General features: G+C 38.8%; 1 protein-coding gene across 1 annotated transcript; it reads right to left on the reverse strand.

Annotated features, from left to right (window-relative positions):
• Positions 1-8,960: 8,960 nt before the first annotated feature.
• Positions 8,961-30,439, reverse strand: LOC127455173 (cell division cycle 5-like protein). Its single transcript, XM_051722825.1, has 16 exons — positions 30,237-30,439; positions 28,931-29,034; positions 28,558-28,719; positions 25,873-26,000; positions 25,659-25,758; positions 25,200-25,418; positions 24,970-25,114; positions 20,127-20,315; positions 19,843-19,991; positions 19,602-19,764; positions 19,255-19,419; positions 19,049-19,129; positions 15,908-16,150; positions 13,272-13,469; positions 10,533-10,745; positions 8,961-10,344 (listed from the first exon to the last, which is right to left on the reverse strand). Exons 1-16 carry the CDS (start codon positions 30,279-30,281, stop codon positions 10,240-10,242), a joined length of 2,409 nt encoding a protein of 802 aa, XP_051578785.1. The 5' UTR covers positions 30,282-30,439; the 3' UTR covers positions 8,961-10,239.
• Between the last annotated feature and the right edge of the window lie 41,650 nt (positions 30,440-72,089).

Genomic DNA, 72,089 nt, shown 5'->3' on the forward strand with positions numbered 1-72,089 from the left:
TAAGTTAAGTTAAGTTAAGCTAGGTTAGGTTAGGTTAGGATTGGTCTGGTCTATTTTAGTTTAATGCATTATCATTTGACTATTACAATGTTCTGAAATACTTTAAACATTAAGTTATAACATGAAATCATGTTAAATCATTGAAATAATCTTTAGGTCACCTATAAGAGTCACTGCATTTAGTACTGTTGTTTAAGTACTGACTTTAAAGTCCATGTCAAAGCTACTTTAATTTGTTTTTATGAGTTTAAAATGAAACTTTCAACAAGCCGCACAACTGTCTTGAGAGAAATTAAGAATTTGACTTCAAAAACAACCTCACTGCTTGCTGAAACTTTCATTTTATACCCATAAAAAGCGCTTTGAATTTTTGCCCATCAGTTTAATCTTTTGTTCAGAATTAACATAAAGCTTTGCTGACACTTTGAAATAATATTTTCATGAGATATTTTACACACTGATACAGTTTAAGAGTTTGGCTGAGCCCATGTATAACATTCAGTATGAAAGCCAACATCAGATGTTCAGATTAGGACAAGAGCGCTACCTTCTGGAGACATACTACTATTTTAGTGAGCTAAACTTCATATACGGTGCTTTGTTATTGGTGTTGGCCAAGGCTAGCATCACTATTACTACTGCTCATACTTTAAAACATATCTTCAGAAAAAGTAAAAAAATCTAGTAGATTTGGACCCCATCAAAGCATCTCTTCTGATGATAAGATCCAGATCTTATTTACTGGCAGCAGTTTGAGGTGTGGTAGGCCAATTTCTGGTGCTCATGAGAGGCCAGTATGTAAGTAAACCTGATAGTTCTGGAACAGCTCCACAAACCACAGATACCACAAATGAGAGATGTTTACAGTCCCCAGACACCCTAGGGCCAGTGCTGCTCGCTGACCCCTTCTGACATTTTTCCCAGGTAGAGCAGAGAGAGGCCGACCTGTCACTGCAGAACAGCACAACTGGGAGATCTGGGTTCACTCACCGGACACGCTATTTACAGCCAAGTTTTCGTTAAATGACTATGCATGAGCCGACCCATGAGGCAATGATTACAGGATATGATTCAGGATACACTAATATCTCTGTCCCAAACGTGCAGCCCGGAGGTGAGAATGAATCAAGATATTATGAGTTATTTTCAGCACTGCTCAATAAATGTAGTTTGAAAGGACATTATAATGTTAACCAATAGCCAAACATGTTCTCTCCTCAAACTAGTCATATAAAGACATTCCGGTATATGTTTTGAGAAAATATTTTAACATAAAAAACAAACTTAGCAATCATGTCACTCTTTGTTGGGCCTGCATCATCAACAAAGCACTAAAAGCTCTCAGGAAAGCTCAATGGACAGTTAGAGGTGAAATAGTTCTGACATAACCCTAAAATGGCTTGTTCAGCCAGACAGAAGTCTCTAGCAATATTGGACACGAAGGATCCAGTGAAATAATTGACCATTACATTCAACAAACCCTTCATCAGAACATGCTTGAAATATTTACCAGATTTACCATCTGGCAGCCCGAAATTACACTGAAATTACACTATATTTAACTGTACACATGCAAAACAGAGTCAAAATCAGATGTCTGGCTTTTATGAAATTCTGGATCTGATAAAAAATGTTGCCTTCAGGTCATCGCATGCTGGCACAGAGGGGGAGCTGGCAGCAGCCCTGCCCGAGTAACTGCCATCCCAGAAAAAGGCCAGTTCTCATTCAGCTGTGACATATTTGGAAGTGGAGCAGCAAAAACAGGGCCTTTAAATCTATCTCACTCTCCTGTAAATTACTTCTCTGCATTTTTAAATTCCTACGCATCATACAGTGCTATTCACTGGCCTCCAAATCAAACACGGGCATCACTGGTTGAACCGTATGGGGGAACAAACTGCTTTTTTCACTGTAGCTATAAACCTGTGAAGTGTAAAACAGATCTTTCTGTGTAGTGACAATGAGGAGATGTAATGTTTGAATCAAAGCACATAAATAATTAAAAAGGTACATCATTTAATTTCCTTACATAGTATTCCTATGGTTATATGTCTAAAAACATGGTAAAATGTGGTATTACCATAGTACATTTGTGTAAATATGGTATTACCATGGTATGTATCTAAAAACATGGTAATATCATGGTATATGTTTTTAAAAAATGGTAAAGAGTGGTATTACCATGGTATATGTTTAAAAAAAATGGTAAAACATGGTATTACCATGGCCAATGCTTAAAACGTGGTATTACCGTAGTGCATGTGTGAAAACATGGTATTCCCATGGTATATGTCTAAAAAAAAAAAAAATGTGGTATTACCATGTCACTTATCTAAAATAACATGGTATTACCATGATGCATGTCTACAATAACATGGTATTACATGGTACATGTCTGAAAACATGGTATTACCATGGTATATTTCTATAAAGAATATGGGAAAATGTGATATTACCATGGCATATATCTAAAATAACATGGTATTTCCATGGTACACGTCTAAATTTTTTTTAAAAACTTTGTATTATCATGGCCAATGTCTAAAACATGGTATTACCATAGTACATGTGTAAAAACATGCTTATTACCATGATGTATGTCTAAAAATAAATTAAAATATGGTATTACCATGGTATATATCTAAAATAATGTGATATTACCATGGTACATGTCTAAAATAACATGACATTACATGGCAAATGTCTAAAAACATGGTATTAAATAGTACATGTGTGAAAACATGGTAAAACATTGAATTACCATAATACATGTCTGAAAACATGGTATTACCATGGTATATGTCTAAAAACATGGGAAAATGTGGTATTACCATTGCATATATCTAAAATAACATGGTATTACCATGGTACACGCCTAAAAAAATGTTTTTACATTTTGTATTATCATGGCCAATGTCTAAAACATGGTATTACCATGGTACATGTGTAAAAACATGCTTAGTGCCATGATATATGTCTAAAAATAAATTAAAATGTGGTATTACCATGGGATATATCTAATATAATGTGATATTACCATGGTACATGTCTAAATTTACATGGCATTACATGGCGCATGTCTGAAAACATGGTAAAAAATGGTATTACCATGGCAAATGTCTAAAAACATGGTATTAAATAGTACATGTCTGAAAACATGGTATTACCATGATGCATGTCTACAATAACATGGTATTACATGGTACATGTCTGAAAACATGGTATTACCATGGTATATTTCTATAAAGAATATGGGAAAATGTGATATTACCATTGCATATATCTAAAATAACATGGTATTACCATGGTACATGTCTGAAAACATGGTATTACCATGGTACATGTCTACAATAACATGGTATTACCATGGTACATGTCTGAAAACATGGTATTACCATGGTATATGTCTAAAAACATGGGTAAATGTGGTATTACCATTGCATATATCTAAAATAACATGGTATTACCATGATGCATGTCTACAGTAACATGGTATTACATGGTACATGTCTGAAAACATGGTATTACCATGGTATATTTCTATAAAGAATATGGGAAAATGTGATATTACCATGGCATATATCTAAAATAACATGGTATTTCCATGGTACACGTCTAAATTTTTTTTTTAAAACTTTGTATTATCATAGCCAATGTCTAAAACATGGTATTACCATAGTACATGTGTAAAAATATGGTATTACCATGGTACATGTGTGAAAACATGCTTATTACCATGATGTATGTCTAAAAATAAATTAAAATATGGTATTACCATGGTATATATCTAAAATAATGTGATATTACCATGGTACATGTCTAAAAAAACATGACATTACATGGCAAATGTCTAAAAACATGGTATTAAATAGTACATGTGTGAAAACATGGTAAAACATTGAATTACCATAGTACATGTCTGAAAACATGGTATTACCATGGTATATGTCCAAAAACATGGGAAAATGTGGTATTACCATTGCATATATCTAAAATAACATGGTATTACCATGGTACACGTCTAAAAAAATTTTTTTACATTTTGTATTATCATGGCCAATGTCTAAAACATGGTATTACCATGGTACATGTGTGAAAACATGCTTATTACCATGATATATGTCTAAAAATAAATTAAAATGTGGTATTACCATGGGATATATCTAATATAATGTGATATTACCATGGTACATGTCTAAATTTACATGGCATTAAATGGCACATGTCTGAAAACATGGTAAAAAATGGTGTTACCATGGCAAATGTCTAAAAACATGGTATTAAATAGTACATGTCTGAAAACATGGTATTACCATGGTACATGTCTACAGTAACATGGTATTACCATGGTACATGTCTGAAAACATGGGAAAATGTGGTATTACCATTGCATATATCTAAAATAACATGGTATTACCATGGTACATGTCTGAAAACATGGTATTACCATGGTACATTTCTACAATAACATGGTATTACCATGGTACATGTCTGAAAACATGGTATTACCATGGTACATGTCTACAATAACATGGTATTACCATGGTATATGTCTAAAAACATGGGTAAATGTGGTATTACCATTGCATATATCTAAAATAACATGGTATTACCTTGATGCATGTCTACAATAACATGGTATTACATAGTACATATCTGAAAACATGGTATTACCATGGTATATGTCTAAAAAAATGTGGGAAAATGTGATATTACCATGGCATATATCTAAAATAACATGGTATTTCCATGGTATACGTCTAAAAAAAAATTGTAAAATATTGTATTATGATGGACAACGTCTAAAACATGGTATTACCATAGTACATGTGTAAAAACATGGTATTACCATGGTACATGTGTGAAAACGTGCTTATTACCATGATGTATGTCTAAAAATAAATTATAATGTGGTATTACCATGGTATATGTCTAAAAAAACATGGCATTACATGGCACATGTCTGAAAACATGGTAAAACATGGTATTACCATGGCAAATGTCTAAAACATGGTATTAAATAGTACATGTGTGAAAACATGGTATTACCATGGTATATGTCTAAAAACATGGGAAAATGTGGTATTACCATTGCATATATCTGAACTAACATGGTATTACCATGGTACATGTCTGAAAACATGGTATTACCATGGTACATGTCTACAATAACATGGTATTAAATAGTACATGTGTGAAAACATGGTATTACCATGGTATATGTCTAAAAACTTGGGTAAATGTAGTATTAGCATTGAATATATCTAAAATAACATGGTATTACCATGGTACACGTCTAAAAAAAATATGGTATTACATGGTACATGTCTGATTAACTTTACATTGTAACATGGAATTAATCTTTTAACACTGATGGAATAGTAACCATCTTAAAGTCACAGTAAGGTCAGACTGACATCATTAAAAACATCTTCTATAAATCACCATGACTCCGTTTGCAATTACTGTTGCTCAGATATGATTCCAGCAGACGAGTTTGAATTTGACAAACGTTTTCCATCCCGTTCAGCTGAAGTGCAAATAAAATGGAAGTTCAAGTGTTTGATTTGTTACTGGATCTTTTTTCCCTCGGGGGTGAGTGTTAAGAACAGGCCTGTAAGACCTCCCATTGCCCTCGCCTTCATAACGGCCACAGAGTCACTCACACATGTAAACAGTTCCAGAAGAGACAATCTGAGGACATGAGAAAACATCTCGGATCTATCTTCATGTGATGGCATGATGGCATTTTCAATGTAGCTGTACGCAGTCTGTTTTTATATTTAGACCTGGAGGACAGTGTATCTATTTATGATGCACGGCAGAGCATTTCACTATAGATTGTTATTATGGTGAAAGATGTTTTGGATTTGATTTTGGTGTGACCTTTACTTTAAAGTCTGTTCAATTGGGAGCCAGACTTGGCCAGACAAAAAGAGCTTTCCAAGCAAAATACATTCTCTCACGTTATTTACTTTCAATTAATTGCCGGCATACACAACGTTAAAGCAAACAAACATGGGCTATCGAATACTATGAAATACTAGCTTTCTACTTGCCCAATAAATACCAGTGTTGGGAAGTAAATAAAAGTTGTGCTACCAACTTAATTTTTCAGTGTAGCAGCACAAAATGCTTTTTTTCGTGTATAGCGGACATCTTGAAGTCCATAAGATTAAAGTGAATCGGTTCGTTCAGACATTAACCGTTTAATATAAAAGGTTCACGCATATGTAGCATTGGGCAGTCCAGTTTATTTTAGTGAATCGTTTTGTTCAAATGGTTCATGTAAATGAACCAGTTCAGCCCAACTGACAATTTTTGGCTCCCAGAACGAAGGTTAGTTTATGGTTATAAAAATAAAACCTAAAAATAACCATTAGAGAACATTCTGTATACGTTATTTTAAGGTTGTCACACAAAAACCTCCCTGCAACGTTCTGGAAACGTTAGTTTGTGGTTTAAAAATTATAACCTAAAGAGAACGTTCCTAGAATGTTGGGAATTGGTTCCCAAAAATAACCAAAAGTTAGGGGAGCGTTCTGTGTTTGCTGGGAGGTAAACGGTTCATCAATTCGCTTGAACCCCTGCACAGAAATCAATCGGGCTTTGGAATTACATACTAGCATACTACTATAGATATGGCAGTTATCCATTTTTGATGGGTGTTTAAAAAAAAAGAAAAGGATGACGCCATTTAATAGGTCATTAAGTTAGCTTTTATTTTTGTTTTTGTACATTGTAACATACTAAAATATGTGGTTACAATGAAACACAATATGCCGCAAGGGGCGCTATACAGCATCGGTCTGTTTATACATTTGTGCTCAAAAGTTTGCATACTCTGTCAGAAATTGTGAAATTTTGGCATTGATTTTGAAAATAGGACTGATCATGCAAAAAAAAAAAAAAACTGTCTTTTATTTAAGGATAGTGATCATATGAAGCCATTTATTATTACATAGTTGTTTGGCTCCTTTTTAAATCATAATGATAACAGAAATCACCCAAATGGCCCTGATCAAAAGTTTACATACCCTTGAATGTTTGGCCTTGTTACAGACACACAAGGTGACACACACAGGTTTAAATGGCAATTAAAGTTTAATTTCCCACACCTGTGGCTATTTAAATTGCAATTAGTGTCTGTGTATAAATAGTCAGTGAGTTTGTTAGCTCTCACGTGGATGCACTGAGCAGGCTAGATACTGAGCCATGGGGAGCAGAAAAGAACTGTCAAAAGACCTGCGTAACAAGGTAATGGAACTTTATAAAGATGGAAAAGGATATAAAAAGATATCCAAAGCCTTGAAAATGCCAGTCAGTACTGTTCAATCACTTATTAAGAAGTGGAAAATTCGGGGATCACTTGATACCAAGCCAAGGTCAGGTAGACCAAGAAAGATTTCAGCCACAACTGCCAGAAGAATTGTTTGGGATACAAAGAAAAACCCACAGGTAACCTCAGGAGAAATACAGGCTGCTCTGGAAAAAGACGGTGTGGTTGTTTCAAGGAGCACAATACGACGATACTTGAACAAAAATGAGCTGCATGGTCGAGTTTGGAGAGGGGTCAACAAGGCCTATAGTGAAAAGAATACCATCCCCACTGTGAAGCATGGTGGTGGCTCACTGATGTTTTGGGGGGGGGGGGGGGGTGAGCTCTAAAGGCACGGGGAATCTTGTGAAAATTGATGGCAAGATGAATGCAGCATGTTATCAGAAAATACTGGCAGACAATTTGCATTCTTCTGCACAAAAGCTGCGCATGGGACGCTCTTGGACTTTCCAACACGACAATGACACTAAGCACAAGGCCAAGTTGACCCTCCAGTGGTTACAGCAGAAAAAGGTGAAGGTTCTGGAGTGGCCATCACAGTCTCCTGATCTTAATATCATCAAGCCACTCAGGGGAGATCTTAAACGTGCAGTTCATGCAAGATGACCAAAGACTTTGCATGACCTGGAGGCATTTTGCCAAGACGAATGGGCAGCTATACCACCTGCAAGAATTTGGGGCCTCATAGACAACTATTTCAAAAGACTGCACGCTGTCATTGATGCTAAAGGGGGCAATACACAGTATTAAGAACTAAGGGTATGCAGACTTTTGAACAGGGGTCATTTCATTTTTGTCTTTGTTGCCATGTTTTGTTTTATGATTGTGCCATTCTGTTATAACCTACAGTTGAATATGAATCCCATAAGAAATAAAAGAAATGTGTTTTGCCTGCTCACTCATGTTTTCTTTAAAAATGGTACATATATTACCAATTCTCCAAGGGTATGCAAACTTTTGAGCACATCTGTATGTGAATGATATATAGTATAACGGAACGATACCTGAATGTTGTAATAGGACCGTTAACTCTATCACTTCCTTGAGTTCTGAGGCAAAAGTAATGCCACAGTAATGCAAAAATGCATGTTAAGTATATACAATGTTACAATGTTGTAAAGCCCACTTATATGGTTATTTGTTGGCCAAGCATTCATGTTTGAGATTGCGTACTTAAGCATACTTCTGGCCGAATGCTTGGTCAATGCATTTCAGGCATGCAGTTCCATTCAGTTGCAATTTCTTTGTCGGCTTCCCCTAAATTTGTTAAAATATAGCCAAGGTGAAAAATGTATTTTTTTTAACAAAATATGAACAGCTTTCTAAAAAAACTTTCCAGTAGACAAAAAAAAAAAAAAAAAAAAAAAAACACCAGATGAGATCTAGCTTTATATAGTTTCTCCACACAAAATAAAATCTCTCTTTTGTCTGCAAAAAAAAAAAAAAAAAAAACTAAAAAAATAAAATAAAAAAGAATGTATATTTTATTTAAAAAATGTGACAAAATATGACCAACTTTAAAAAAAATAAATAAAAAATATTCCAGTAGACAAAACAAACAAAAAACACAAAAATAAAAATCCAGAAAACACATTAGATGTGATATAGCTTTATATAGGTTCTCCACACACACAAAATAATAATACTAATAATAATCTGGTGGGAGAAAAATCTCCCACAAATTTTTTTCTCTACAAAAAAAATAAAATAAAACTTATATTTTCTCTGTTAAAAATGTGATGGAATACTGTATAAACCATCTTTCCAAAAAAATATTTCAGCAGACAAAAAACTCCAGAAAACAGAGTTGTGAAATGCGATCTAGGAGTTTTATATAGTGCATGCCAAGTCTATCCCTCATACCCTCAATTTAATTCTGGTCAAAATGAAATATTGCATGACTCTAAGGTCTATAGAGCCCTTTGCATCAATGTTAAGAATGCACGCATATTAACACAAAAGGAGAAAAATTAATAATATAAAAGAACATAAATACCAGCACATTTGATCCAGTTATGAAGTTAATGCGGTGTTGAAAAAATGTTCATGTTGCACTGAACCAGTAAAACAATCCTCTCTGCCCTCGACTTTGCTCTACATTTATTAAAGTGTTTTCATCCAAGATTGAAAACAAATGGCATTCAGACAATACTTCAATACTTCCGAGACATTTAATGGTGTTGTGCCATTTCCAGGGAGACCTGTTTTTAATCACATAACTCTCAAATGTAGCAGTTCTTCTCCACTGTGTCTGTCAATCTTGTTGAATTATAGAATTTACGATCCAAAATGTCTTGTAGAAATAATCAAACACCCTCTTAGTAAAGAAAAGCAGATAATTGATCCCATTGGATAGATTTTTCATAACTATAATTTCCGGGCGAACTGTTCCTTAAATGACAGGGCCCTAAGTTGATGATAGCACTGTCACACAGAACACAAACTCTGAAGATTTTGTAAATTAAATTTATTCTCAATGCCAGCAATTATTCCAATTATACCTGAAAATGCACAAGACCTTATCTTCTGTGCAAACCTAAAAATGGCTTGACATGCAACCCATACTGCAAAACAGACTATATTTACACTGAAGAGGTTTTATCTCCACAAAGTAATATGAAAAGCATTTTTTTTCAAACAAAGCACAATAAGACATCCCTGTGGTTTTAATGAACAGTAAGTGAAACTCAACAACATGAAGAAGCTTTGCAAAGCTCCAAGCAGTTCATTAGAGCTGAAACACAAATATATTCACACAGTAAAGTTGCACAACATGCATGCTGAAGTACATACTGCAGTTGGACAGTAAAGCTAAATTAGTTGTTTTTCTAGGAGTAGCGCTTAGACAATTATTGTACCGACTACAGGAAATGCAAAGACGTTTTGGATGAATGTTTCATTTAAAACTTCTGTGAAAGTGTTTGTTTCTCCAGAAGCAGGTCTGCAAATCTCTGCTGGAGCTCCTTCTCTCTTTCCTGTTGTCTCTGAACGTCCTCCCTGAGCGCCTGGATATTAAACACAAACACATAATGACAGTATTAGTGATACTGTAGTTATAAAGCTAAGGTTGTTAGAAGGGTTCCAGAAGCAAAACTTACAAAGAGAAAGTTGCAAGGTGAAATGGTATGTTAATAAAGTTAATGCAGTGTAATGGGTCACAGCAAAGAGTGTAAAGCCATGTACTGTTACTCACCTCCTGTCTGCGTGGAATGGCGTGATCTTCCTGTTTCTTGAGCTCCTGGAAGGTGTGGAGCTCCACATTAGCCTGTTCCACCTGATCCCAGAGTTCACCCAGCTGTTTGAGTAGACCCATGGCCCGAGACTGGTACCCGCCCAGCAGAATCTTCATCTTCTTCTCCATCTTCGCTGCACGCTTGGCCTCTGTGGTCATGTGACCTCGGTTGATCTGTCACGACACACAAAAACAAGGGAACTTTATTTTAAATCAACATAAAATAGCATTCACTACCCATTTCACTTACATCTGAGTTAAATAAGTTATTCCATAAGAAAAAAAAAAAAAAACAAAAAAGGATGGGACTTGAACCCTTGTCACCTGCATGAGCACCATGGCTCAATATAACATGTTCAAAAACCGCTAAGCCACAACCCAGGTTAAACGTCTTTGAGATACTAGAGTTAAATGCGTTTTCTTGTCAAGTAAGAATGGGAGATCTGAGTAAGCCCAGGATTCAATTCTGCCTTCAGACACCACGAAAAATGTAAACCATCGGTAACAAACTATTTTCAGACATTCGATTTCGCAATAACTTGGGATATGTAAAAAAGCAGGGAATTCTACGGACACTTATGAAATGGAAACAAAAACAATAAACCTCCAGCGTCAACACAGCCCTCAGAAACACACGCCATCTCTTTGATCTTTAACAAACCATTATGTAATTAGAATGGATCTGTTTTCATTCTACTAACGTGTGTTTTCCAGTAAGTGTCCTGCTGTATTGTGCCAGCTGAAAGCTCTGACCGGGCATCTCTGGACAGAACATCCACCAGATGAGCCGAAACAATGAGAGATCACTAAAAACAGGACTGAACTTACAGACAACAGCAGTCACACAGTTCAACCATTTGGACACTGGAAAATATATCTATTATAATATATAAAATAATAAAATGAATCTATATTTACACAATTGAACAGTTGAAAAAAAAAATTATATTTTACTTAATTGTAATGATGAATTATGAAAACAAATCACATTATAAATTTGACTTATTTTATTATTTTTAATCTTCTTAATCATACAAATGAATGATTATTATAAATTTGCCTCTAAAATTTTACTTGATTTTATTTACTTTTTTAATTGACTAAATTATCATTATTATAGCTAAAACAACTGTACAATTAAAATGATTACATTTTAATAATTAATGCATATTTATTACAATAATTAAATATACATGTAATTGTAATGTATAAAAGACATCAATTTAAAATTAAAAAAATGTAAAAATTTTAAAAAGTATATATTAATCAAATCTTAATTATTATACTTTATTATTATTGAAGCACAATTGAAAAAGATTAAAAATAATATATATGTTTCTATTTTTATTTTTATAACGTATATACCGGTAAAGTCAAATTTAATTGATTATTATAAATTTGACTTATTTAATTTACTTCATTGTTTTTAATCTTCTAAACCTTCAAAATTTGAATTGATTTTATTTACTTTTTTAATTGACTAAATTATTATTATTATTATTATTATAGCATAAACATTAAAAATATTTTATTGTAATAAATACATATAACGATAATTGTATTTAAATGTAATTGTAATTTTTACATTTTTGTATGTAATTTTTTTTGTTATTATACAGACTTCAATGAAAAATTAAAACATTTTAATCAAATCTTAATCATAAATTTGACTTATTTTATTAGTATACAAACACTATTGAAACATTTTTATAATTTAATTATACAGACAACACAATCGATTTTTAAAATAACATTTTATATAATTATTAAAATTACAATATTTTAAATCAATAAGTTAAACTTTTCTTAAAAAAAAATCAATTGGGTCGTCTAAGAATTTAATTATAATGATTAAATTCTTATTATATATTTTACTTATTTTATTGACTTATCTGTTGACAGCCCTAACAATAAATCAATTAGCAGATACTTTTATCCAAAGTGAATTGCAGACCACTTTTAATAGGTTCAAACTCATTGGTTCAGCGCTTTCAGCATTTAAACATACAAACTTTTGGTTACCAACGCAAATCTTTAACCAGTAGGCTACACCACCCCTCTCTATTGCCTGCTGATGAGGGTGTTATACAGTTTATGGTCTCACTCTGAAACCCTGCAGTGGTGTAGAACTACAGCGGAGGTCTCCAATCATAAATGTGCTCTACAGATGCTGCCTGCATAAATCCCGCTGATTCTCTGAATGAGAGCGGTGCGGCACAGTTTCTCTCTTCCTGCAGGAACACAGACTCCCCCACGTCTCCAATCCAAGTTTCCAACTCACGTTCTCAGCCAAGACATATGAAACAAACGCAGTCTTTGTGAGATTTGGGGGGGGTTGTTTTGATCAGCTAAAGCACTGCACATTTGCCAGTCCTGCAGGCAACGAGTGCTTACCGTGCTTTTACCACATTCTGATTGGCTTTTTGATTTCAAAAATAGGGAAAAAGCAATACAATAAAAGACACCAATGTTTAATAAATACAAGTCCAAAGAAAAGTAATAGCACACCTCTTCTGGCTTATCCATTATATACTTTTTTTTTTTTACCATTAAGTTCTAAACGCAAGTCTTTCTTCAGTATCACCTGCCCATAAATATTTTTTAGTACAAGTATCTTGAAAGTGCTTTACGCAACTAGTAGTCAGACAGCACCATCTGCTGGAATGAAACAGAATACATCATGATGTAGCTGAAGTTTACCTCCAGTTTCTTCTCCAGGGATTCGATCCTGTCCTTCTTGCTGGCCAGATTGGCACGAGTGTAGCGGCTCTGACCGGGCAGGAACAGGACCTGACTGTAACACTCCTCCCACACCTGGTTATAGGCCTCCATAGAAAGATCTCCATGTCCCATTCCATGTTTCACAACCTCCATCTCCTGCCCCAAAAGCTCTCCAGCCTGTCAGAGACACAGTGTCAATTAGGTAAACCGTAAGAGGTGCACCTCTTTTAAATTTAAAGAAATCTTTTCACCCAAAAAATGTACTCACTTTTTCACATTAACACTTTTTTTTCACCAAAAATGTCCTCTCTCATGTTGTTTCAAAACCTCTATGACTTTCTTTTGTGGACCACAAACAAATAAGTTAAGCAGAATTTTAATCTCAGTCACCATTCACATTTATTGAATCTTTTATATATATATATATATATATATATATATATATATATATATATATATATATATATATATATATATATACACACACAATCAATAAAAGTGTATGATGACTGAGGCTGTAATTCTGCCTAACAGGTCCTTTAGTGTTGCACCGAGGAAAGAAAGTAATACGGGTTTGGAACAAAACGAGGGTGAGTAAATATAAATAAATATATATATATATATATATATATATATATATATATATATATATATATATATTACTCAGTGCATTCAGAACGTATTCTGACCCCTTCATTTTTTTTCACATTTTGTTGTTGATGCCTTATGCTAAAATGCTTTCAATTATTTTTTTTTCTTCACATCAATCTACACTCCGTACCCCATAATGACATAGCAGATACCTTTGAAAATGTATTAAAAAGAAAAAACTGAAATATCACATTGACAAAAGTATTCAGACCCTTAACTCAGTACTTAGTTGAAGCACCTTTGGCAGCGATTACAGCCTCAAGTCTTTTTGGGTATGATGCCACAAGCTTTGCACACCTGGATTTTGGGATTTTCTGCCATTCTTCTCTGCAGATCCTCTCAAGCTCTGTCAGGTTGGATGGGGACTGTCGGTGGACAGCCATTTTCAGGTCTCTCCAGAGATGTTTGATTGGGTTCAAGTTCGGGCTCTGGCTGGGCCACTCAAGGACATTCACAGAGTTGTCCCTAAGCCACTCTTGCGTTATCTTGGCTGTGTGCTTGGGGTCATTGTCCTGATGGAAGGTGAACCTTCGGCCCAGTCTGAGGTCCTGAGCACTCTGGACCAGGTTTTCATTTATGATATCTCTGTAATTTGCTGCATTCAACTTTCCTTCAACCCTGACCAGTCCCCCAGTCCCTGCCGCTGAAAAACACCTCCATAGCATGATGCTACCACCACCATGCTTTACTGTTGGGATGGTATTGCACAGTTGATGAGCGGTGCCTGGTTTCCTCCAGACATGATGCTTGGAATTGAGGCCAAACAGTTCAATCTTTGTTTCATCAGACCAGAGAATCTTGTTCTCACAGTCTGAGAGTCTTTTAGGTGTTTCTTTAGGTGTGTCTTGCGCTGAGGAGAGGCTTCCATTTGGCCCCTCTTCCATAAAGCCCAGATTGGTGGAGTGTTGCAGTGATGGTTGTCCTACAGCAAGTTTCTCCCATCTCCACAAATGATCTCTGGAGCTCAACCAGAGTGACCATCGGGTTCTTGGTCACATCGCTTACCAAGGCCCTTCTCCCCTGATTGCTCAGTTTGGCCGGGCGGCCAGCTCTAGGAAGAGTCCTGATTGTTCCAAACTTCTTCCATTTAAGAATTATGGAGGCCACTGTGCTCATGGGAACCTTCAATGCAGCCGAACTTTTTTGTAGCCTTCCCCAGATCGGTGCCTCGACACAATCCAGTCTCTGAGCTCTGCAGGTAGTTCCTTTGACCTCATGACTTGGTTTTTGCTCTGATATGCATTTTCAGCTGTGAGACCTTATATAGACAGGTGTGTGCCTTTCCAAATCATGTCCAATCAATTGAATTTGCCACAGGTTAACCAAAAATCTGGGTTTTTCTTTGTCATTATGGGGTATGGAGTGTAGATTGATGTGAAATAATTAATGTAAAGCATTTTAGCATAAGGCTGCAACATAACAAAATAAAAAAAATGAAGGGGTCGGAATATATATATGTATATATACATTTTTATTAAAAATATACAAGTATATTTTTTTAATAGAAATGTGTTTGTGTGTGTGTGTGTGTGTGTGTGTGTATATATATATATATATATATAGACTTCCAAACTATATTCAACATCAAGATTTTAGGTTGTTACAGGTTGTATAAGGGAAAGTGTATATCTCAGGTAAAATACAGTACCTGGGCCACTATTTATTTCAGGATTTTCACCAATTTAATGATTAGCTTTTTAACAGTTCACTTTAACAGCATTTTCTGCTGTGTGAAATGTGAAATTATTTATTTTTTTAAGTATAAAAATGTCATGTTTCAATAATTACGATCTCATAAAATTTTACTGAATAAAAGCGAAAAAAATAATTGGGGAAAACATTTTTGAAAATATAATAAATTGTAAGCAGATGTCACTGCTTGACATGTCAACTTTCCTTAAATAAGCACAGAAAGCATTAAATGAGAGTGTCTAAACTATAGCCAACCACATGAGTGAGCAGACCTTTTTAAGCTCCTCCTCTGAAATCTTGTCATAGGTGGTTTTCTCCAGGTATGCGATGTGCTCAGCGTTGTTGGAGCTGGATCCCACTCCTTTACCCTTCTTGGCTTGAGCATCAGTGATGGGGTGATGCAGACAGTCGTAATGGATCATGGTGATCATCTCTTTTTTTATCATCTCCTCGGCCTGCTGCAGTTCTGTCAAAGGAGGCTCCACATTATGAGGCCGCAGGATCGTCTCATTCACCTGAACACAGAGACACATCAGCGCAGAGAACAACCTAACAGCATCAGAACACAAAACTCATTACTATGTAGATAAACAACAGATCTTAATGGAATAGTTCTCCCAAAAAAGACTATTCTCTCATCATTTACTAACCTTTCTTCTGCGGAACACAAACGAAGATATTTTGATGGCCCTATGAGGTGTTTTGGTCTGTTTTCACCCAAAACTGATCGCATCGCTTCAAAAGACACGCATCAAACAACTCAAGTCGTGTGGATAACCTTTATGGATCCTGAAATTGTCGGACTCCATTGACTTACATTGTATGGCCAAAAACACCTCATATCGCAATCAAAATATCTTTGTGTTCATTTTTCGCCCCCATCAATTTTGCCTGTGCATTATTTGAGATAACCTCTATTATTGTGCACTACAAATTACAATCACATTTTAATGCCCAAATAAGGGGATTTTAAGCGAATATATGAATGCCATGAAAGGCTCATTTATGTGTCATTCAGCTGAACTCCAAGCATCACTGAGCTGCACCACGGATGTCAACCAGAACAGCTCCTGAACCAAAGAGCGCACGTGCCCAGCAGATGCTCATGCCAAACTCCCGCAAAAATATAAACTTTGATAGTGAACGCAAAGCGCTCCAGTTTCACTTAAATTTAGCAACTGTGTAACGGCAATTGTTCCTGGTCAAGGCGGGTTCATACACAATGTTAATGACACACAGAGACACACGCTGTGACAAAGTGTGACGAGTGACAAAATGATGAAATCTCAAAGGCTTCATGAAAAATAACAGCTCATGGGTTAAATAAAAGAGCATTAAAACAATGCGTGAAAGTGAAGAAATTAGGACACAAATATGTCAATATTGCATAATATAATACAAATTGTATTATATAAATATATTTTCTATTTTTTATATATATTTTAATAAATAAAATATAATTTTTATGAGTTCCAGAAAAAAGAAAAACAGTGTAAATGTAAAATTGACTGAAACTAAAGTAGACATATTTAAAGTATATAGAAATATTTTGATATTTAAAACATTATTTTTCCTTAAGGAAACCATATGTCCCTGTTTTATAATTTTATTTATACAGTATATTAGAAGTAAAAAATATAAATCTGACTTCTTAAGGTGTATGACGCACTCATGCACCTTTAGAAATATGACAATTTATATGCCAATTAATCGTCATGATCTCAATTATTTGTTAGACAATTAATCTTCAGCCAGATTTCATCATCGTGACAGCCCTATTAGCTTTCATAATTTTTTTAGTAGCTTTGAAATAGCTTTTTTAATAAAAATGTGTATACAATAATTTATATATATATACACACACACACACACACACACACACACACACACACACACTGTGTGTGTGTGTATGTATATATATATATATATATATATATATATATATATATATATATATATATATATATATATATATATACATACATATATACACACACACACATCCATACATTCATATATATACACACACACACACACATATATACACACCGATGAGCCAAAACATTATGACCACCTGCAGGCTGTTGGTCCTCCAAAACACAGCCGACCCGCTGTGGCATGGACTCTACAAGACCTCTGAAGGTGTCCTGTGGTATCTGGCACCAAGACATTAGCAGCAGATCCTTCAAGTCCTGTAAGTTGCGAGGTGGATCTGCCGTGGATCGGACTTACTGGTCCAGCACATCCCACAGATGCTCAATCGGATTGAGATCTGGGGAATTTGGAGGCAAAGTCAAGACCTTGAACTCTTCATCATGTTCCTCAAACCATTCCTGAACAATGTGTGCAGTGTGGCAGGGCTCATTATCCCGCTGAAAGAGGCCACTGCCATCAGGGAAAACCATTGCCATGAAAGGGTGTACCTGGTCTGCAACGATGTTTAGGTAGGTGTCACGTGTCAAATTGACGTCCTCATGAATGGACGGACCCAGGGTTTCCCAGCAGAACATTGCCCAGAGCATCACACTTCCTCCACCGGCTTGTCGTCTTCCCACAGTACATCATGGTGCCATCTCTTCCTCAGGTAAACGGCGCATTTCAGAGATGCTCTGACTCAGTCGTCTGGGCATAACAATTTGTCACTTTTCAAAGTCACTCAGGTCTTTACTCCTGCATTCAACATGTTGACTACGAGAACTGATTGTTCGCTCACCATCTAATTTACCCAGACCTTGACATGGGGCCTTGTTAGGAGATGATCAACATTATTCGCTTCACCTGTCATAATGTTTTGGCTCATCGGTGTATATATATATATATTTTTTTCTCTCTTTTTTCTTTTTTTGTTATCAACCACATTTTTTAGTATATCATATACAATTTTGCTTACATGGCACATCCTTATTTCCCTCATAATAATACATTATTTAATATAAATACAGTTTGTGTTGTCTTTAAAGGGAAATATTTAAATATTTTAAATATTTATAACTATAATGAATTATATGTAATTGTAATATAATGTAATTAGACAACAATTCTAAATAATATATATATATATATTAATATTCTAATAAATAATATTTTAATAAAATTTTATTTATGATTAGATTCGACTAATTTATATATATATTTACTTTCTTATTTTACAGAAGTTAATGTGCATATCATGATATATACAGTATGGGCATAACCATTTTTTTTTTTTTTGAATATCATGATATACAAATTTGCTTAGACTGCACGTCCCTATTTTCCTCTATATATTCTGCATCATTTGAAAACACAATCACATAATGTAAAATAAATACGGTTTGTGCTGTCTTTAAAGAGAAACGGTAGTAGCTGGAAAACAGCATGTGTGAGACAGTTTTACAGTGCTGTGATTGGGATAGACTGATGTATGTTCTCACCTCTGAAGGTCTTGGTAAATCTCTCTGAACTGCTGTGTGCCTCTGACGCAGCTCTTTTTCTCTCTCTGCCTCTCTGATAGCCTGTAAAAATATCACACAACAATAATAGTACACCGAAGACAAAATACAACACTCTCTGGATCTCAGTGTATGAGTTTCATTAACCATCGTTGCATCTGACAGGCCAGGGTGTTTCATTATCCGACCTGTTTTTGTAGTTCTATCTCGGCTGCGTCTTCCACAAAACTCTCGTCCACTTCGGCTTCCTCCAGTTCTTTCTCAGCGTTTTCAGGAAGAACGATCTCAAAATCATTCTTGGGCAACGGCAAAGATATCAGCCCCAGTCTGAGCTGCTCACGGGACTCTCTTTGCTGAAAAACACTTTGAAGATTAGAATTCAAAAACCTTACACACAATGATATTGCAATATAGCAAGTCTTGCTTGGCCTTAGAAATACAGAAACGGAAATAATGTGGTCATTTAGTAGATGCTATGAGACGATTTACGTTTATCAGAAATAAATGGAAGCCCATTACTATGGGCGTAACGCACCAAGTGTTTAGCATATGATGGGTCACTGTAGTCCACGCCACCCTCCTCTGTGTTGATGTTGAGTTTGTCCCGCAGTGGAGTCCTGCCAGGGGTCACACCCACTGAGGGTTTGGGGGTCATTCCACTGTGAGGGGTCATACCATCTGCTCCATGACTGGGAGTCCTGGAAAAACCATATTCATTATGTCATTATTCACACAGCAGATGCAGAGAGTGCATTAGAAGTATGTGTTGTGGGTACCTGAAGGGTGTAGAGAGCACAGTGTTTGGGGTCTGCACCACCTGTCTCTGTGGTGTGACACCTGAGAAGTCGCTCTCGTGTAGGGGGGTGTTCAGTCCTCCTTTCAGAGGGGTGTCCACGTTCGTAAGTGCCATCAGGTTCTGAGCTTCCTGTGCGGTGAATCAACCAAATTACCATTTTAAGAAAAATCTTAGTGACGGATGATTACTTGTAGAGCAACATTTGAGGATACACAAATGTTTTTTTTTTTTTATAATGAAAATACATGAAATTGTAAATCAAACCTGCAGGATCTTGTCCTGTGCGGCGGGTGTTTTGGGTGTGCGCAGGGCCATGGCGTTATTGGTCACATTGTACTCCGACAGAAGAGCGCTGGAGGCGGAGTTTGTGATTCCAGACTCCTCAGCGGTCTGACGGGCGACTTCACTGGCCTGACCCAGTTTCACCACCTCCTCCAGTTCAGCGTCAGAGATCTGAGATAAAGACAAATAACTAGGGATATTATACGATTCGATTACGATTCTTTACCCCATGATTACGATGCACTGTGAAATCTGAAATTTGGTCATAGTTCAATTCGATTATTTTGGAACGATTCATAATTATTTTCAAAAATATGCCGAAAACGTTTTTACTAAGCATTCCTAATTTAGACAGCACAGAAATGCACTAGACTTGAGCACCAGAGTCACAGATGCATTTAGGACCAAGGAGCTTTGGCTTATATGTGTGGCTGCATTTATTAACAAAAAATGTCATGATATGCATTATTGATGCAAATATATTACAGTTGAAGTCAGAAGTTTACATACACCTTAGCCAAATACATTTAAACTCAGTTTTCCTGACATTTAATCGTAGAAAGCATTCCCTGTCTTAGGTCAGTTAGGATCACTACTTTATTTTAAGAATGTGAAATGTCAGAATAATAGTAGAGAGAATGATTTATTTCAGCTTTTATTTCTTGCATCACATTGCCAGTGGGTCAGAAGTTTACATAAACTTTGCTAGTATTTGGTAGCATTGCCTTGAAATTGTTTAACTTGGGTCAAATGTTTTGGGTATCCTTCCACAAGCTTCTCACAATAAGTTGCTGGAATTTTGGCCCATTCCTCCAGACAGAACTGCTGTAACTGAGTCAGGTTTGTAGGTCTTATTGCTCTCACAAACTTTTTGAGTTCTGCCCACACATTTTCTATCAGACTTAGGTCAGGGCTTTGTGATGGCCACTCCAATACTTTGACTTTGTTGTCCTTAAGCCATTTTGCCACAACTTTGGAGGTATGCTTGGGGTCATTGTCCATTTGGAAGACCCATTTGCGACTGAGCTTTAACTTCCTGTCTGATGTCTTGAGATGTTGCTTCAATATATCCACATAAATTTCCTTCCTCATGATGCCATCTATTTTATGAAGTGCACCAGTCCCTCCTGCAGCAAAGCACCCCCACAACATGATGCTGCCACCCCCATGCTTCACGGTTGGGATGGTGTCCTTCGGCTTGCAAGCCTCACCCTTTTTCCTCCAAACATAATGACGGTCATTATAGCCAAACTGTTACATTTTTGTTTCATCAGAACAGAGTACATTTCTCCAAAAAGTAAGATCTTTGTCCCCATGTGCACTTGCAAACTGTCGTCTGGCTTTTTTATGGCGGTTTTGGCGCAGTGGGTTCTTCCTTGCTGAGCAGCCTTTCAGGTTATGTCAATATAGGACTTGTTTTACTGTGGATATAGATACTTGTCTACCTGTTTCCTCCAGCATCTTCACAAGGTACTTTGCTGTTGTTCTGGGACTGATTTGCACTTTTCGCACCAAACTACGCTTACCTCTAGGAGACAGAATGCGTCTCTTTCCTGAGCGTTATGATGGCTGCGTGGTCCCATGATGTTTATACTTGCGTAATATCGTTTGTACAGATGAACGTGGTCCTTCAGGCATTTGGAAATTGCTACCAAGGATGAACCAGACTTGTGGAGGTCCACAATTTTTTTCTGAGGTCTTTCTTTTGATTTTCCCATGATGTTAAGCAATGAGGCACTGAGTCTGAAGGTAGGCCTTAAACTACATCCATAGGTACACCTCCAATTACCATCAGAAGCTAATTGGCTAATTGCCTAAAGGCTTGACATAATTTTCTGAAATTTTCCAAGCTGCTTAAAGGCACAGTTAACTTGTATGTAAACTTCTGACCCACTGGAATTGTGATATAGTCAATTAAAAGAGAAACAATCCGTCTGTAAACAATTTTTGGAAAAATTATGCACAAAGTTGATGTCCTGAACAACTTGCCAAAACTATAGTTTGCTAATATGAAATCTGCGGAGTGGTTAAAAAATGTGTTTTAATGACTTCAACCTAAGTGTATGTAAACTTCTGACTTGTACATATAGATATGTTATACGCATAATGGACATCCAGTCTGAATAAAGGATAACAATGTCTGGTGCAACATAATGACTTGATGCAAACGCACAAAATTAGATGATAAACCGTGAAATAAGCGCAATAGATTTGCATATCTTGTAATGTTAAGATTTACTGCACCAATAACTGAAGTAGAAATGTCATTTGCAGGCAAATAAGATCCATGTTTAAATCGAGCAGGGTCACAGAATGAAAAACTATCTATTAGTAGCGTGTAAAGGCGGTTATACACGGGATGTAGGAACCGCGAGTTCCCTGTTCATTTTGGGATAAGGAAAGAGGTGCCAGGCGGCTAAACGGTAGCACCTCTGCCTGTTTGCAGCACACACCGCAAAAGATAAACATGTTTTATATTTTCGCAGCTGCCGCGTTTCATTGACCAATCACGGGTGACTGTAATCAACTGGTTAGTTCCCTTCAGAACTGCTGCATATCCTGCCTGCATGCATGCATTGGAAAATAGAGCTTTTAAGCTTTCAAACGATACCTATTTTGTGTTGGTCAAGGCTGTAGTTATTAATATTTTGAATTTATTTTTCACCATCCAAGCTTAATAGGTTAATATAGTAATGATAATCAATTCTTAAACTCCGTAATCCATAGAAATTTCTTTGATAGCTGCATAGATGCAATTTTACATCCCTACAAATAACTAGACTAGAGTCTCTTTTAATGTTTACAGCATACAAGAAACAGCTACAAAGTTTATAAGACCATTCTGGCTCTAAAATCTGATTGGATGAGCCATGTTTGAAGCCACTGAAAATGCTAGCTGGTAAATGGTATATTGATATATGCGCTTCTGGTCAATCAGTGTGGAAACATAAACACATGGTTGCGCATCAATGGTAATGTCCAGATTAATATCAGCAACCATCCTGGTCAACGGACATATGCACCGTTTATATAATGATCTTTTATCGTTGTTACTTGGAAACTGTATAGATTACAGGCTTCTATCCAGAGAGTATTTTTTGTTTTTGTTTTACAAGTTTATATGCACTAGATGAACGTTTCTGACCGATGCAAAACGGCGAATAACATAGATGAAAAACATCGAGCCAGAATGATCTTACGAGTTTCGAGGACCTCAAAATGCATCTCAAGGCATCTGTATTATGTTCAATTCATTGAACTGCATCTGGCTTTTTTTAATGCAAGCTCACATTTGGTTTGAACAGACATAATGAACTATAATAATTTCCTTTTTTTATTTTTTTATTAATACGTTTATTTATGGAACATTGGTGTCTTATATTGCTGTTGCTGCCATCAAAAAAAAAAGCAACTAAATTCTTAAATTTTCCGAAGAAAACGTGAGTAGTGCTTAAGGTTGGGAACAAGAACTTGTTCATTTTTTTTTTTTTTTTTTAAACACTGGAACAAACTGATCCGTTAACGGTTCTCAAATGTGTGTTCATCCTCCAGTACAGACAAAACACTGTACTAAAATAAACACCAAAGTATGAACAATAATAATAGTGTTAGTGATGCATGCTCTGGCAAGCACCACTAATACGTAGGGTTGGGAACTGGTTCCATTTTTAAAAAATTACCCGGGGGGCCAGGGTAGCTCAGTGGTAAAAGACGCTGGCTATCACCAATGGAGTTCGCTAGTTCGAATCCCAGGGCGTGCTGAGTGACTCCAGCCAGGTCTCCTAAGCAACCAAATTGGCCCGGTTGCTAGGGAGGGTAGAGTCACATGGGGTAACCTCCACATTTGAGTTGAGTGCGGATGTCGCGGTGGATGGCGTGAAGCCTCCACACGCGCTATGCCTCTGTGGCAACGCGCTCAACAAGCCACGTGATAAGATGCACGGGCTGATGGTCTCAGACACGGAGGCAACTGAGATTCGTCCTCCGCCACCCGGATTGAGGTGAATCACTACGTGACCACGAGGACTTAAAAGCGCACTGGGAATTGGGCATTCCAAATTGGGTGAAAAAGGGGAAGAAAAAAAAAATTTACCCGAACCGAATTATGTTCATGACTTTCGGTTCTGTTAATGGTTCTTGAACCTGCATTCTTTCACCCTGCTAAAATACTGACATTGTTTCCAGCGCTACCAATCTGATTCCCAAACGAATTAATCTTACGAGTCGGTTCTTTAATCTACACAGCAAAGCATCCTGCTCTACCTCCCGAATGAGTGACTCTTATCAGTCGGCTCTTTAAATGGCTTTTCATTTATCTTACTAAACCACAAGTCATTCATTTCCTCATACCCGACTCAAATTGAACCAAGAATTGTTATTGTGTTATGTGTACTTAAATCACACATAACTTTAAGTGAGACTTAATTCATAGTAATTACTGGATGGTTGTTCAAGTGACAATCTGTTATTAAAGATACACATTATGAGTTTTGATGTAATTAGTGATATTTTAAAACAAATGAATGAATAAATAAAATTAATTAGATCTCTTGCAAGAATCTGTTCTGATAAAATATAAAAAGATAATTACAAATGATATAATCTTGAAACGCGCTGGTAAGGCCAGTAAATTAAATCTTATTTGCATTTATTAATATCAAATAATTCTTCCTTATAAGTACTAAAAGAATCGTTAAGCAACCGGAATAGTTCATAGGAACTGGAATCATTGAATTCTTTACGATTCCCATCCCTACTAACAATAAGCAACAATATGCCATGGGTTACATTGAGTTTACTATGGTTAAGATGTCAAAGGTCTGACCTGTGGCGCCGGCAGCACCAGTTTGCTTCTCTTCTTTGTAAACTCAGACACTCCGCTGGTCTGTAGAATCGCTGAGGGCAGATCTGATTCCTTCTTCTTCTTGATCTTCTGTCGGTCCTTCTTACGCTCACGATCCTCCTTCTCACTGAATAGGACAAGAAGATGAAAGATCAAAAGACGCCCATTCAGGACAGCTCACAAGTTTGAATGAAAGGCCCTCACAAACTCACTTTCTGAGTTCTCCATCCAGATGCTGCTGGCGTAGTCGTTTGAAGTCGGGTTCCAGAGGATCATACTGCTCCATGGATGTATCGTAGAAGCCCTGTGCGGGTTTCTTCTGAAAGGGGATCTCAGCATTGTAGTCGACACCTCTTTTCTTCTTGCGCTTCTTCTGGATGTCGATGCCTGCAGCTCGCAGCTCCCTGCGCTTCTGAAGCGCCGCCAGACGGCTGTAGAACACAGCACAGGGGAAATGGTAATTGACACCTATGATAAAACCTCAAAGAGTGTTTTCCTTGGTCAACACTGTAAGAACTCATTAAAACACAGCTGATGGCACTTTCTGAGATCACAAAATTAACTTCAAAACATTGGAAGGCATTTTTAATTTCTGGCAGGCTGCTGCAAATATTTATGTCCTGAAAAGGCCATCAGTGATTTCATGAAGCACAGTTAATATCGTGTCTTACCGAGCTTCCTCCAGCTGTTTCTCTCGGGCTTTTCGCTTTGCCTTCTTGCCTTGCGTGTTGGCCAGTCGAGCCCTGGCTTCAGACAGCATCTCTAACTCATCTGTACATGGAAGTTGATCATTAATTACAAGCATTTTTCCAATCCACTGTAATGCAATTATAAGAAAACAGCGTTTTGTAATTCATGCAACTGAAGTTGATCAGAAACACTCACCTTCATCCATATCCACAGGGTCAGGTCTGGCTGGTTTGGTCTCAGGGTTTGGGTCGATCTCCCCTGGTTTTAGCTTGCGAGGGTCATCACCCGCGTCATCTTCGTTCTCTCTCTGGGCGGCTTTATCACTGCGGTCATAAAGTAGAAAAAGTTAGGCTTGAATTTATCCTTTATGTGCTCACAGGCACATGCATTAATGTTCCATAAAAAACAAGATGAAACAACATTTGCAACTTAATTAACTGCCATAATGTGGTTTATTTCTTAGTATATTTTTAAGTGTACTAAGTTTCTTTTATCCATCAGAAATCAATTGGATCATGGATGTTAGGCTATGATATTATCGGTTAATATTTTCCAGACTGTGCAGCCTTGGTTACATCAGCAAAAAATTACTTTCAAAAAAAGATTACGACAAGTAATTTTTTCTTTAAACTGATGTGCACAAATCGACCACACACATTTTTTTAAGAGAGTAAATAGCTATTTTTATTTCATGTTTTAACCTTGTGTGACTCCGTGATGTTGTATTTTGGATTCGCAATATACATTGCATAATTTCAATACATTTAAACTGACTGAATACTGTTCAAAATACTCTAGACTGTCATTTAAGGGTTAAACTTCTGGTGCACCAAGTAACGCGACAACAGCATGGCGATGATTTCCTTCCAGCGCTTCTACTGGTGCAGAGACAACAAAACTGCATTTCATTGAAACTTGTTTGGGTGTAAAGAGTAGAGTCTCTAGTTTCATTTTATATACCGCTTTAAAAAATTCATTCATTTTTCGCACGTCAGCGCGCTGATAAACATGATGTCCACATATGTGGATTTTGGGACATTATTCCCTCAAAAGTAGATAAAACAATTTCAAAATGTACACACATCTGTGGGTCATTTCACTTCATTTTAATATAAATGTTGTTATATATATTTTTTTTTTATCATTGTACAATATACAATGTGCGTTGAATACCTGGGTAGCTATTCATTAACATTAGTGAATGCATTCCTGGTATGGTAATCAGTGGTAATCAGTACATAGATTCAGAATTGATCATGTATGAAGGTAAAATTGTGCCTAAATGATTTGCATGCACAGATTAAGATTTGTGAAAGCGTAAATCAAATTGCATTCGCACAGAACGTTTTGTAAAGGTGTAAATCAAGTTGCGAGATTAAGAAAAAAAAGTATTAGCAATACTTTAATGCTATGCATAAGAGTAATTAATGTGTTGTGAATCAGTAATTTTGTATTAACACAAAGTAAATTTGGTGTGTATTCTTCCTTTTTTCTTACACTTACACTTTTGGCACTGTTTATGTGCCTAAACATGGCCAAAAACATTGCAAACCTGAAATCAGCGATATGCAAGCAAAGAAAGGGTGTCATGAACAGCTAAACAGACTGACCGTGTAGAATCAGTCTGTATGTGTAAAATAAATTACTGCGTGTAAATGACTTGTGTTTGTTGCATAAATATTTTCCAGAAATAATCCGATATACACTGTTCCATCTTCTCTTTAGTTGAGCTCACACTTTTGGCACGAATTTCTCACTGAAAAGAGTTTTGCAAGCGCAAGGGGAAAGGCTGGTCTACCTGCTTCTAGTAACCAATCAAATTAGATTTTCCTTGACCTGATTGGTTTAATAATGTGACAGACAGCTCAGCGTCGTTCCTCTGGGTATCTCTCCTCTCTTAAATATTAAACTGGGGGCCTGGGTATCTCAGCGAGTATTGACGCTGACTATCACCCCTGGAGTCGCGAGTTCGAATCCAGGGCGTGCTGAGTGACTCCAGTCAGGTCTCCTAAGCAACCAAATTGGCCCGGTTGCTAGGGAGGGTAGAGTCACATGGGGTAACCTCCTCGTGGTCGCGATTAGTGGTTCTCGCTCTCAACATGGCGTGTGGTAAATTGTGCGTGGATCGCGGAGAGTAGCATGTTATCACGTCAAGACGACCCTGCTTCTGTATTTACTTATTTTGTACTTTTGTACTATAATTCCCTCATACTTTGTGACCCACATCACCTTTTTAGAGTGTGTCTGGACTGTTAGCTGCGTTTTCTTCCTCTCTGCTGCTCTCGCATCTTCATTAGTGTTTCAAATGATCTCGTGTTGTGTTAAATGAGATCAAACGACTATTCGACAACAAACTTTGTTGACAGTTTCTTTTTTATTGACGTTGTCAATAACGGCGACTAATCGCTTCAGCCCTAATTTGCTCTTGAGAAATTTTTTTTTTTTTTTTTGCTTGTTTATTATATAATGGGGGCCTGGGTAGCTCAGCAAGTAAAGACGTTGACTACCACACCTGGAGTTGCGAGTTCGAATCCAGGGCTAGGGTGCTGTGTGACGCCAGTCAGGCTTCCAAAGCAACCAATTGGCCGGTTGCTAGGGAGGGTTGAGTCACATAGGGTAACCTCCTCGTGGTCGCAATAATGTGTGGTTCTCGCTCTCGGTGGGACGCGTGGTGATTTGCGCGTTGATGCCATGGAGAATAGCATGAAGCCTCCACATGGGCTAGGTCTCCGCGGTAATGCGCTCACCAAGCCACGTGGCGGCAACTGAGATTCGTCCTCCGCCACCTGGATTGAGGCGAGTCAGTACGCCGCCACGAGGACTTTGAGCGCATTGGGAATTCCATATTGGGGAGAAAATCTAAAAATAAAGCCAACTTACAGCAGATATTCATAATGCTCCAGGCACTGAGCGGCCGTTCGTCCGATGATGGGGGCAATTGTTCTCCATTGAGTGGGCATCAGCTTGGCCAAATGAAGAAGCTTCTCCTCTTCCTCACGAGACCATTCTGTTTTCTTAATGCTGGGGTCCAGCCACTCGTACCTGCATTAGACACATCATAAACAACATGAGTCAGACCCGGGAAATCTGTTCAGTAAAATTAACAAGAAAGAACAGGTCAATAAGGTTGTGTTTTAAAAACTATCTGGGCATTGCAAACATATCTGAATATTCTATGATGCCCAAAGATGCTGTCTAGCTAGACATCTTACTAGGTTCCGAGAGACAATCTGACTCAAAGACAAAAACTCACCATCTGGCTTTACACTGTTTGGCTGATTTGCGGTGCAGCAGAGAGGCGATTCGAGACCACTGATTTTTGCCATATTTCATCACAGCTGCTTTGAGAATCTCATCCTGTTAAAATAATAAAATCACAAAAGACATGAATTATTAAAGAGATTTAATCACTCAAATAATACGAGCTTAAAAACTGCATGCATGAATTATTATATAAAGATGCATTTTAAAGCAAAATGCTGTTTAAAACAGAGCATGTCACACTGCCTGCATTTCCTGTCCATTCATAAATAGTCAATATGCTATACGATGTAAACGCAAACAAATTAAATGCCACTTTTACTATAGCCAAACATATATGTAATCTGGCGAATATTCTAATTTTTGCCAATATTTAAATTTCATAAAAGAGCATTAACATATGAAAAAAATAATTGTTTACAATTTAAAATGTCTATGTTGCCTTGCTGTCATGTTCTGAGCAATTGATAATCCCAAGTAATATAAATTGTGTGAATTTAAGCGTGTAATGTCGTAGAAAATACTATACTTTCAAAGCTGTTTATAATCACTTGTTCAATAATATTTTTTTCAGATTAATAAAAATATATTATTTTTAAACATACTAAAATGTGGCAGTAGCGCAAGCTAAAAAAACAAATACAACAGCACAACATAGTAAACAGTGTTGGGTGTAATGCATTACTAAGTAATTTATTATTGTAATTAAATTACTTTTTCATTGAAAAAAGTAAGGGATTACTCTTTTCAGTAATTTAATTACAGTTACTTCTGATGTAATTGCGTTAAATACTGTATAGACTGTAGAACAACTCTATATAAAACAACAGTGAATTTAAAAACGAAATTTAATGTCTAATGTTAAAATATATGTTTTTTAATTGAATGCCGCCCCTTTAAATTCTTTGGCCAGCTCATGAATCATTTATCTGATTTATCTGAAAGAATTAAAAGAACAGATTCATGTCTAACCTAGTATTTTTCATCTGATCGAGGTTGATCAGGGTTTTAGAAAGTAATTAGTAATAAGTAATGCAATTACTTTTCAGACAGAGTAATTAGTGCAGTAATCTAACTACACTGTAGATGTAATTAATAGTTAGTAATTAATTACTTTTTTATTTTATTTTTTTAAAGTAACTTACCCAACACTGATAGTAAATAAAAATTTAAAAGACTGCAGAAATAGGTGTTATTTATATAAATTTTCATTTAGTGCGTTTAAATGCATTTAAGTGATTAAAACAGATCTTTCACGCAGTTTTAATGTTGTAATCGTGCATGTTTCATAAACAAACCTCCGTGTTCCGCCACACGCCTCCTTTGATCATAATCCGCGGCATGATGGCGATTTAAAGTCTTCAAACACGCAAGAGATGTAAAGTCTTCTTCTGGAGTCTCAAATAAAATGAAATATTACAATTGAAGTTTGTTTTTGAGCTGCAGTGCGATTAACACATGCGGAAGAGCAATGGCTGCAGAGCGGTGCAGTGTGGGAAAACACTGTTCCTCGAGTCGTTCACGTGGGGCGCGTTCATGTCACTTTAACTCAACAGCGCCTCCTAGAAAGAGAAAATGGCATGATCACAGCGTCTGTTGTAAATAAAATGACTATTTTACAAGATTTGAGATTCAGATCTCTATTAATGCTAGATCTTAGGTATCTTGGCCACCATGGTGAACTTTTTCACCTTTTTGAATCACCTTTTGCCGTCACTAGTGCATTTTAAATGGTCCTGCGGTGTGATAATAGAATTTGTGCAAAATGTGGTTTCAGATAGCTAGTTGTAGATGGAGTATAGCATGTCAGGACACCACAGAACATAGAAATATGCTTTGGTCAAGCTAAGGCAGTGTAACTTTATTAAAGGAATATTTTGGGTTCAATACAAGTTAACCATTGTGTTACCTTCATTTTCGTTTTTTCGATCTTTGCAACGGCAAAAATTTTGGCAAAGGTGTGTATTTTGCGGAGAATTTTGATATTTCAACCTCAGTTCCTATAACTGATATGTGTATAATACACTGTACACAAAATAGTTACACTAAGGGCCTCCAGGACAAAAATGTCCCCATCGAAACCCGTTAAAACTGCGATATTTGATCCCAGTGCCACTAAAGCATAACATTTTCCACCAGAAAGCACCATTTTTCTCATGTTTAGCCTATGGAGCAAATACATGCTTTTTTACTATTTTCTGTTTGCTGTATTATAGAGCACTGCAGGCCAACTGAATAAATGATGCAGATAAAATTGTGTGGGTGTGTTGGTATGGATGTCAGAGTGTGTTTTGTACGTGTGTATTGAGAAATGTGTGTGTGTGAGTGTGTGTGTGTGTGTGTGTGTGTGTGTGTGTGTGTGTGTGTGTGTGTGTGTGTGTAAAAAAACAACAGTGGCAGTATGTAAACAAACTGGCATTTAAAGGGTTAAAATCCTGAAAATGAATGTATATTTGGTAATTATGATCAGGACTGATGTTGGTTAAAAAATCTAAGTCAGTGAAAGTGGAAAATAATATTCATATATAATATTTTTATGGCAGTTTTTTGACAGACATTTTTGTCCTCTAAGGACCTCTGAGTAACTTTTTTTAAATTGACGCACAAGGGTTATGTTATAACAAAGGACAATGCATCTCTAAGACTTTAGTCATTAATCTTAAAGATTCAATGTTTTTGTTTAAACATTGACCCCTAACACTTACTTTATTTACTAATTTTAAACCATGGCTTGCACTGCACATAAATAACTAACACTGGCATTATATTCATGATGTTTAGCCAGAGAGGAACTGGCCCCCACAGTGAGCCTGGTTTCTTAAAGTTATTTTTCTCCATTAACCAACATTTTACGGCATTTTGTGTTCCTTGCCACAGTCGCCTTTAGCCTGCTTAAGAAAAGGAAGGACGAGCAAACATTATTTTTTGTTGTAATCAGCATTATGCAACAAATGCTGTTGATTGTGCTTAACTTGTATTGAACCCGGAATATTCCTTTAATTAAAACATAGATTATTTACACAGTAGCAAGAAAATGAATAGGGTGGAAAAAGTTAGCCATTGCTCAGTGAGGGATTGAATGTTACAGATTAGGGTGTCATCGTCAACTTGAACCACATTATTTCTAATATTCATGTGGTTGATGCCAAAAACTATTTTGTTTACTATTAGAAAAATGAGGAAAAAGATTACTATGATTGCATGTTACTATGACAAAACCAATATAAGGGTAAACAATGAAATACTGATAAAGATTGTGAAAGAATAGAGACAGATAGTCCTCTGTTAGACTTGAGACTCAAGAAATGTACAGCAAAGATGGCAAAAGTGTGCTGGGCATTTCTGAACAAACTAAAACATGTCCAAAAAGAAGACTGTCTAGAGATGGGCCATTGGGAATCATCAAACAATGCCAGGTGATGGCCGACAGACACGACAAAAGTTCTCAGGAAAATTCTGAAGTAAATCCTCTGAGTCTGAGCAGGTCATCCTTTCTGGCTGCTAATGAAGAAAATGAATTCACCTCCAGAAATGGTTTCTTGCCCTTGAGTTGGAGAGGATAGAAAAGCATCTGAAGAACAGAGATAGTGTGACAGACAGAGATAGCAGGATTGATCTGTGGGCACTGGATTTGAAGAGGCTTCTCTCCAGGTACAAAGTGGATCTGGAGTGAATTCAGAACTTTGGGCAAAAATGCAAAGAAAGCAAATTTCCCTATGCGCTCTGAGTCTCATCAACAGAACTGCAAGCTAATGCTATATGCACTGTGGAAATGGTAATTTCACATAGCAAGACACATTTATAATGCAGGATGTTTCTTCAATGGTATTTTACATATAGCATCTAGACATTTGCCATTTAAAAATAGACTTTAACATTTTTCTTAGAAAAAAAGGCCCTTTCAAGGCCATATTGGAAATGCTCCCAGGCAGCTATTTTCTATGGATACAAGCAGCATATAAGTACTGCTCCTGTCCACTTGAATGGGGAAAGACAGAAATCTCCAAAACGGTTGGTCAAGATTATCCTACAATCAAAGAACATAAAAAAAAAAAAAAAAAAAAAAAACTGACAACAATGGTATCATAAATTGTGCTTCTTTAGCTTGGATCACGCTATAAAAAGATGAGTTATCTGACAGGAGATGTCTCTATCTTAAAGATGATTGGCTCTTTTACATGTAAAGCGGGACTTCATTTTCTACATCCGCTACATTGGGCGTTCCAGTTTCTCCCATTCATTTTAATAGAAGTGCTACATCTCGGGCTAAATGGTCTCTGGTGGTTCTTGCCAATTCATAACTTTTGATTACCTATTTATGACTTGGTAAGTCTGATTAACCTTGAAAAGTAATAGCACACCTTTCCTCAGCAAGCCGTTTTATTTGAGGTATCGTTCATGTCTGTAGCAAAAATGCAACACTGATTTTGTCAACGATAACGAAGACAAAACCAAGAAGTTAATTCATGACTGTAATCAAACGGTTTTTATTAAAATATACTGTTGACGAAAATATGACTCGAAGATAATAATATTGCAAGATATTAACAATGGAATGTTTTTTTTTATAAAGAAAGAAAAATTCAAATAATCCCACCATTTGGGGATTTCCCCGCTGTGTGAGCTGAAAGAGCTGAACACCTGTACAATGAACTTTACTAACAGGTAAATTAACTCACTCAAACACATCCTAGCCACCTTTTTCCTGCACACGAAAGTGTTCCACAATTCATAACGTAACCCTGTTTTCGTTTTCAGGTCTCCAGTGTTTTCACTCGCATCAGCGTATTTAGTGGATAGTATGATGTTTAGAGTATTGAATTGCCAAATAAAAAAACATGTGGTTTCATATTGCCAATACTTTTCGCAGTGCCTCACCCAAGTGGGTAGACGATGACCCGAGGTTGGTTACATTGATATCATCAAACATGCTGTAAGTGGGGGCCTGGGTAGCTCAGCAGGTATAGACGCTGACTACCACCCCTAGAGTCACAAGTTCGAATCCAGGGTGTGCTGAGTGACTCCAGCCAGGTCTCCTAAGCATCCAAATTGGCCTTGTTGCTAGGGAGGGTAGAGTCACATGGGGTAACCTCCTGGTGGTCACAATTAGGGGTTATTGCTCTCAGTGGGGTGCATGATGAGTTGTGTGTTGATCACGGAGAGTAGCATGAGCCTCCTATGCTGTGAGTCTCCGCATTGTCATGCACAACAAGCCACGTGATAAAATGCGCAGATTGATTGTCTCAGAAGTGGAGGAAACTGAGACTTGTCCTCCAACACCTGGATTGAGGTGAGTAACCACACCACCACGAGGACCTAGTAAGTAGTGGGAATTGGGCATACCAAACTGGGAGAAAAGTGGATAAAAAAAAAAACATGCTGTAAGTGATTTTAGCTGTTCTTGAATTTCCACAAACTGAGCTGTTGGATTAGCCATGCCCCCTTTCCAAAAGCCCACACTCCAAAGATACCAAATTAGCTTTATTGAGCTGTTTTGAAATGGTTGTCAAAAACAACAGCAGAAAAACAGCACCCTCAACTGACAACTGTTATAAGCAACATGGCATAAAAATAGCATTAAGCCTCAATAATTCGCTGCAACTACAATACTATGAGAACTCAAAAAATGATTGACAGGCAGAAAACGTCAGAGACCGCGGTCCACAGACACATTTTTGTTTGCTGTTTACAGAGTTTAGTGCAGAGTCTAGTGCTAATCTGGTGAGATCACGACACTTATTCCATTAATATCTTTCAGAGAGTAGGAATTGTTTTTGCATACCTTTCCATGAAAAAAATCACTTACAGCACCTTAAACTACTTTGAGTTATTATATCAGCTATTAACTGCGCAAGTTGAGCCTGAACTCATTTTTATGCCAACAAACACATAAAATGGTTGTTGTTCTCCATCTGGATCCCTCACTTCAGCAGTTTTTACATTGCTTCTTATTGAGACCGAAACCACAAAAAGTCCAGCGGCAATCAGAATCATCATGGCGCTAGACAGTTATCTTCCCTTGTGGCTTGACCAGAAGCACACTGCATCAACAGTGTGGGAGACCCAGGTTCAGATCCCACACTGAAACCAGAAAGAGAGTATTTCAATATTCCTTTAAGGTTTGGACTGTTACAGTTTGATACATGTTTTTATCATTTTGCTAAAATTACATGCCATTTTAGTCAGAGTGAAATTAAATAAAAATGAAATATTGCCTAAATTTAAAGAACATATTTGTCATATGACAAAAATAGTGAGTAAAAAAACTTTGAAAAATAACACTGCTTTCGCCAAAGTTCTGAAATGCTCTGCAAAAACGACAAAAAATTTAAATACCTCAGTAAAACTTCTTCAGTGTATTCTCTGGGAATTGAATCTATGACCATGGCATTGCTAACACCATGCTATCTGTTGAACTAAGAATATATTTTCATGATAATGAAGTCTCAGACTTTTAATTCCTCTGTGCTTGAAGGTTTTATTCTCGGTGTGTAGGGAAGCGCTGTAGTGAACTGGGATTGAAGATGACGATCGGATTTAGAGCTTTGGATTTATTGCTTTGAGATATAATCTTCTTATAGTCATATTGTGCCACTGAGTCTAGCTCATTAAAACCAATAAACTCTGTGAGCTGAAAGTGAAATTCAGCAACACAGGAGGAGAAATTAATCTGCTTGACAAAACAGCATGAATAATCACACCCTCATCATATTCATTAGCATATCAGATTATTATCATAAAAATTGGGAGATTTTATAGGCTTCACAAATGTTAAACTGTGACAAGGCACCAGCTGTAGAATTGCTTATAGCAATTCAATTGCCAAAATTAACAGAATTTTTGTGTTTTAAAAAAAAAAAAAAAAAATCTATTGTGTGGGGGGTGCTACTGAGTTGCGCATGGAGTATACATGTTTCATCGATCTCCTCTGCACCAGGATGCTAACTAGTGAAATAATTAACCGTCTTTCATTTTGTTTTGAGCATTTGCGTTGACAACTTTGACTTAACTTGTGTCTTGCACTTTGATCATATTTTGGTGTGCGAAAATGCCTCCAAAAGCCGTAAAAGCTTTGAAAGATTCTGGGCCTCAGATGCAGATTAGCGACAATGTTGCTAATCAACCTGTTAGTCGAATCTACAGATGATGATATGCCAATCAGATTCTGGCAACCATTAACGAAAGATTTGACAAATCTGAAGAAAACTTCCGGTCTTTGCAGATGTTGCTGCACGAGTTTTCAGAAAGAATGGGAACAATCGAAGGTCAGCATATGCTCTCTTAAATCATCTCTCATGGCTCTGCAGCTGATGAATAAAGCCCTTAAATTGAAAGTCAACGACTTAGAGCAGAGATTTCATCACGACAATATCAAAATACTTGGCATCCCAGAGGGAGAGGAGAAGGGGAAACCGACTGAATTTGTTGCTGCAATGATCCCAAAACTACTGGGCGAAGCTCACTTCCAGGGACTGCTAATCATTGATCAAGCTCACCGTGTGCTGAACCCAAAGCCAGCGGAGGGAGAAAAGCCTTGCATGATCATTGCTCGCATACACTTCTATCAGAAAAATGAACTAATTCTCCATCTTCGTCGAGAACGAAACTTGGATTACAATGGTCGTTAGGTGCACATCTTTCTGGACTATACTGTATTACATTGGCTTCATGGATTGTGCGAGGGCTTGGTCATGTTGTAAAAAGGAGTCAGGTTTTCGGGCACTTGAAATCACTCAAAGCAGACATAATATTTCTTCAGGAAACACATATAAGTGCAACCTACCCACGCAGAATGAGAGCCAGCTGGATATCTCAGGTTTATCAAGCCCCATTTAATGCCAAAGATTGAGCTGTAGCTATTCTTTTTCACAATAATATTCAATTTCGCCTCTCTTCCATGGCTGCAGATGATCCCCAGGGTATATTATATATATATTATGGTATCAGGGCATATAAATTCACTCCCCGTAGCTATGCTTAATGTATACGGCCCCAATTTTGATGACCAAGATTTTTTTTTGCAAAGTTTTTAATATAATTTGAGATGTCAATGCAACAAATGTCATAGTTTGTGGAGATTTCAACTTTTATTTGGATCCTTATGTGGACAGAATCTCCCCAAAGCCACCGCCTGCGATCGCCTGGATATGGTAGACATTTGGAGACTGCAACATCCAATGGACAGGGATTATTCATTTTACTCTCACATACACAAATCTTACACAAGAATTAACTATTTTTTGGTAACCTCTGAACTCATATCCAATATTACTAACACTAAATATCATAATATATTGATATCCGATCACAGTCCAGTAACACTTCAACTTGAAGGCATTTTACTGAAGCAGAACTACAGCTGCCATTTTAACCCATTGATATTTAAAGACCCAGCATTTAAGGAATATTTAACCACAAAAATTTATGAGTTTCTTCAGACCAGTGACAATGGAGAGGTCTCAGATTCAGTTCTGTGGGATACTTTTAAGGCGGTTATGCGAGGCCATATCATATCCTTCAAATCATCAAGAAAATGGGCCCTCAATGGTCAACTATGTGAGATAGAAAAAACACTACCAGTACTTGAGCAAACATACAAAGCGTCACTTTTACAATCTGACTACAACAAAATCCTAAAGTTGAAGTATGAGCATACTGTAATGCTATCCTTAGTAGGCAAATAGGTAACTGTTTGCTTAAACTTAAACGCAAGCATTTTGAGCTAGGGGAAAAGCCTGGGAGTCTACTGGCGAGACAGCTGAGGGAAGAACAGGCTAAGCAAGCGATTCACAAAGTAAAATCCAAATTTAGTTACTAAACAGATAAATGATTGTTTCAGAGAATTCTATTCTGAACTATATTCTACAAAAATGAAAGACTGCTAATTCAAACCTCCCAAAACTATGCGAATCATTTAGGTGTGATCTTGATTCTGAATTTTCAGTTGCTGATGTACTTAATGCCATTCAGGCCTTTCCATCAGATAAAGCTGCAGGTGGCATGGTTTAGCAGAAAATAAGCTGGCAATGGACAGCAAACACGAGGAGACTAAAATAGGGAGAGAAATCAAACAGGTTAACGAGGGGACAGTTGAGGCAAATAACTAATAATAGGCAAACAAGGAGGCGGGGTATGACAAAAGACTGAGACAAGCGGCAATATAGAAACAAAACAAATCCACATGCTCTCACAAGACACAGACCACCGAATGGCACGAGTGCATATCAGCAAGACAATAAGGCAGCATGTGCTCATGCTGACCGACAGATAAGACGAGAAAATGCACGGCAATGCTAACAAAGCAATGGCATGCATTCTCACACTTGACAAAGCCTTAGCGTACGCAGCGAGGCAAACACCACGCGATGCACGCAACAGGTGACAAAACAAGACAGGACACCAGTGCGAGAGTTCGGCCACACACAAACCCGACAACTCAGACCAAAGTGACCGAACCTCAGCACAACGTGAAGACAGCTTGCGACCCAGGTGCGCAGCGCTATGCAAGTGCACCTGTGTTTGCGAGAGACAGACATAAATTATTGTCGCGAGTGCATGCCGCCAAGATGACATAAGCACAATGCACCCACGTCAATAACAGACAGAACATGGAGCATGAGTGTCTGGATCCCGATACAGACTGAAACCGAACTAGACAGGGAAGTCAGGATCCAGACACCATGCTCCGGACATGAAACACAAGACAGACTGAAATGACTGATGTGAGTGCATGCCTACAAGATGACATAAACGCAATGCACTCATGCCAATAACAGAAAGAACAAGGAGCATGAGTGTCCGGATTCAGACACCAACTGAAACCAAACCAGACAAGGAAGTCAGGATCCAGACACCATGCTCCGAACATGAAACATGAGACCAACCGAGGAGCGCACGGGTTCATTTGTTATTTCCCTGCCATGCACTCCTCTGTTGGTCTCATGTTTCATGTTTGGACAGAGACAGAAAATTAAACACAAGACAGACATCGGACGATGATGTCACACCGTGACGACCCCCCCCCCCCCAAAGGGCATCCCAAAAAGGGAACATCAAACAACAGACAAGACAAACAGAACTAGCACTAACACAGAACAGAAAACACAAAAAAAGGGAGGGAAGTGAAGGAAACCAGGGAGGGAGTTTAAGGAAAGGGGTTGGGTCCGGCAGCCTGGAAGGGAGCTTCAGGGAGGGGACTGGGTCCGGTGGTCTTGGAGGAGGTTTGAGGTAGAGAATGAGGGAGAAGAGGAGGGTGGCAATAATAGGAAGGCCAACAGACTGGGTGGTGGACGCTAGACAGAGGTCGACAGAATTCTAGGCTGCCGCCCGACAGGGTTCAGGAGGGAAGGGCTCAGGGGGCGGAGCCGTGGAAGGCTCGGAAGGCAGAGCTGTGGAATGCTCGGAGGGCGGAGCCGTGGAAGACTTGGGCGCTGGCTCGTTGACCGTGGCAAGCGTGGGTGCTGACAGAGAAGGGGTAATGGCCTCCATGGCCGTGAGCACAGGCAGTGACAGGGGAACGGCCTCTGTGGTCGTGGGCACTGGCAGTGACAGGGGAACATCCTCTGTGGTCGTGGGCACTGGCAGTGACAAGGGAACGACCTCTGTGGTCGTGGGCACTGGCAGTGACAGGGGAATGACCTCTGTGGTTGTGAACACCAGCAGTGACAGGGGAACAGCCTCTGTGGCTGTGAGCACTGGCAGGGAAGGGAGAATGGCCTCCGTGGCCTTGGGCATTGGCAGTGATAGGACTGTGACATCAGGCCCTGATGGGTTTGGTTGTGAATTTTATAAAGCTTTCAGCAAGAGGCTAGCTCCCCTTATGCTGAGAATGGTGAAAGATTCATTTAAAAAGAAGAGACTCCCTGACACCTTGTATGAGGCACATAAAAAAGGGGAAAGTTGAGGGTGATCCAGCGAGTTACAGACACATAGCACTCCTAAACTTCGATCAAAAAGTTTTAACCAATGTATTGGCTTCCAGATTAGCACAGCATATTTGAACAGTTATCCATCCCAATCAAACTGGGTTTATCCCAGGAAGATTTTCATTTTGTAATGTCCGTCTGCTTTTAAAAATCTTATATACATCATTAGATGCCCAAAAAGCATTTGATCATATAGAATGGCCATACATGTTTGAAGCATTAAAACAGTTTGGATTTGGGGATGGGTTTATTGAATGGGTCAAAATCATTTATTTGTGCCCAACTTCATCCATATTGACTAATGGTGATAGATCCAGTGCTTTTAATTTGCACTGTGGTGTGTGACAAGGTGACTCTTTATCTCCCCTTCTTTTTGACATAGCACTAGAGCCATTGGTAATAGGGATCAGAGCACACCCCCATATCCATGGAAATTCACTATGCAGATAATTTGTTACTATGCATCACTGATCCTGTTGTTTCTGTACCTAAATTATTGGAATATATTGACTAATTTAGTAGATTTTTAGTATACACAATTAACTGGAGCAAAAGTGAATTTATGCCTCTTACAAAGAATCTAAGCACCAGCTTTTTGAACAGCATACCATTCAAATTAATGGATCACTTCACATATCTTGGCCTCCAAATTCCAAAAAATCCTAAACATTTGTTTAAATTAAATTTTATGGACATGATTGATAAACTCAACCCAAACATTGAAAACTGGAAACTACTCCATCTGTCACTAATTGGCCGTGTTAATGCAGCCAAGAATTTGTTTGGAATTATAAGACCCCTTGTATAGCAAAAACCCACCTACAGAAACCCACAGAGTATGGACGCCTCGGCCTTCCAAACTTCAAACATTATTACTGGGCAGCGAATGCTAGGGCTCTCACTTACTGGCAGTGATGCATTTTGGATGATGTGTTGCCTGATACTGTTCCATTATGGGTTAGAGCAGAAGCTATGTCAGTGTCAAAATCCTCTCTTCCAGCTTTACTTTTCTCAGATGGTAAATCTATTAATAAGTTAGTGAGCGGTAGTTATGTTCTGAGAAATTCTCAGATAAAACATTTTTTTTAGACTACCAAAAATATCAATTAATGCACCAATATCACACAATCACTCTTTTGTGCCTTCTCAAATTGATGGAGTGTTTTCTGTATGGAGGGAATGGGGCTGCCCTGTATAGGTGATTTATAAATAGAGGATCAGTTTGCATCTTTTCTGCAACTTAAAAACAAGTTTATTCTTCCTCAGTCCCATTTTTATTGTTATTTGCAAATGAGAAATTACGTAAAAGGAAACATTCCACATTTTATAAATAAACCTGGCAATCATGTTGTCTATGACCTCTTCTCCTCTAACCTAGAATCTAGGCACTTGGTGTCTCGCATTGTCTGTGCTTTTACAACACCTGTGAGCACTAAAGCAGCCTGGCCAAATGAGTTGAATGATGTAGTTTCTGACACGATTTGGGAAGAGGGCTTGTCAAGAATAAAAAGCTGTTCTATAAACTCTAGGTATAAATGAATTAAATTTAAAGTTATACACTGGCTTCATTATTCAAAAACAAAATAAAATATTAACCTCAGTGTCGCCACAATATGACAAGTGCAAAGTATCAAAGGGGACATTAGCACATTTATTCTGGTTTTGTCCTACCCTTCAAGATTTTTGGTCAAACATTTTTGAACTGTTTCCAAAAGCATAGAGAATAGACATTCAACCTGATCAAAATGTTGCGACCTTTGTATACTCTGACATGGCAGGTTATCTTCCTTACACTCATCAGCAGGCTCTAATGGTGGACATGATTGCAAAAATCGTTTTGGCTGATAACCAAGTTCCCACTTCCTCCTTTCGGATGAACAAGAGGCTTATCTGCCACACTATTCTTTTGTGAATATTGTATCTTGAATATCATATATTTGATCAAAATTCTTTATTTGTAATGGTATAAGAGGCAGTCCAGCTGTTTTGTTTTTGTTGATGTTGTTGTTGTTTTTTTGTGTGCAAAATTCTGAAAAATCACAAATATATATATATATATATATATATATATATATATATATATATATATATATATATATATATAAATTATCAAGTGTGTATTTTATCCTTTCTGTCTTAAAGTCAACATGAAATCCAAATGTTATTTTTATTTACTTTCTTCATGTGTTTCTGGTTTTATTGTGAATGATTCCTAATACAAAGAAAAAATGCTTTTGTTATCTTTCATCAAAATGTAATAACTTGCTTCGAATGAATTTTCTTTTTGTCTGATATCACTTAACTGTAAGCCAGAAATAATGTTAAGCAATTGGTTGGTAGGTAATTCAGCCTGTATTTGAATATAATAAATGGATTGGAATGACTTTTCTGTGCTCATAGTTTTCCCCTTTCTCTCAATCCATATTGGTATTGTTGTACCTTCAATAACCTTCTTCTTGCTGTTGATTAAAAGCAGAATCGAAAAATCCCTCAACAACAAGAGAAATCTAATGGGCACGCATAGCTGCCAGCGTATGTTTACAGTCTTGCAGCTTTATAAATAGTTCTGGTTTTGTCAGGCCGATCCGTCTGGAGAAAAATCAGATTTTTCTTAGTGTGCGCTTGTCTTTCAAGAGTTTATCGTAAAATGTAGAGCAGTCCAGTCCAAAATTAAGACATACGAAAAGCATTGCCTTCATGACTGTTACACTGAGTCGAGATTTATCCGGTGTCCATGCTGCATTCATTAATGAGAACACATGCTCCACAGATGCAGATGTCCCAGGCAGGCATAAAACAAACCCCATGACCTTGGCTAATACTCCGATGTTGATGGTCTTGATCTCCAGCTCATGAAAAACATCTGTCCATTTCTCAGACATGGCCGTCTTGTTCATGTTCCACTCAGTGATGCGACAAGTGACAATGTTTTTCGCGCTAGCTCACACATCAAAGAGCGTGGTTTCTTCGATCAAACTGAAGCGGGGATTCTGGAGTAGAAGTGTTCAAGGCTGCTATGAACGTCTTTCCACATTGGGATGTCTCTCAAGTAGGGCCCACACAAGTTTTTCTGTGTTCTCCAATGAGCAGCTCCAATTTTGGAGGTAATCCACCGATGCTGAATAAAAGTTTCTCACTGCACAAAAGAATCATCCGCTCACATGTCACCAGCTTCAACTGCTTTTTAATGTCAGAGGGTATGATTCCTCCAGCCTGGCCTACAAGACTTTTCATAAGTCATGAATGTGCAAAGCTATGGCCGTGCATAACAGAATGATAAGCAAAAAGTCCTTCAGTTGCATGCACCTTGTCAGATTCTGAACTTTGCTTCACAAAACAAATCTCTAACACTTGGTGTGGCACATTTACTTTTAGCAGCAACCACATGATTTTTTGTATGAACATGCTGCGTGATGTCGGTGCAGCCTACATGGGCGATGGAAAGCGAGCTTCACAAATCTCACACCTCACTTTACTAGGCTCCGTCTGTGACTCCTTTTTTAGAAACGTAAACTCTTTTTGAAGACCCTCATTAAATATAAATGCACGCTTTATCCAGCCACAATTTCATCTGTGTGCTCTTTCAAACTGACTCTTCAATCAGTTCACTAACTGGACATCTATTGATGGTGATTGTGATTGGATAATTAATCCAATCATGTACTTCAAATATCATGGGGTGATTATATTGGTTTTACAAGCCGTATCCTTGGATACCTTTGATTAGAACACTCATGTGACTGAGAAAGCCACATAGGCGATTGAGAAATTTTAGGAGAGGGGAAATATGGGACAAAACACAATTTTTTCAGAATAAGTCGGGGCACTAGAAAAAATGCTTGAATACGGGACTGTCCCTGGGAAAACGGGAGGTCTGGCCACCCTACTGGAGGAGGATTCATTAATCAGAGAGGAAATAAACCTGAGAGACACCGGCAGAGACCCATCGTTCACACACAGGTGCTGCTGAGTCATTAGCATACAACAGTCTACAAGAACAACCTGCAATGAACCCACAGAATCATGCTCTTTCTCTTAAATACTCTTCTTAAATGAATGTTTTGAAAACTCTTGCTTCAGGGCTGTTCGGAGGTTTAGAGATTCGGCAAATAAAGATTCCATTGTCATCATATTATTGTAGTATAGGTGATGGGTAAACCATACCATACATTAAAAAGATAGTTTAACCACCTCCTTTTGTGTTCAATACGGAAGAAAGAAAGTCATACGGATTTGGAACAACATAGGGGTGAGTGAATGATGATAGAACTTATATCTTTGGACAATTTTTGAGTCTATATGAAGTTAGATTATAACCAAACTTTGTACTGTGTTCTCAAACAAGATAATTATTATAGTTTTTTAATGTCTAGTTGGTGCCAGTTGTCACATCATTATTGAGGCAAGTAGTCACATGTTGTTTAAATGTTGTAATTCATTAATTGCAATATCTGTTGGCCAAAACAATTGTTTGATATTTTTGTATGTTATCTTACACATATTTGCTGTTTCGTTACATATTTGCTTTCATCAATTGTTTTCCTGTTATTCACTTTAAATTGCCTGTAATATGCTATTTCATTGCGATTTATGCTATTTATATGCTATTTCCAATTGTGATAACATACTCCATATAGTGTGACAACATGCCCCAGTGTAGGGTTCAGCATATTGGTGGAATGATAGAAATGTTTAATAGCTTGTTTTTGGAGCCAAGACTTTAATGGAATATTCTGGTTTCAATACAAATGAAGTTCAATCATCAGCATTTGTGGTATAATGTTGATTACCACAAAAATTTATTTCGACTCGTCCCTCCTTTACTTAAAGAAGCAAAAATGGAGGTTACAGTGAGACACTTACAATGGAAGTGAATGGGGCCAATTTTTGGAGGGTTTAAAGGCAGAAATTTGAAGCTTATAATTTTATAAAAGCACTTACATTAAATCTTCTGTTAAAACTTGTGTGTTATTTGAGCTGTAAAGTCGTTGTTTTATTGGTCATTTTAGAGTTTACTGCGTCATCATGGATATAAACCGGATATAACTTTACACAAAAAGGTTAGTTAGTGATTTTATCACACTAAAATTGTGTTAACGCACATATTGTTTTATAGTCATATATAGTCACATACAGTTCTGTGGCTATACTTTTGAAAAAGTGAGTATTTTATGGATTGGCCCCATTGACTTCCATTGTAAGTGCCTCACTGATTTTTGCTTTTTTTAAAGAAAAAGAGGGACAAGAGGAAATACATTTTTGTGGTAATCAACATTATGCCACAAATGCTGTCGATTGAGCTTAACGGTAATATTCCTTTAAGGTATGTGTCTATACCAAAACTGCCTAAAATATAAACCTACCCTGAGAAATATTTACTGGCGTAAACAGTGTGACAACTAGCCCCGGACTCCCATAAGCAGTGAGGCCAGCTTCTGTTTTAAAGTGACATTGAATGTCTGATTATTTCATTATAGTGTTTGACCATAAATTTCCAGTGAAAGATAGTGGTAATTATATTGCTCTTGGCTCAGAGACTGTCAAGGTGAAACTTTAAACTTAAAATTCAGAGCTCATTCTTGGCTCCATTATTCAGCTGAAGCACCTGTTCTCGCTCTCATTATCATCTGAGTGGAAATACAAAGCCCTGACTCCTTCACTTCAGCAAAAAATAAAAAATAAAAACAGCTAGAGAGATGGAGAAAAGATACTAAGAAGAAGTGAAGTGTCGCATTCATTTGTCATCATGGGGCTCGACCTGACCCAGACAGATGCATTCACTGAGATCTGAGACACTGAGTGCGTTTACATGCACACTATTAATCTGAGTTATCTGTTTATTCAAAAATCTGGCAATGCAAGAAAACCATTTTCCAAGTGAGTTGAAATCATCTAGTTATGCTGCATTCCATTCAACTCAGAAAGTTTGAATTCACAACTTCCTACTAGGGAAAGTGCAACGGAATGGCACTTGAAGTCGGACTTCCAACTTAGAAACTCATCCGGAAATCTTCAACTCGGATTTCGCCAAGATGCAGGTGTGTGATGCCATGCAAACATATCGGCACCAAGGGAGATATACAAAGTTAATGATAAACATCCACTTTAATTAAATAATATATCCATCAGTGATTCAAAGTTCCTACATTACATGATAATAAAACCCATTTAGCAGAGACAGTGTTCAAATATATTATACTCTCATTTGATAATCATACACATGTACAACAAATGCTAGCATAGCATCTCTGGTTACAATCCCACACCTGTTAAACTAACGGGAGCACTGCAGTTTTGTCTGTTTTTATACAACAGTTAGTTCCGGTCCTTGAATCTGATTGGACGAAAGACGTTCCATGAGTACTGACATCTCACACCATCAGCACTCACTGTTTGTATCACTCCGCTTTTGCTCGTGGTGTTCTAAACTACTGTAAGAGCAGCATAGACATGTAAAAGAGCTAGTGTGTGTCTTTTCTCTTTGACATTAAAGATTTTAGCCAGCAGGTGGCAACTAAAGACAATTCTTATGTGTTATGAGCCAGTAAATTTGCATGTCAGTCAGCAAGCGGTTTCTTTGAAGTCATCGGCATTGTCTCTCACTCCATGATCGCTCGGATTACTACTGCAACATTACAGCTGGGAAATACAGTTAAACTAACAGCTTCAGCATTATGCCTTATCACAGCTGAGAGACACAACAGACGGAGTAATCAAAAACATACTCAAGGTGCTTACCTGATACTGGAGTTTCCGCGTTGTGAGGAGATGTAATCAACATGGCAGAGGAGAGAATGGTTTCTATAGTAAATATAGTAAATTGCGCATCGGCTACCTTGAAATACTTGGGGGGACCCCCTCTCGGACAGCTATTTTTAGAGAGATAATAGGATGTATTTAACCAGAATTTCCATTATCTTCAACAAGCTGACTAACACTATTGCTTGGGAGTCATGACAGACGCAGGTAATCACATAAGCTAAATCACGCTCTCTCTTTGTCTGTCTGTGTCTCTCTCAAACACACACACATATTATTGTTTCTCCAATAACTTGTTAGAAACTGCCCATGCCGTGGTTACTAATTCTAAAGTGATGCTTTTGAATTAGTAACGGAGGCTTGTGTGCATCTAGAAGGGCAGATCCTGATCCGTGGCATATGAAAGTAGTTCTATGCATAAATGCTTTTTTTTTGTGTGTGTGTGTGACAGTCCTCAGTTTTTCCTATTTTTTTTATTTACTTGTTCTTTTAAGTGTTGTGTAAAAGCAATATCTCACTCGTGCTGTATGGCCCTAAATCAGCACGGTTGTGATTACCTGCGGCCAAATCACAGCCGTGCTGATGTAGGGCCATAAAGCACTCTTGCTCGTGTGATATTGCTTTAATACGTCATCTTCCGTGCAACAGGCAATGGAATGCCTTTATGGTCTGGGATTAGAGATATAAAGTCAGAATTTCCCACATCCAACTTTGAATGAAGTGTAGCATTATTTTCTGCTTTTGACATCATGCACACAACACTCGCACACATTGGATAAACTGGTATGAACGGCAGTAAAAGTGTTTACATGCAACACGAAATCTGGATAATGGGCAAAAATCTCTGTTTGCAGATCATTTTGACCTTACACCGATAAAGGGACACTGTTTAGTGCATTTACAAGACCACACATGTCGTTTCAAGTATAATCGGTGTAAAATCATGCATGTCTGGAATCGTTAGCAACACAATTTAAAGTAATATAATTCACCCTAAAATTAAAATTCTGCCATTATTTTCTCACCCTCATGTTGTTCCATTCCTGTATGCTGTAATTATTCAGTGAAACACAAAGGTACACATTTTTGAAGAACCGTTCTTTTACGGTTCTAAGTGACCACATCTTTCAAGCTTCAAAAAGGACAAGAAACACCATAAAATTACCATGAAAGTAGTCCATACGACTTGTGCACTATATTCCAAGTCTTTTTAAGTCATATGAAAATTAAGTTATTATTCACTCTCAAATCAAATCAAACCGTTGATCAACACTCGAAAACAGCACCCAAATCAAATACATCAAAAACATCGAACCTCATTGGCTCTTTTGTCTTGACCAAAGAGTATTGATAATATTGGTGTGGAGCAACCTTAGGGTGAGTAAACAATGACAGATTTTTTATTTATTTTCTTTCATAGTGCTGTATTTACTTCATGTAATGCAAATCTAGTTTTAATAAAATAGTTCATCACTCCGCAACTCTAAAAAGTTTTAACGCTCTCTCAGAATAATTCATGCAGGGATGGATTACGTCATGGTTACTTGTGTGACCTCCGTTCCCTGATGGAGGGAACAAGATGTTGTGTCGATGTAGTGACACTAGGGGTCACTCTTGGGAGCCCGAGACACCTCTGGTCTTTGATAAAAGGCCAATGAAAATTGGCGAGTGGTATTTGCATGCCACTCACCCGGACATACGGGTATAAAAGGAGCTGGTATGCAACCACTCATTCAGGTTTTATGCTGAGGAGCTGATATAAGGTCCGGCCATTTCAGTGGGTAGTTCAGCGTTGTGGCAGGAGGGACACAACGTCTCGTTCCCTCCATCAGGGAACGGAGGTTACACAAGTAACCATGACGTTCCCTATCTGTCACTCACTCAATGTTGTGTCGATGTTGTGACACTAGAGGTCCGTATACGAAATGCCACAACTGGCTGAACTGTTACGTGAACTGGCGGTGTGTGGTGGGCAGACTACTGTGTGCCTCATAGCCAGCACACCAGGTCGACACGTAACCTCCCCCAACATAGTTATGAGTGTCGAACGGCCCTTTGGGAACAAGTCGACTACCCAAAAGATAGAGACAGGCTTAACCCAGTCGTGGCCTCTTTTCCCCTTCTCTTTTTCCACTGCCTGAAAAAGAAGGGGGATTATCCGACTGGGCCGCCAGGTCTAGTCCCTCCCAAGGGGAAGACACCGCGGAGACCACACCTCGCCCAAAGAGGGGGGGGATATTTAAGTGGAAAAATACGTCACATGGTCTTTCCGACCATGTGGAGATTCTTCAAGGTAGATCCTACCCAATGGGGGAAGAGTTACTACAAACATGGAGATTAGGGCAGAGGGGCTCTGCCCTAGGAAGACACAGTTTGCCAACAGGGAAACGAACTAGCGGAAGATATAAGGTTAGCCTTACAGGGAACCACCACATGTGGAGCACCTACCCCAGAACAGGACTCTTAGTTAGCACGTGTACTGGGCCGGCAGCGAGTCTCTCCGAAAACTCGACTGCCTCCCTTCCAACCTCTCCTGCAGGAAGGAAAGCACTGATCCGACTGCACATCTCTGGGGGTCTTCGTGTCGGAAAGAACACCACTTAGTGAACAGACACCACTTAAAGGCATACAGGTGCCTCGTAGAGGGGGCCCTAGCCTGAGTGATCGTGAGACCGCTTAGGTCTTCCGCGTCCTGTCCAGGGGCCAGACATAGAGATTCCAGAGGTCTGGGCACGGGTGCCAGAGGGTGCCCCGTCCCTGAGAAAGAAGGTCCTTCCTCAGGGGAATTTACCAGGGGGGAGCTGTCGCGAGGAGCGTGAGGTCCGAGACCCATGTCTGGGTGGGCCAGTAGGGTGCTACCAGGACGACCTGCTCCTCATCCTCCCTGACCTTGCACAAGCTCTGCTGACTCTAGAGGAGGAGACGGCGGGCAAGTTGTGACATACAACGAGAGTGCAGACCGCCTTGGCGGTTGACATATGCTACCGTTGCCGTGCTGTCTGTCTGAACTAACATGTGCTTGCCCTGGATCAATGGCCGGAACCTCCGCAGGGCGAGCAGAATTGCCAACAACTCGAGGCAGTTAATGTGCCAATGCAGTCACGGACCCGTCCAGAGGCCGGCGGCTGCGTGCCCATTGCAAACAGTGCCCCAGCCCGTTTTGGAGGCATCTGTCGTGACCACGACGTGCCTGGAGACCAGTTCTAAAGGAACACCTGCTCGTAGAAACGAGAGGTTGGTCCAAGGGCTGAAAAGACGGTGACAGACCGGCGTGATGGCCATGTGATGTGTCCCGTGGTGCCATGCCCATCTCGGGACTCGAGTCTGGAGCCAGTGCTGAAGCGGCCTCATATGCATCAACCCGAGCGGGGCGGCCACCGCCGAGGACGCCATATGCCCCAGGAGCCTCTGAAAAAGTTTCAGTGGAACCGCTGTTTACTGTTTGAACGCCTTCAAACAGGCCAGCACCGACTGGGCACGCTCGTTCGTAAGGCGCGCCGTCAAGGAGACTGAGTTCAACTCCAAACCGAGAAAAGAGATGCTCTGAACCGGGAGGAGCTTGCTCTTTTCCCAGTTGACCCGAAGCCCTAGTCGGCTGAGGTGTGAGAGCACCAGGTCCTTGTGTGCGCACAACATGTCTTGAGAGTGAGCTAGGATTAGCCAGTCGTCGAGATAGTTGAGAATGCGAATGCCCACCTCCCTTAACGGGGCAAGGGCAGCCTCTGCGATCTTCGTAAAGACGCGAGGAGACAGGGACAGGCCGAAAGGGAGGACTTTATACTGATACGCCTGACCCTCGAATGCAAACCGCAGGAAGGGTCTGTGTCGAGGAAGGATCGAGACATGGAAGTATGTATCCTTCAGGTCTACCGCCGCGAACTAATCTTGATGCCGGACGCTCGCCAGAATGAGTTTTTGCGTCAGCATCTTGAATGGGAGTCTGTGTAAAGCCCGGTTCAGTACTCGCAGGTCCAAGATTGGCCACAACCCACCGCCTTTTTTTTGGTACGATGATGTAGGGGCTGTAAAACCCTTTCTTCATCTCGGCTGGGGGGACAGGTTCTATCACGCCCTTCCGTAGGAGGGTAGCGATCTCCGCGTGCAAGGTGGCAGTGTTTTCGCTCTTGACCAAGGTGAAGTGAATACCGCTGAACCTGGGCGGGCGCCTGCGAACTGAATCACGTAGCCGAGTCAGACGGTCCAGATCAGCCATCGCAACGGATTGGAAAACGCGAGCCATGTGTCCAAGTTCCGCGCGAGGGGGTCCAATGGGACAACGTCGTTGGACGTACCGCCAGGTGGGGCCTCATGGCGGGGCGGAGCACGAGGTGCCATGCTGAGTCTAGGGACATCGAAGCACTTACCTGCCTCCATGTGACCACCCCCGGAACAGCCTGGGATGGGGGAGGAAGAGGCCTGTCCTTGTAACCCATGGAGACTGCCACATCGGGGGCGGCTGTGTGCCACAGCCGGGCGCTCAGGGGCGAAAAGGCCACCGCTGGAGCGCCAATCCTGCAAGAAAAAACCCATGGACGGTAGTCGTGGTGACGACTGTACACACTGGGTATGTGACCCAGGGAGGAAGGAAGACACTCTTTTGCTGAACTGTTGGGTACCGCAGCCACTTGGGCATGCGGCGAAATCAAACAAAAAGGCAACAAAAGATTTTCCGCCCGGCCCTCCACCGGGGGATGGAGTGGTCTTTTTACCAGCTCCACGTGAGAGGGTTCCCTCGTCCCTGGGTCGCCCATCTCAGGGGCGCTTTGAGGACCTCCGTGGGTTCTTAGGCGCCGGCTGTGAGACGGGTGGCGTCTGCTTCCTGCGGTGGGCTCCACGCCGGGGCCGGGCCGAAGGGGCGGGCTGCGGTGGAGCCGGTGCAGTCACCGCAGGGGGACGCTCGGAGAGTGAGGTCGGTCGCCGAGCACAGTTCCTGCATCAAATCTGGTGCGGAACTACCCTCGTGCAGTTCTTTCAATGCCTTGGCTTGGTGGACCTGCAGGAGAGCCATGGCGTGCAGGGCAGAGGCGGCTTGTCTAGCAGCGCTGTAGGCTTTAGCCGTCAGGGACGACGTGAGCCTACAGGGCTTGGACGGGAGCTTAGGGCGTCCACGCCAGGTGGCGGTGCTCTGCGGGCATAGGTGCACCGCGAGCGCCTTATCCACCTGGGGAATCGCTGTATAGCCCCTGGCTGCCCCACCATTGAGGGTAGTGAGAGCGGGGGAACTGCGGAATCGGGGCCGGGCAGTAAAAGGTGCCTCCCACGACTTCGTCAGCTCCTTGTGCACTTCCGGGAAGAATTGTACTGGAGCGGGGCGTGGCTGCTTTGAGCGGCGCTGCGAGCCCAGGAACCAATCATCAAGCCGCGAGGGTTCAGGGGAGAGTGGAGGGTTCCACTCTAACCCGATGCTCACGGCCGCCCGGGAAAGCATGTCCGTCATTTCGGCATCGGCCTGTGACTGGGCAATCGTCCCCAAAGAGGGAAGCCCAGCTGAGGCTTCTGCGTCCGACTGGACAAGCCCGCTCTCCGATGCTGCGCTCGAGAGCTCATCATCATCGCGGGCTCCGAACAAGAAGCCAGACTCGCCGTAAGATGAGCCGGCGAACTCATCCGGAAGCCCGATTGGGGCAGACAAGCGTGCTGGGGAATGGGAGGTCCGAGGGGGGATACCCGGCAGAGACGATCCCATTGGGGTCCCCAAATCGCCCCCAGTGCTAGCCGCGCTGGCCTCATACCCGTAGGTAGAAGGACCGAGGCGGAGAGCCGCTGGGGTGGCTTGCTTTCTTACGAAAGCAAGCCGCGACCGCAACGTTGCCATGGTCATGTTCTCACAGTGAGAACATGAACCATCCACAAACGCTGCCCCCGTGTGGGTCGCGCCCAGACACGAAAGACAGCGATCATGACCATCCGCAGTTGAGAGATAACGACCGCAACCAGGAATAACACACAATCGGAAAGGCATCTTTAAAAAGACGCGTCTTTAAAAAGACGTTTAGAGAAATATATACTCTTTTAGAGGAGGAAAAGCTCTTTCAGAAAATATACTCTCTTGTTTTTCTGCCGAAGCGCCCAGGGGCGTTCTCTGCAATGCACCAGTGCAGAGGAGGGAGAAGCCGCTGAAATGTGCCGTCAGATCCAGCAGAGGTGAATGAACAGTAGTATTCAGCTCAATGAGCATGACCGTTCGGCTCCGAAGAGAAAATCTGAATGAGTAGTTGCATACCAGCTCCTTTTATACATGTATGAAGTGGCATGGAGTGGTATGCAAATACCACTCACCAATTTTCATTGGCCTTTTATCAAAGACCAGAGGTGTCTCGGGCTCCCAAGAGTGACCCCTAGTGTCGACACAACGTTGAGTGAGTGACAGATAGGGAACTGCAGTTAAACAGAAGTAATGTTATCAGTTTGCTGAAAAAATAGGCAAATGCATGCGGAAGTGGCAAAACAAATCACAACTAGCCAGCTTGTTTGATTCATATGCCAGGAAATTAAAAATTAAAACATTAGGATACTTTGCAATGAATGTATTCATGATGCATGAAGACAGAGTAGCAGGCCTCCTAAATTATAGCACATTGATGCTAATTATCGCACTCTCAGAAACCACAGAATTCATGTTTACAACCCAATTTGTTTTGTGTTAGCGGCAGCTGCGTTATTAAAGTATAATGCAGTGCCTCTGAAATGCCGTCTCTTTGGGCCTATTAGACTAAACTAATTATTCAAAAAGTTGGCGAAGTTCTCCAGGCGTCTGTTTTTGCTATTATTTTTCCATCTGAAACACAAACAGAACTTTCAAACAGCGCTTAAAGGGATAGTCCACCCAAAGAAGGAAAATTCTGCCATCATTTACTCACCCTAATGTTGTTTCAACCCCATATGACTTTCTTTTTTTTGTCCAAAAGAATAATTTGAGCAGAAAATTGATGCTGCTTTTTTTTTTTTTTTTTACATAAAATGAAAGATAATAGGGACCAGGGGCTGTCAAGCTCCAAAGATAACAAAGAAGCACCATAAAAGTAGTCCAACCAAGTCTTCTGAAGCCATACAATATCTTTGTGTGAGGACAAAGTCTTTATTCATTGATAACCTTCTTTGCCAGAATAGTGACTTAAATGCTATTCCTCACATCGTATGACTTCAGAAGACTTGGATGGACTACTTTTATGGTGCTTTTTGACATTTTTGGAGCTTGACAGCCCCTGATATCCCTATTATCTTTCATTTTATGTAAAAAAGCAACATCAGCTTTCTGCTCAAATTCTCCTTTTGTGTTCCACGGAAGACAGAAAGTTCAATGGGTTTGTAATGATATGATGGTGAGTAAATGACAGAATTTCCTTTTTGTTGTTGTTTTTCTGGAGTTGGATGTGTTTGTGAGACTTGTTGGTTGTGACATTGTCATCCGTGGAGTTTCTCCAGACTTCATGAAGATGTGCTGCACTGCACAGAACACTGACAACTGCTCCATCGAGACAGCCTCAGGCAAACAACCATCAGACATGGGTAGCAGCTGCCAGTCACACTGACTCATTCCAGCGCTTACTACGATCCCAGCTGCACCAGTCCAGCCTTTTTGAATGCATCAGAAGAGACTTCTAGAGGGAGAATACACATTTAGTGCAGGACCAGAGGAATTCTGGCCAGCATGTTAAACATGGCCTGTAAGTTTGTGGGTTTGGAGGGGCTGTTTATTATTTTAAACCTTCAGGCAAAGTGATGCTCGTCTGAGATTGACACCACTTCATGGACGAAGTGAGAACTTGCTGTCTTTAAAAGAACCCTGATGTTTCTCACAAAAATACACAATAAGTGTCAAAGTATATTCTCTGGCTTCCACTTGTTTTGAGATTCATGTTATACATGCTTGTCTCGGCTTGTTGTAGATAGAGAATTGACACTTTTCTCCACTAATGGGCTTTATGGATTTATCCTGACCTTAAAAAAGCAAACAGCTGAAATTAATTGGTAAGTTTGTGGGCTATAAATCATCATGACAGGTCATTACTAAGGAAAAGTACAGAAAAGTACCATGGTAATACCATGTTTTGGGGGGATATGTACTATAGTAAAACCACGTTTTTAGACATATACTGTAGTTATACCATTTGTCTTTTGGACATGGGCATTGGTAATACAATATTTGTTTTTAATGTGTATTAATGTAATACCAGGTTTTTGGGGACTTGTACTATAGTAAAACCATGTATTTTGGACATGGTACCATAGTAGCATTTGGTTTCGGACATATACCTTGGTAGTACCATGTTTCTGGATGTATACCACGGTAATACTTTTGGACATGTACTGTGATAATACCATGTTTTGGATGTGTACAATTGTAATACCAAATTTTTGTACATATACTGTGGTAATACCATGTTTTTGGATTTGTACCATGGTAATACAATATTTTTGGACATGTACCATGGTAATACCATGTTTTTTGGACATGGTACCATGGTTATATTTGTTTTTGGACATGTACCATGGTAGTACCATGTTTTTTTTTACATGTACTGTCATAATACCATTTTTTAGACATGTACCGTGGTAATACAATGTTTTTGGACATATACTGTGGTAATTACATTTGTTTTTTGGACATGTACCATGATAAAACCATGTTTTTGGGGACTTGTGCAATAGTAATATCATGTTTTTTGGACATGGGACCATGGTAATAACAAGATGGCGGTGCGGATGGCTGCTTTGGTGTGGAGCTCTCTAGCGTTTTTGTTACTTTTGTTTGTTTGTCATGTTTTTTGTCACTCTTTCACAATCAGTTTCACCAGGGATGAACTGCTGAATATTCGGCAGTGCATAACTGACAATTTTTGCCGGTGTTTGATTATTCTGACTTTTTATTAGACATCTTAGTTGGATGCGCAGCGGTGTTCTACAAGTGCTCCAAGAGATGCAAGCGAAGGAAGCGAGCCGGCGTGCTTGTGAAGCTTTGTCAACATGGCTTTAGGACTTTTGAATGTCTGCTCCCTCGCCAACAAAATGGATGAACTGCTTCTGCTCACCCAAACAAATATGGACTTTTCTAACTCCGCTGCTCTGTGTTTCATGGAAACCTGGCTGAGTGAAGCCAGCCCGGACAGTGCGTTACATCTGCCGGGCTTTCAGCTGTTCAGAGCGGATTGCGTTGTGGAATCATCGAGGAAAACGAGAGGTGGTGGAACATGCTTTTACATCAATGAAAGTTGGTGTACAGATGTAACAGCATTGAAGAAGATGTGCTGTCCTAATTTAGAAGTGCTCTGTATCAACTGTAAGCCTTTCTACTCGCCGCGGGAGATTTCCTAGTTTATTCTGGTGAATGTGTACATCCCGCCACAAGCATGAGTGAACGCAGCATTGCAACAGCTAGCTGATCACATCACAGACACAGAGCAACAACACACAGACTCTCTTATCATTATTCTGGGAGATTTTAATAAAGCTAACCTCACCCGTGAACTGCCAAAATACAAACATCATATCACATGCCCCACCAGAGACATAAATATATTGGACCACTGCTACACCACTGTAAAGGATGCATATCGCTCTGTCTCTCAGACAGCTTTGGGACTGTCTGATCACTGTCTGGTTTATCTTTTCCCGACCTACAAGCAGTAAGGACTGTAAAGAGATGGACCAATGAAGCAGAGCTGGAACTACAAGCCTGCTTTGACTGCACTGATTGGAGTGTTTTGTGGCTGCAGCCTGGACGAGCTCACAGATACTAAAACATCATATATCAGTTTCTGTGAGGATATGTTCATCCCTACTAGGACATTTTTATCATTTAATAACAATAAACCATGGTTTACAGGAAAACTCTGACAGCTTCGTCATGCCAAAGAGGATGCTTACAGAAGTGGGGATAAATTATTGTACAAGCAGGACAGAAACACACTGACTAAGGAAATCAGAGTGGCTAAAAGAAGCTACTCACAGTACTTTTCTGACTGTCACATTTTTATTTTAATTTTATTTTATTATTTTTTTTGTGGACATGGTTGTTTGCAAAATTGACATTGTTTTAAGTGTGTTTTGATATTTTTTTGTTTCCTAGCACTCTTATTTTGAAGTGTTTCTCCTGGACTACGTTACCCAGTATGCACTGCCCTCATCACTGTCATCTGTTCCTTATTGTTCTCACCTGTTTCCCATTCCCTCATTAGGCCTTGTATGTATAAATACCCTCTAGTTTAGTTTCTTCTTTGTCAGTTCTTATTTGTTGTTGTTTTGAGTTCCTGTTTGTTTCACTGTCATCATTTTTATTAAAGCCTGCAAATAGATCCTACGTCTCATCTCAGCAACTTCTCGTGACATTTTTACTGCCAAACAACACAAAGACACCGAAAAGGAAGACGATATTTTGCAGAGTGCAAACTAACATATTTGAAGATGTTGCTGTAAAAAGTATTCATCCAATCTACAAGTCAATTACACCACGCTAACATGCTAACAGCGTTTTACTAGATACATATTAACCCAATTTTATTGTCGTTACATTGGCTACCTGTTAAATTTCATATTAATTTTAACATTTTGTTACTGGTGGCCAAAAGTTTGGAATAATGTAAAGATTTTGCTGTTTCAGAAGGAAATTGGTACTTTAATTCACCAAAGTGGCATTCAACTGATCACAAAGTATAGTCAGGACATTACTGATGTAAAAAACAACATCACTATTTGAAAAAAGTCATTTTTGCACCTCATTGATCTCTGCCTGCAACACCTTTGTCTATTGATGGACTACACTCTTGAAATTAAATACATAGACTATCATTTAATTGCCAATAAAAGCCTTCATCAGCCAACTAACAATGCATCTATGTGAACTTCTGCAGTTAATCCCGGATGGACTTCAAAGACATTAGTCATTAATCTTAAAGTTAATTAAGAAATCGTTTTTTTACATTTTTATTTATTTATTTTTTTAACTCTGGACCTTAACGCTTGCTTAATTTACAAATTTTAAACCATGACTTGCACTGCACACAAATAACTAATATTGGCATTATATTCATGATGTTAGTCAGAGGGGAACTGGCCCGCACAGTGGGCCTGGTTTCTCCCAACATCTTATGGAGTTATGTGTTCCTTGCCACAGTCACCTTTGGCTTACTCACTGGGTTCTAAATACAATAATTATTTAATTATTTAATTTTTATACACAATTTACAATCATATTTAATCAAACTACACAATGATGACTCTAAGACTTTATAGATATTACAGTTTCATTTTCTGTTAATGCATAATTTTCTGTAAAGCTGCTTTGAAACGATGTGTGTTGTGAAAAGCGCTTTACAAATACAAATTACGACTTGATGTTTCAACACAACATAATGGTCATAAAACATTAAATACCACATTTGTAAGAAATTAAAAGAAACAGAAGATATGTGACACTGTAAAATATAAACGTATGCAACAAATACAAAGCCCTTTTCAATTTCCAGGTTCAACTTTATTTCTTTTTATTTTTGGAGTTTTATATTGTTAGAACAACTCACAAACAACAAGTGCACAGAAAAAAATTCTTTGAATTTACATGATTATATCATGGTTCCAAATAAATCAATTAAATTACATCAACACATTTTTTTCCTCTTGGTTTAGCTCATTAATTCTTTGTCAGAAAACATAATTTGTTCACGTAATTTCAACATAATGGAAGTTATTTTTAAATGACCCAATTTGGTAGACTCGGGCGATTTTATATGTATCCCAATAACATGCTTAATTTCTTCTGTTTTACACAGGGCCGTAACCACATTATACATTGAGGGGGACAAGTCCCCCCCTAATAATCAGATATGGACATATTTTGGAATAATGTACAGATTTTGCTCTTATGGAAAGAAATTGGCACTTTTATTCACCAAAGTGGCATTCAATTGATCACAATGTATAGTCCGGACATTAATAACATGAAAAATGACTATTAAAAACTTAAACTACTTCAAAGAGTACTCATCAAAAAATCCTCCACGTGCAGCATTGACAGCTTTGCAGATCCTTGACATTCCAGCTGTCAGTTTGTCCAGATACTCAGGTGACATTTCACCCCACACTTCCTGTAGCACTTGCCATAGATGTGGCTGTCTTGTCGGGCACTTCTCACGCACCTTACAGTCTAGCTGATCCCACAAAAGCTCAATGGGGTTAAGATCCATAACACTCTTTTCCAATTATCTGTTGTCCAATGTCTGTGTTTCTTTGCCCACTCTAACCTTTTCTTTTTGTTTTTCTGTTTCAAAAGTGGCTTTTTCTTTGCAATTCTTCCCATAAGGCCTGCACCCCTGAGCCTTCTCTTTACTGTTGTACATGAAACTGATGTTGAGCGGGTAGAATTCAATGAAGCTGTCAGCTGAGGACATGTGAGGCGTCTATTTCTCAAACTAGAGGCTCTGATGTACTTATCCTCTTGTTTAGTTGTACATCTGGTCTTCCGCATCTCTTTCTGTCCTTGTTAGAGCCAGTTGTCCTTTGTCTTTGAAGACTGTAGTGTACACCTTTGTATGAAATCTTGTAGCATTGTATAGCCTTCATTCCTCAAAACAATGATTGACTGATGAGTTTCTAGAGAAAGCTGTTTCTTTTTTGTCATTTTTGACCTAATATTGACCTTAAGACATGCCAGTCTATTGCATACTGTGGCAACTCAAAAACAAACACAAAGACAATGTTAAGCTTCATTTAATGAACCAAATAGCTTTCAACTGTGTTTGATATAATGGCAAGTGATTTTCTAGTACCAAATTAGCAATTTATCATGATTACTCAAGGATAAGGTGTTGGAGTGATGGCTGCTGGAAATGGGGCCTGTCTAGATTTGATCAAAAATGACTTTTTTCAAATAGTGATGGTGCTGTTTTTTATATCAGTAATGTCCTGATACATTGTGATCAGTTGAATGACACTTTGGTGAATTAAAATACCAATATCCTTCTGTAACAGCAAAATCTGTACATTATTCCAAACTTTTGGCCGCCAGTGTATATTTGTGACCTCAACATTCGTCCCCCCACCCTTAAGTAAAGAAACATACACTATGGTGGTTGTGTTCCAGTCCTCAACCTGTGCAAAATCTCCACTCTTCACCACAATGGTAACCCAGCATAACATAATTGGTTATAAATCCCAAAATGACAACAATAAACACTATTAGGTCTCCCCATTTTCTCATCTTGCTCAAATGCATAAAATAACACTTAATTTCAACCTGTGTTTTCCTGTTTTTTTTCAGTGTAGTTGGTCCTTAAAGGGACATTTCACCCAAAATTAAAATTCTGTCATCATTAACTCACCCTCATGTTGTTCCAAAACCTAAATCTCTTCTAATATGTCACCCATTAACAGTTCTTCTCTGTGTGTGACTTTGGTCTGTCAGTCTCTATAACAATGGGAGGTCCGCGGGGATTTACCCGGTGGAGCTGCACCCACTGAAGCCCCCAAATCGCCTCCAGCGCCAGCCGGGCCGGCCTCGTACCCGGAGGTAGAAGGCACGGCGCAGGGGGCGGCTAGAGTGGCTTTCCCCCGGAAGAAGGAAAGCCGCGACCGCAACGTTGCTATGGTCATATTCTCGCAATTAGTACATGAACCATCCACGAACACTGCCTCAGTGTTATTACGACCCAGACACGTGAGGCAGCACCCGTGGCCGTCAGAAGCGGAGAGATAGCGACCGCATCCAGGAATCACACAAAGACAGAAAGAGATCTTGAAAAAGACGCGTCCTTAAAAAGACGTTCACATCAATGTGTTTGCTCTAATAGAGAAAATATACTCTTTGCAGGAATATAAACTCTCTTAGCACTGTCGAAGCGCCCAGGGGCGTAATCTGCACAGATCTGTGCAGAAGGAGAGAAAAGCCGCTGGAATGCGGCATATATCCAACAGCAAACACTTCTAGGGAGGTGAATGGACCGGTAGTGGAAGACAGCTTGCTGACACACAACTGCTCGGCTCCGAAGCAAAAATCTGAATGAGTGGTTGCGAGCCAGCTCCTTTTATACCCGTATGTCCGGGGGAGTGGCATGCAAATTCCACTCGCCAATTCTCATTGGCCTTTTCTCAAAGATCTGAGGTGTTTGGGGCTCCCAAGGGCGACCCCTAGTGTCACTACATCGACACAACGTCGAGTGAGTGACAGAAGGGGAACCAGAATTAATAATAGCCACAATATGTAGAAAGACTGGCACTCCTAAGAACATGTAATATTTACTTTTTATTCTGTCTCGTTCTCATGTTAATGTGGAAAAAAACATCATAAATGGATGTGACAGTTGTGAAAGTGGCACTTACCTATAGGCTACATGATGAGGCAGGGGCAGACTTTGTCTAAAAAGTGGCTCTGGACTTTCTGGCTCAGAGCGGCCCACCAAACCCAGTCCGCAACACACCACACCATAACACACCGGCAGATTTTTGTGTTGAAAAAAAACAAAAGACATTCCTATTGATAACGGGCCCACCAGTGCAAAAACTGTCATAACTTTAAAACATATAAAACCACTGTAAACGTGATGAGTGGATTTTTTAGAGAAAGCACTAAAAATAAGCACCTTATAGCTCAGATAAATAACATGTCCGAAAACTTTTTTCCCAACATACAGATATTGGTTAAAAAGTACAAGGGAAAGTGTGTATTTTAGGTGCTGTGACAAGTCAGCATTTCTTCCAGGTTTTTAAAGATCTTAATCACCTTTCAACTTTTTTCCAGAAAAGCAAATAAACTATTGTCTTAGTTAATATGAGGTTGTGGAAACAACAAGTATAATAATATATATATAGCTATACAAGATCATAACATTTTGTTTAAAATAGTTAGATGCAGAAAGTGTCACACAGCAGGACACTGATGACAATGCTTAAAAACTCATGTCAATTACATACAATACTGTGTAAATGTTTATTTTAAAAAAATAAAAATAAAAACATAGTTGGCCAGAATGTACATATATACAAATATAAACAAATATAAATATATGTAAAAGTAATAATAAACATACCTCTTAAATTGTAGATCTTTGCAGATATTTTGCAGATTTATTGCTCATATTTTCACTCTATGTGAGTTTGTTACATCTTTATATCTGCAGTGTTTTAATTCCTTCCCCAGATTATTCTTGAGAAAAAGTGAAAAGCCTTATGCTTTGACAAGCGCTGTTTCTGCTATCGTTTAAAAAAGTAAGCCTTAAAGACTCAAATAGCCACAAAGTAATATTTTTCATGACTTATTTTCTAGATTTTTATCAGGCGTGAGCATTATTCAGCAAGCCACACTTCTGCTCCCAGTAATGCTTAGCGGTATAAATAAATTATGCAAATGACTATGTGCTGCTCATAGCTTTTCTGTTTGCAGATTTGATATACTCTGCTGTTATTGTATTTGTTGTGACTTGCAGTTATTTGTCAATTTGTGATTATTCAGAGCTCATCTCATACTTAATATTTTGTCTTTGGTTGTCACCATTATTGTGATTTGTATGTCAAATAATGAGGTTCGGGCGAGGTACGGAGTTCATGTGCATATATGGAAATGCGCTACGATGTGAATGTAATTTCAAATAAAAGTCATTTCAATAATTCAAATTAAAAGCCATTGTGCTGGCTTTACCTTAAGGAGTATTTTGAATATTCACTCTGTAATGGGGTCCGCGTGAGCATGTTGGAGCCCAGGGCGGCTGCCTATATAGCCTTTAGGACGGGCCGTACTTGCAGCATGGGACGGCCCAAATTACCCAGCGGCCCACCGGGAAACGCCCGGTGCTCCCGACGACCAGTCCACCCCTGTGATTAGGGAAACCATCAAAAACTCTTTGAAACCAGCAGACTTTGACCTATGAGATATCGAAAGTGATATATATTGGAAATAAGATATATTGGAAATTATTTATTGTTTATTTATTTATTGAATGGTAAAAAGCTTTTGACCTCTTTATAAATTTTTTATGCATTCCTAAATAAAACAGTAATCTGATGACAAAATAAGGTACGTAAGTGGCAAAATATCGGTATCAGCCTATAGTTTTTTTTCGTTAAAATTGGTATCGGTATCATAATTTTTTTTCATATTGGTGCATCCTTAGTATAAAAATGTATGCCTTAAGTGCACTTTAAAGTCTCTGATACATTTGCAGCGAAGTTCTTCGTTCTTCGTTCTTCGCTCAGAGCTAGAAACAAGTTCAAAACAGCTGAACAATGATATACTATTTACAAACATTAAAACAATATGGCCGGCGTTTAGAGGAGCATTTAAAGTTTCCTGAAAGTTCATGCTGGCAAGCTGTTTCAAACCAATGCAACGAACACAAAAACACCTTCTTTTTGGCCAGATTTTCTTCAAATTAAGTTAGAAGTATTTTGAGACCTTAAGTCGCTTTGCATAAAAATTTTGGTGAATTGCACAAATGTAAATGTAGTGAATTATGATCCATATGTGTCTTTGTGAGATTCACTGTTGAGCACATCTCATGTTTACTGCAGAATCGTGTTTATGACCGTCTCACTTTCTGGAAGACATATTGTTGAGTTCTGAATCACAGAGCATCACGCTGTTCTCATCTGGAGCATGTTGAGATCTCAGCGAGCTCTCGGGAACTTTTTAAAAGACTATCTGAGCCAAATGTGGCCTCAGTGTATTCAGCATATTATTACCAAATGACTTGCCAGAGAAAAATGGGCCGATATCACATCCAAAAAGGATATTAAATTCCTTTTCATAGAAATACCGTTCTGCAGCAATGATTAAATAGCTGATAATCAGTCATTATAGTCAAATAATGATTATGTATTACAAATGTTTGACTGCTGAATATCTGTCAGCATGGTGAGATGAAATTCTCAGCAAGAGAGAAAGTCTTTAGTATTATTTGTGAGATTTTGGGGCCCAGAAATCACTGTAGGCATTGTTTTAGCATCCAGTTCACTAAAGTAAAGGAATCTGGTAACAGTGCAAACATTTCTAAGTATTTGGTTGTGTAAGATGCAGCAGACTACCACGATCTGCCATACTAGACTGAGACTGTACTGCATCTTATGCATATATATATATATATATATATATATATAATACTTATAATCAATCAATCAATGCAAGTCAAAAGTTTGACATTGTATCGTCGTTTGTGTTTTGATGTAATTTGCAATGCTTCATGGGATGAGTGGTTAATTCAGACAATAGTGACACAATCTTGTCTTTTTTTGTTGTTGTCAATTTTCACATACTTGTTTAGCTTCAATCATGTTCAGCTTCATAATGGTCTGTAAACACTGTCAAGGTTTGTTCATGCATGTTTGTGTTTTAGTTGGTGTGTATATGTCTTTTTTTAGCCAGGCAGTGTGTGTTAGTGTGTAAACAGTGCTTTGCAAACAGAACATCTTATCTGAATTTGTCAGACTTGCAGGCAGCAACACCTCAACAACAAATCCATGTCATGCTGGTCGACAGCTCAAGCTCAGGTGCACATTAAATCACACTCAACCAGTGAATCTCATGAAAACCTGTGAAGAACATACCTGGGACACTTTTCACCTAAAAATATAAATTAAGAAATTAGATATTATATTTAGCTAAAAACAAACAAACCAACAAACAAACAAACAAAAACAAACAAACAAACAAAAAAAAAATAAACAAACAAAAAAAAAAACATATTAGGCCTATGTAAATCCCCCAAAATATAGAATTAATTGTAATAATAAGAAATACAATATATAAAAAAAAACTAAGCACGCACCTATAACAAAAGCATATTTATTTAGAATGGCTATTGCACAGATGATGGGGTGCACACATGCATAGAACTCATAATTCAAAAAAGATCTTTTTTGCATTATGATGTTATTGTCATAACAATTAAGCACATTACTATGATGCATATTTTAGTCAGTTCCTTCCAGTCCTTTAGTCAATACCTTCCAGTATGATTCAAAGTATTTGTTCCGGCTGAATACAATGTTCCTGCAGTACCCTAAACTCCCACAGGGAGGCACATCTTTTTCAAAGTGCATCCATATGTTCTGGAACTGCTGTGTGTGTGTGTGTGTGTGTGTGTGTGTGAGAGAGAGAGAGAGAGAGAGAGAGAGAGAGAGTGTTTGTGTGTGTGTGTGTGTGTGTGTGTGTGAGAGAGAGAGTGTGTGTGTGTTTGTGTGTGTGTGTAAGAGAGAGAAAGAGAGAGAGTGTGTGTGTGTGTTAGTGTGTGTGTGTGTGTGTGTGTGTGTGAGAGAGAGAGAGAGAGAGAGAGAGAGAGAGAGAGTGAGTGTGTGTGTGTGTGTGTGTGTGTGTGTGTGTGTGTGTGTGAGAGAGAGTGTGTGTGTGTGTGTGTGTGTTGGTGTGTGTGAGAGAGAGAGTGTGTGTGTGTGTGTGTGTGTGTGTGTGTGTGTGTGTGAGAGAGAGAGAGAGAGAGAGAGAGAGAGAGTGTGTGTGTGTGTGTGTGTGTGTGTGTGTGTGTGTGAGAGAGAGTGTGTGTGTGTGTGTGTGTGTTGGTGTGTGTGAGAGAGAGAGTGTGTGTGCGTGTGTGTGTGTGTGTGTGTGTGTGTGTGTGAGAGAGAGAGAGAGAGAGAGAGAGAGAGAGTGTGTGTGTGTGTGTGTGTGTGTGTGTGTATTGAGCAGTAAATGAATATTCTTGATGAAAGATTCTGACAGGCTTACACAGGAGCAGTTGGGAATAGAGATAAAGTTATCCTTCATATCTTAAAGCAGTTAGTCAGGTTTACTTGAGCTGTTTAAATCAAACAGGATCAAACTTTGATTTTGAGAAAACACCTTGTGGGATCCTCTGGGCTTCTTTAAAGCCACACAGCTTTGGAGGCAAAACATATTTGGAGTTTTTAATTTAGTTTAGACGTGATTAATGATTGAAGAATGTGGTGCAAACTTCAGAAACTGAGAGTTTTTGTTGTTGTTGTTGTTGTTGTTGTTGTTGTTGTTATGTTTGTATTGACTCTTGAAAGCATATAGTATTTTGGCAGAAAGTCATTCATTTGTACATTCGTTTACCAAACTTTGTGAGAAATAGGAAATAAGCATTTTTAATCATTAAAGAGCTGGTGCTGTCAGCGATAAGTTAGTTTCCTCATAAAATATTTAAACGCCTAAATAACAGTTAAAGGGACAGTTTACCCCAAAATAAAAATTCTCTCATCATTTACTCACACTCATGCCATCCCAGATGTGAATGACTTTTTCCTTCTGCAGAACACATACAAAGATTTTTTGAAGAATATTTCAGCTCTGTTGGTCAGTAAAATGCAGATGAACAGTGGTCAGAACTTTGAAGCTCCAAAAAGCAGATAAAACCATCATAAAAGTAATCCATAAGACTCCAGTGGTTAAACCCATGTCTTCAGAAGTGATATGATAGGTGTGGGTGAGAAACAGATCAATATTTAAGTCCTTTTTAACTATAAATTCTCCTTCCTTCCCAGTAACAAAAGAAGAAAAGAAGAATAATGTAAAGTGAAAGTGGAGATTTGAGATATGTCATTATTTACACACCCTCATGTTGTTCCAAACCTATATTGTTTTATTTATTTTTTTATTTATGTTGTGCTAATATATATATATATATATATATATACACAAATTTGTTATATTGGATATAACTTTAGACAAATAAGGTTAGTTAGCATTGTTATCACACAAAAATCATGTTAACATGTACAGTATAATGTTTACTTCTCACAGCTATACTTTTAAAAAAGTGAGTATTTTTATGTTTATGGATTGGCCCCATTAACTTTAATTAATTAATTAATGAATTGCCTCACTGTAAACAAATTTTTTGCTTTTTATTTTTTTATTTATTTTTTTTAATAAACAAGGGAAACGAGCCGAAATTAGTTTTTGTGGAAATCAACATTCTGCCTCTAATTCTGTCAATTGAGCTTACAACTTGTATTGAACCCTGACTATTCCTTTTAGTGTCCCAATACTTTTTGGGATGTCTGAATAAGCCCTAAAGCAGAGGGATAAGTGCAGCGGGATGCGGCAGCTGCGTGTGGCTCTCTCTCTCTCGAACTGCCGCATCCCGCTGCACTTATCCCTCTGCTTTAGGGCTTATTCAGACATCCCAAAAAGTATCCCTCTCTTCGGCTGATTAGCCCGACTGGGGGCCAGGCGTGCGTAGTCACGGCCCCGCCCCGCCCTCCTCCTCCTCATCACACAGACATTTCTATATATCACTTTTAAAAGGTGCAAAGATGCTTGATATATAGAAAAAGGCTGTTGGATATTGAGTTTCTTGAGTGTTATTGTGATTTTCATGGGTTGTGATGGTATGTGTTTGAGTGGCAGATTTACTGTGATGGCTGTTGTGGCTGTGAGTTCAGCTCTAGCTCTCTCAGCCGGATATAAACCCCACCGCTCTCGCCGGCTTGTTCTCCTTTCTTCTCCCCTTCAAGTCCGACTGGGAAACGAAGGTTTCAGCCATCAGCTATTCTGCTCGCAGGGCGTTTATGCCACATTATTCAGCCATAGGTGCCGTTTGGAGTCTGTGACATGAACTGCAATCAAAACAACAACAGCATGAGCAACAACAGAATCAGAACATGCAATACGTCTGAGACACCGTGTCCTGCATGAAGGTTATTTCACCTAAAAACCTCAATGAACAAATGCTTAATAGTCAAGGTTGTGTCCCAACTGAGCTGTGCATTGTAATTATGATTTATTCAAGTGCTTTAAAGGGTCAAATCTACCATATGATTATTGCTATTCTTAGACAACACTGAAGTTGATCAAATCGCTCTCGGCAAATGATGTCAAACTCAATATGCTGTGGAAGATGCTGTACATGGTTCAAGCAGCAAATTAGAAACATGCAAATGGAACAACAAATGAAGAAAACTCTTCCTTGACACAAAGATCTCAGTTTTGCTATACATATTCATTTTAAATCTCTATAACCTTACTGTATGTCAACTACTTATTATTTATTTGACAACAATGTGTTTTTCGCTTACGGTCATATTTACAACAATTCCATACGTATTATGTATACTAACAAAAAAGTACCAGAAAGTGCCATGGTACTACCATGGTTTTTGCACATGGTAATCCTATGTTTTTTTGGAAATCCTCTTGGAAGTACCTTAAGAATATGAATATGTTAATCCTTGAGTACCATAAGAAGTACTGTGGTGGTATTATGGTGCAGTGATGGTATCCAATGGTAATACCATGGTACTTTTTTGTTTTTTCACCCAATTTGGAATGCCCAATTCCTTTTGCTTTTAAGTCCTCGTGGTCGCATAGTGAATCGCCTCAATTCGGGTGGCGAAGGATGAATCCCAGTTGCCTCCACGTCTGAGACCATCAACCCGCGCATCTTATCACGTGGCTTGTTGAGCGCGTTGCCACGGACACATAGCACGTGTGGAGGCATCACGCCATCCACCGCGGCATCCACGCTCAACTCACCACGCGCCCCACCGAGAACGAACCACATTATAGCGATCACGAGGAGGTTACCCCATGTGACTCTACCCTCCCTAGCAACCGGGCCAATTTGGTTGCTTAGGAGACCTGGCTGGAGTCACTCAGCATGCCCTGGGATTCGAACTAGCAAACTCCAGGGGTGGTAGAATACCATGGTACTTTGATAAATACCATACTACTGAAATTCATGTTCAATCGTATTTACAAAGTACTCCAAGGTACTTCTAAGAATACCATGGTACCTGTCCAAAGAACCATGGTATAGTAGTACCATGAACCTTTTTTGGTTCTCCGAGGTTGTTAATCGATGGCATATGCTTCTGTTGAAGCCATCAGTCTGCATAATTTTACAGTAACTTCATTTGTAAAAAATCCGGTTTAATAGCAGAATTCCTGGCAGGAAAAGATCTTTGCAGCTCTTATTATGGTATTTTCAGGCCACATCCACAATAATCCGTTTTTGTTTGAAAACTCAGTTTCATAACATCATCATTTTCCACGAAGTATGCGGTAATTGAGAGTGTTTTAGAAACGACGTTCCAGTGTCAATGAGAGACATAAACATGTCAAACGTTTAAATCAACTGAAAACGTATTAGTGTGGACGTGGCCCTAATGCTCCAATTTTCTATCTTTATACTTTGGAATACTTTGTTTGAACATTTTGAATAAAGAATAATTGTTACATATTGTTTTCTTTCCTAAGAAGGATAAGGATATATGGAGTCAAATGTCAACACTTTCAAAATCTGTGATTAATCGCGACTATGAAAAATTATGCGATTAATTGTGATTAACCCTTGGTCTTAACGATCAAGCCCCTACTTTGTTTTTTATGTTCAATTTCAAAAGCTTGTAATAAAGGCTCTGTTTGCTTTATCTCTCTACAAGAGATCTGCTTTTCAGATCTGTATGTAGTGTTTGCTGCCATCTAGAGGAATGATCTAAGACTATAAGTAGTGAGATCGAGCATACAGAGCCTTTATTCCAAGCTTTTGAAGCTTTTTTTTTTAACAAGATTTTTGAAGTTACATTGAAGCGTCCCCTGCCTTTCAGGTCTGTATATTGGAATAGAAGGTGATAGAGAAACAGTTATTTTTCTAGTGTTAGCTGGCACCTAGACGAACGATTTAAGACTAAAAGTAGAGAGATAGAGCAAACAGAGCCTGTATTAAATGCTTTTGAAATTGAAAAAAAGAAAAAGGATAAAAAAAGGGTCAATTTGACCCTTAAGGACAACGTAGGGACTTTTTTTTTGTAGCTTTGTGTATAAATACATGGAATAAAAAAAAAAAATGACATTGCCAGTTTCTTACAGCATGCTTCTTACAGTTAGTGGTGTATTGCAGTATGCCAGTCGTGTGACATGCATTAAATACGTGGCATACACGGCAGCATGTCTCATCAGTGTGACATACAGACTTTCAAATGTTCCGGCCTTCAGCACTTGTTCATGCCAGGAGCCAATTTAACATTGATAATTGGAAACTTGAGCCTGGAATGGACCGCGGATGGTGACATACTGTGCAGAGTCAAGTTTACTAAGGTGCTAAAAATAAACTCTCTGACATGGTCTGCTCGCTGTCCAGAGACGTCTCGCCACAGTGGATGCATCTGATTATCTGCAGATGAGCTGGAAATACTTACTTTATACTTTTTATCATATCCGTTATGAACCTCGGCTCTGGAGCACAGCAGTTGGCAGGAATTATTTCATATCTATATCCAGAGAGTGAGATCACCCATAAGAAAGAAACAACATAAGATCAGCTTAATATCTTTTTCTCCTGGCAGCAAACAGAATAGAGCTATAGTTGGTAGAAATAAAATTCTGTTTATTTACTCACACTCATGTTTTTCCAAACCTGTATGCTTTTATTTATTTTCTTTTCCATGAAATGCTCAAGGAGAAGATTCTTTATGCAACTCTTTTCCATACAACGACAGTTAATTGTGACCACATCTGTGAATCTCCGTAAAACACAAACATAGTAATAATACTGTAGAAGTCCATACAAATATATATGCTTGTTCTGAAGCCATATGACAGCTTAGTGTGAGGAGCAGACTGAAATGTAGGACTTTATTTATAGAAAATATTAGCATTTTGATGAGTTTTGCTATACTTTAGTTCTAAAGTGATTTCCTCTGGTGTTTAGGAATAATAGTATGAATCTATCTTTCTTCCTTCTTGCCTAACCATTACTTTCTGCTCTTTTTGTATGTCAACATTTATCTAATTTCCCTGTTGTTGGTCTCAGCTGGTCTTCCAGCCATGCCAGAATGGTCTGTTGGCTGGTTTTAAAGGGGTTTTAAGCACTTTTTGGCTGGTCAGACCAGCTAAACACCAGCTTCATCTGGTTTAAGATGATTTTCTCTGAACTGAGAACTCTGTTAATTGTCCTGCCCGATGAGCAGCCTATGCTATATATTTTTTCCTCTGGGCATCCATCCATCCATCCATCCATCCATCCATCATCTATCTATCTATCTATCTATCTAACCATTCATGCATCTCTCTGTCGCTCAATCCATCCATCCGTCTATCTAGTTTAGTTTAGTTTAGTTTATTTATTTATAAAGCACTATTAAAACAACAGACCATTGACCACTGTGTTGTACAATAATAACAGTAAATAATATAAAACCCCAAGAGAAAGTCAAATAAACGAATAACAAAATAAATGACACAAAAAAATAAATAAAATAAAAACAAAACAAAACAAAGGAAAATCAAATGTTAACAGAAAAGAAAAAACAAAAATGTACAGCAAGTTATCAAAACTCCATTTACCCAAATGCTAGAGAGAAAAGGTGTGCTTTCAGCTGACATTTAAAAATATTTAAAGTTGGAGCTAATCTTATGTGGAGCGGTAATTCATTCCAACGCTTTAGGGCAGCTACTGCAAACGCCCGATCGCCCCTTAGCTTCAGCCTAGATCTGGGAACAGTCAGAACCATCTGGTCAGAAGACCTAAGACACCTTGAAGGCTTATGTATGTGCAGGAGTTCCAACAAATAAGAGGGTGCTAAAATATTCAGAGATCTAAAAACAAATATAAGAATCTTAAAATCGATTCTGTATCGGACTGGCAGCCAACACAAAGAAGCTAAAATAGGGTAAATATGCTCTCGCTTACGAGTGCCCATCAGAAGCCTAGCAGCGGCATTCTGGACTAATTGCAGCAGAGATAATGATGACTGGCTAACACCAACATATAAAGAGTTACAGTAATCTAGCCTTACCGAGACAAGGGCATGAAGTGCCTTCTCAAAATCACTAAAGGAAAGAAAAGGCTTCACCTTTGTCAATAATCGTAAATGAAAAAAACTCGATTTGAGTTCATCTGTTTTGTCAAATTTCAGAGAGTTGTCGAACAGAACTCCAAGGTTTTTCACCACCGGTTTACAAAAAGGGGCCAGTTTACCTAGTTTCAAAAACCCAGGGACATCAGATCCCCCAAACCAAACAATCTCCGTTTTACTTTCATTTAGATTTAAAAAATGTACCGACATCCAGGCTTTAATGTCATTTAAACAATTCAAAAGTGAATCTAGAGCATTCTTATCATCTTTTCTCAGGAGCATATAGATTTGCGTTTCATCTGCAAAGCAGTGAAAAGAAATACCACGCTTGTTAAAAATAGACCCTAAGGGCAGCATATATAGTGAAAACAAGATAGGGCCAAGGATGGACCCTTGTGGAACCCCGCTAGTAAGAGTGGCTGAAGAAGAAAAAAACCTGACCAATATTGACCGAAAAACTTCTATTTGACAAAAAAGACTTGAACCATTTAAGAGCAGTACCCTGAATACCCACCACCTCCTCAAGGCAGGAGAAAAGGATCCCATCATCTATAGTATCATTTGCTGCACTAAGGTCTAAAAGCATAAGGATCACAGAGTGTCCTGAATCAATTAATAAAAAGATGTCATTAAGTACTTTTAACAAAGCTGGTTCTGTATGGTGAGCTTTAAATCCCGACTGGAAAGCCTCAAAAACAGCATTTTGGTCCA

Source organism: Myxocyprinus asiaticus, chromosome 17, assembly GCF_019703515.2.
Source record: "Myxocyprinus asiaticus isolate MX2 ecotype Aquarium Trade chromosome 17, UBuf_Myxa_2, whole genome shotgun sequence".
NCBI lineage: Eukaryota > Metazoa > Chordata > Actinopteri > Cypriniformes > Catostomidae > Myxocyprinus > Myxocyprinus asiaticus.

Excerpts from the sequence above, each read along its gene's own strand:
- LOC127455173 (XM_051722825.1), bottom strand. The coding sequence starts at position 30,281 with ATGCCGCGGATTATGATCAAAGGAGGCGTGTGGCGGAACACGGAG. Across the intron at positions 20,316-24,969 it reads TGGTGCTGCCGGCGCCACAG|ATCTCTGACGCTGAACTGGA; the intron begins GTCAGACCTTTG and ends TCTTTATCTCAG. Across the intron at positions 19,420-19,601 it reads CATCATATGCTAAACACTTG|CAAAGAGAGTCCCGTGAGCA; the intron begins GTGCGTTACGCC and ends AGTGTTTTTCAG.